At 40.7% G+C, this 71297-nt stretch overlaps 2 protein-coding genes and 1 non-coding gene across 5 annotated transcripts; 2 read left to right on the forward strand and 1 right to left on the reverse strand.

Moving 5' to 3' along the window:
• Positions 1–23903: 23903 nt before the first annotated feature.
• trnaa-ugc lies at positions 23904–23975 on the reverse strand. Its single transcript has one exon. It is a non-coding gene; the product is annotated as a tRNA-Ala (tRNA).
• A 319-nt stretch (positions 23976–24294) lies between these two features.
• zgc:193801 (uncharacterized protein LOC564476 homolog) lies at positions 24295–35131 on the forward strand. The gene is made up of 8 exons (XM_017681864.2): positions 24295–24473; positions 26103–26301; positions 29252–29442; positions 30128–30310; positions 30752–30910; positions 32433–32558; positions 33579–33671; positions 34481–35131. Exons 1-8 carry the CDS (start codon positions 24459–24461, stop codon positions 34907–34909), a joined length of 1395 nt encoding a protein of 464 aa, XP_017537353.1. The 5' UTR covers positions 24295–24458; the 3' UTR covers positions 34910–35131.
• A 933-nt stretch (positions 35132–36064) lies between these two features.
• mzt2b (mitotic spindle organizing protein 2B) lies at positions 36065–55213 on the forward strand. 3 transcript variants are annotated; one of them, XM_017681868.2, is made up of 5 exons: positions 36065–36275; positions 38577–38782; positions 41986–42137; positions 46982–47122; positions 53026–55213. In XM_017681868.2, the coding sequence occupies exons 2-5, from the start codon at positions 38595–38597 to the stop codon at positions 53175–53177; spliced, it is 633 nt and encodes a 210-aa protein (XP_017537357.1). In that variant the 5' UTR covers positions 36065–36275; positions 38577–38594; the 3' UTR covers positions 53178–55213. The 3 variants fall into 3 exon arrangements, with proteins under 3 accessions (XP_017537357.1, XP_017537356.1, XP_017537358.1); XM_017681867.2 differs by having other exon boundaries at positions 36068–36275; positions 46979–47122; XM_017681869.2 differs by lacking the exon at positions 46982–47122 and having other exon boundaries at positions 36069–36275.
• The last annotated feature ends 16084 nt before the right edge of the window (positions 55214–71297 follow it).

Raw genomic sequence — 71297 nt, forward strand, 5'->3', positions numbered from 1 at the left:
GGCAAGAAGGGCCTGGGTTCGATTCCCCGGCCTTGCGACCAGGATCCTCTGTGTGAAGTTTGGATGCTCTCCCTGTGTCTGCGTGGGTTTCCTCCGGGTACTCCAGTTTCTCCCCACAGTCCAAAGATATGCAGTCAGGCAAATTGGACATGCTAAATTGCCCCTAGGTGTGAATGAATGTGTCTGTCTGTCTACCTTGCGCTGGACTGGTGACCTGTCCAGGGTGTATCCTGCCTTCTGCCCGATGACTGCTGGGATAGGCTCCAGCACCCCCCGTGATCCTGAAGGAGAAACGGCTTAGAAGATGTGCGTGTGTTTAGGCAATGAATGTATTCTTTTATATTAAGAACGTTTAAGCATTTATAAACTATGATTTTGCTCAAATGTTCCATCTTAACCCATTCATTTGGACTCTGGAGTTCCCTCTAGCATTTCAGGAAACCAGAAGACATTACAGAGTGATAATTCACCTCTACAGGTTCTCTGGCATCACATGTATCCTTCTCGGCAAAGTCACCAGCTGGCCAAGAGTCCCATCGCTTTAGCTTGCAACAGTGCCTGGAGTGACCATTTCTGCCGAGGAATAGGTTTGCAAATGTAAATCACTTTCTCACCTTGTTCCTATTTTATGTGCTCATTTTATTAAATTTGCTTGTCCTATTTAACATATTTATCTTTGTAGTTTAACTGAAGCTGAAAACCGGGTAAATTTAGCCAGTTAGCTTATGCAGCTAAACACTGCTTGTTAAGCAGCTGTCATTCCGTGAAGCTAACATTAGCTTAGCTAGCACACTACGGGTATTAGCATACCCATTTGCCTATGTTTAACGTAGTTGTTGAGTGTTTTAATTGACGGTTTTAGAATGTTTTATGTATGTAAAACGTTTGTGGATTTGTGATTTTATACTGTAACTAGTGTAGATTTTTTAAAATCAATTTAGGTACCATGATTTTCTAACATGTGTGGGAGGCACATAGTGTCAACTTACCTGATAAAGTCTCTCTCTTTCTGTCACAATTGGCCCCTCCCAGTCTTCCATTGCTTCTTTCTTTTGTTTTGATTCCTTCCCAGTCCTGCCCCCTACCACCTGTGTTTTCCACCTGTGTCCTGTTATCTGTCATTGTCCCTGTTTGTATTTAAGCCCTGTGTTTGCCCCTTGTGTCTTTCTTTCTTTGATGTTATCTTTCAGTCAGATTGTATTGTTTGTGCTGTTTGAATTATTTGGTGTTTTGTTTATCCTGTGTTTCTTTCATTATGTCTCAATCCTGTTTAATCCATTTTGGCTATACGACCCTGGACTGTTGTTTGCATATGCGTCCGCCTCCTCATCGCTTCCAAGCATTCCAAGCATTACACTTTCTCCTAATACAAATGAGGAAAATCTCTTCTTCTCTCATATAGTGCTGTGCTGAGGAGGTTTAACTTGGAGGGGAAAGTGACAGTGCAGCAGGTCAGGAAGGAGCTTTTCAGTATGACCCATTGTACTACCAGTCTTTGTCTATGGAGAGTGCATAACCATGCGCTTGATATTATACATTTGCTAGAAATTGGTTTGGCTGAAACACCTGAGCTCAACAATTATGAAGGGTGTCCACACACTTTTGGCCAGTTAGTGTACTTGCCTGCCTGTGTTCTGACTTCTGTGTGTGATGTCAACTGAGTGTTGGAAGCCCATAAATAAAGCTACTCAGTACATGTATCCTGATCAATTGGCCCAAACTTGGTATTATATTGAGTCGGGGAGCAAAGCTCCAGCCTGGGTCGAGCTTTCCTGCCACTCATTTGTCCCCACACTGTTTGCCACTAGAGCGTTGTGGCCCACAGTTTGAAATCTAACATCTAAAACACTTGTGAAGTTTTGACAGGTGACTACATTACCTTATTGAAAATCTAATTTGAACCATTTGCCTTTTGTGCAAGCATTTTAGTGCTCTGAACATTTCTCTTCCCTCCTATGTTGGAGTATTGCATGACTTGGCATTGAGGACCATGTGACAGCAGAGCAGGTGTGTTCAGATTTGCATATCACTATGATAGTTCTTTGCTGTCTTACTTGCATTCAAACAGGCCTCTACTCTTTCTTCTTCATGATATTACTGGCAGGGCAAACACCTCCCGGAGACTTTTATCCCGACCACTTCACTCAGCTGGATCAGGTAAGCCGGGCTCTCTTCTGTCCAGAAAGAAAAGGATAGTTGCTAAACCTGTGAGAAACTAATTTTACTAATTTGACAATCACTCCTATGCTGCAAGTATGGATTCAGTTTTATTTATATGGTGCTTTCCACAACAAGCATGGTCCCAAGGAAGCTTCGGGATCCAGATCTGGGATAAGAAAGCCGATTTGCATGATGCTATGTGGTGGGGTATAACCTTCCGATACTGGTTAACTACATTAGCCTCATAGCTCCAGTGTAAAATGTAAGAAGCAAACTTCAGACACATGTCTTGACTGATTGACCTTACTAATGGGTTGAAGCAGGTGTGTTTGAAAATGGAAATTACCTTTGTGATGGACTCCCACCTGAATTGGAGTTGAGCTTCCATTGGCTGCATACGAAATGTATTCCCTGCTGCTAGTAGCTTACCAGTACCATTGCCCCTCAGGTCTACTGGTTCTGTAACCCACTTGATTCCATGAATTATCTACCTGTTAATTACTTTTAATTTTATTCATTTAGCACTTTTCTTATTAGACCTTGACCCAAAGCAAGTTGTCCAGAAACGCAGTCCAAACCACTAATGAGTGTCACTGTGGGTGTCAGGAAAATTTGTCTAAGAGCATGAGGAGAACCACAGAGAAGAACCAAGATTCAGAAGGAAAAATTTTTTAGGAGCATGAGGAAAAATCACTGAGTAGAACCAAGGCTTGAATGGCAGAACTCCTAAGGGCATGACAAAGAGGATCCAAGACTCAGAAAGAGAAAATTAGAATATAAGGAAGAAAAAACTCTGAGGAATACTCAAACTGGAGAGCTCCCTGAGAGCAAGAGTGAGAGCTACTTACAGGAACCAAGACTCAAAAGGAAAACTCCCTAAGAGCATGAAAAAGAACCACTGAGTGGAACCAAGACTCCAAAGGAGAAACTCTACAGTAAGAGCATGAGAAAGAACCACTGAGTGGAACCAAGTCTACCAAGGTTTGAAAGTGGAGCCCATACTCTGGCCTGTTCCAGATGGTGGAGTAATGATACAAGTAGAACATCTTTACAAAGAAGTTCAATTGCAAGTCCTCGCCATCTGTAATTATGCATCAAATTTGAAGTATATACAGATTAAAATGAGCAACTCTGCGCTGCAGTTACCTGCTGGATGGTTCTAAAGGGCCCTGTCGATTTCTATTTCAAGAAGGTGTATCCAACCTTTGGCCTGTAATCAGAATTGAATGGCACAGACTTACACCTGACACAGCCTACAGGAAAGGACAAGTTACAAAGAAAGGCAACAATCAAAGTAGATGTCATTTACTAGAAGTAGAAGGAAGCCAAAGAATAGAACCCAATCTCTAGCTCCACAGGAGGTCTTGACCTTTCTTTGTGGTTGTCAACGATGAAATATCTTGTTCCCAAGGACATTGGGCACGCAGGCCTTGTGGACAGCATGGTTACGTAATATCAAGGCACAATGATTGCTCACGTAATTTCTGTTTGACAGTGCCCTATTGATAAAAGCACTCCAATAATTGCCTTTTTTAATATTTCCAAGACTATTTTCTTTTCGGTCAATAAACAGGCTTATACAGAACTCTTGGAACAGAGCTGGTAAAGCAATGTATTTCATAAGGAAGTAGAAGAAATATCAGATCTATAAAACAACAGCGGAAAGAGCGAGTGAAGCTCAATATAAAAAAAATTAAGAGGCTAAACAAGAAGGGAGACATTGAAAAACAGTGAAAGATAAATAAGAAAAATATGTCTGTAGTCTAGAGCAGTGATCCCAATCTTTTTGTCTTGTGGAATATTTGTGGTGGGCAAAAGTCAAAACAATTAATGAATGTGTTTTAGAAAAGTGTGGTTTATGTTGTTGCTAGAATACAATTTTTAAAATGTGAATTAGAATTTACTGCTGAACATTGTTTAAAATATGTTCTTGGATTGGGTGTTGGGGCAGGGTTAGAGTATCTTTCTGGTATGCCAAGTCAGGCGACCTTAGCCTTCAGGCTACAATTTGGGCAGGCCTGTGGTCACTTACATAAACATCCTTAATTTTCTCTTCCCTTTAAGTGAGCTGGGTAAAATCTCTTTAGGAAAATATTTTAATGGAAAATTTTTGAAAGTTGCAAAATTCAAATTTCAATTTACAGCTTTAAGGATTTAACCTAAGATAAATATGATCTTATGCAGAGGTTTGAGTGCCTCTTTTCAACTTAGTGTTGTCTTGATTTGCTAAGTGCAAATGAGTTAACATGCCTTCTACCAGCAATACACTTAAATATCCCATTTAAATATCCCTGTAAATTTTAGTGCACAATTTCTATTTATTTGCTGAATTTTATAACTTTGAGAATTTACAAATAAATTGCATGTTTTCTTTGCTTTCAATATGTTGAATTTAAATATGCAATAAAATTCACAAAAGTGTGTCCCCTGTAGAGGATGTGTTGACTGCCCAGGACTGCTCAAACCGTCACATATATTTACACTTACATTTTAATTTTCAAAATGTCTGCATAATTGAAGAGTTAAGATGTAAATAAAGTTCATTTAGAGTGTGTGAAATGCTCCAAAGAAATGTAAGAGTCAGAATTGTTCACAGAGGTGGTGATAGGAACCAGACATCCACCTTTAAAAGTTCCCTCACAGAAAGTTATTACATGAAGTGATATCTGAGATATTGTTTCCCAGTAGTTTTGGGAGAAGATTTTGTCCGAATAAAATAAATAAGGTGGTTGCAAATATGTTGATAAGTGGTTGCTAAAATTTCCCACGTGGTTGCTAGAGTATTGCTATGTGGTTGTTATGGTATCCAAAGTGATTGTTAGGCTGTTGCCAAACCGTTACTATAATGTTTTAGGTGGTTACAAAATGTTGATAAGTGGTTGCTATAGTATCCCAGGTGGTTACTTAGGTGGTTTCTATAGTGTTGATAAGTGGTTGCTATAGTATCCCAACTGTTACTATGGTACTTTAGGTGGTTGCAAAGGTGTTGACAAGTGATTCTTCCCAGGTGGTTACTTAGGGTGTTGTCAAACCATCACTATGGTGTTTTAGATGGTTGAAAATATGTTGATAAGTGGCTGCTAAAGTACCCCAAGTGGTTGCTAGGGTGTTGTTAGAAGGTTGCTATTTTGTTGCTAGATAGTTGCTGTGGTATCCAAGGTGGTTGCTAGGGCATTGTTGAACCATTACTATCGTGTTTTAGGTGGTTGCAGATATGTTGAAAAGTGGTTCCTGAAGTATACCAGGTGGTTGCTAGAGTGTTGCTATGTGTTTGCTAAGGTATCCCAGCTGGTCGGTAGGGTGTTGCTAAACGGTTACTATGTTTTTTTTAGGTGGTTGCAAAAGTTTTGATAAGCAGTTGCTGTAGTGTCCCAGGTGGGTGCTGGGGTGTTGCTACGGTATCCCAGGTGGCTGCTAGGGTGTTGTCAAACCGCTAGTATGTTATGTTATGTGGAAGAAAATATGTTGATCAATAGTTGCTATAGTATCCCAGGTGGTTGCTAGGTTGTTGCTAGGTGGTTGCTATGACATCCCAGGTGGTTGTTAGGATGTTGGCAAATCATTACTATAGTATTTTAGGTGGTTGCTATATTATGTGGTTGCTAAGGTGTACCTGGATAGTTGCTAGGGTGTTGGTAGCTTGATGCTGTCATATCCCAGGTGGTTTCTAATGTGTTACTAATGAAGTTTTATTAACATAACATAAATTTTCTTCACAAACTCTTGAACTCATATGAGGAATTTCTAACAGGAGCAAACATTCTGAAGTCAGAATGGCGCTGATATCTCGGAAGCAGCTGGATGAGTCAGCAGACAAAAATATGAAACAAGCAGAAGAATAATATGCTGTTGGACAGCAACATGTCACTAATAAAACATATTAATTTTATTAGGATATTATTATTATTATGATATTTCCTCTGTAAGCAGTCGTTCATTACAGTCACTTTCATTTCTGAGTGCTGCGAGGACCTGACATGACTAACTGTAGGACACATCCAGTAATAGAAGAGAGAGCGAAAGCATATAGTGGTCAGTAGCATGTGCTGTCTGAAACCCTGTCTATTAGATTGTTTAAGTGGTTAGTACTGGGGTCATGCAGAGTGACTAATGAAGCCAGGTTGAATGACTTGTTAAAGGAGATTTTCATTCATTTTTTGCAATGTTTTATAATTTAAAAATGGAGACCAAAATCATTTAGAGTCCTTTGATGTGAAATTCCTTATAGAGGCTGGTGGTAATGGGAACCAGGTTTCACCGTGTCCACAACACAAATATTGTCATTTTATTTACTACTCAAATTGATTCCTGAATCTACATGTGCCTTATGGGTTTTTATATGGATGTTAACGGTAGAATAGTAGTAAACTATTACAACACACTAAATGTACCTCTGTACCACAAACACATGCACATACATATATGTCCACAAGTACAAGGTCCATGTTTCTAATAAAGTTACCAGTGAGTAAAAGTACAAGGTGGGAGTTTCTAATAAAGTGGCCAGTGAGTGGAAGTGCAAGGTGGGTGTTTCTAATAAAGTGGCCAGTGAGTGGAAGCACAAAGTGAGTGTTTCTAATAAAGTGGCCAGTGACTGGAAGCACAAGGTTAGTGTTTCTAATAAAGTGGCCAGTGAGTGGAACTCAATGTAGGTGTTTCTTATAAAGTGACCAGTGAGTGGAAGCACAAGGTGGGTGTTTCTAATAAAGTGGCCAGTGAGTGGAAGCACAAGGTGGGTGTTTCTAATAAAGTGGCCAGTGAGTGGAAGCACAAGGTGGGTGTTTCTAATAAAGTGGCCAGTGAGTGGAAACACAAGTTGGGTGTTTCTAATAAAGTGGCCAGTGAATAGAAGCACAAGGTGGATGTTTCTAATAAAGTGGCCAGCTAGTGGAAGTCTTGAATAAAGGATGAGTGAGAGGATTTGTCTTGTGAAGATAATTTGCATTTGACAGTAAATAAGAATTGATGATCAGAAGTGTCTGGAGGGTGCAGTGTCCCTTGACTTGTTTATGGCATGGTTATGTCAATGTTCTGCACCCTGGTGTGGTGTTCATATTTTTGTTACTCAGCCAATGTTTGTAGGTCTGGTGGACCCACTGTATTATTAGACACATCCGTAACCATTTATGTGAAAATACCGGATGTTTTCTTTATCACAAATACAAGCAAGAAAGACACCATATACAGAACGATGAATATACTTTGATAGTTGTTCTGTGGGTCGGACTGAAGGGCACCAGCCTCCTCCTGAATCCTGCTTAGGATGGCCTTAGAAGCTAGGCTTCTTCTTGAGGTCTCACCAGCAAGCCATATAGGCGATAGACAGAGTGAAGGGACACAGCACCTTCGCACCTTTATTACCAGTGGACCCGAACACCACATGTATAAATAAAATATACAAAATATGAACGCCCTGGGGGTCCCACAGACCTGAACGCCGCAAGCGTTAAATAAAGTGGCACTGGCTTATCAGATAATGTCCGGTCCCCAGGCCACACGGTCCTTTCTGTTTGAAGCATGTCTGCCTCTTGCCTCGCCAACAATCACAACATCTCCCAACAACACACAATGGTGTTTTCAGTTGCTAGCAGTTTAGCAATGACAGAACTGCTACACCTGGTCCAGCAGATATCTCTCCAGTGGTGGGCAAGGAAACCCCCCTGTCTTTAAATCTCTGTTATGAATGAAATCTGAGTCAGGCTGAGAATCCCTTTGAGAATGAAATGACTTTTTCTGGACAACACAGCTGTTTCCTAGGGTCAGTTTATACACAGGACCTTTTCCCTTTTTACACCATACTTATCATAGTTTCCGAAGCCCTACAGTTCACTACATTATACAATAAGTTACAATATACACACTTACAACATATCTAGATCTAGAATACACTACTTGAACAAAAGACGATTCAAATAAACCAAGAAGATACTTAAGTGCACTGAACAGAAGATTTTCACATCAATTTTTTGATTAAATGGCATAAAATTGTGTCTAAAATAGCATAAATTATCAAGTGTCTCCAAACCCACATACATGGTGTTTAAAGTGTGAGAGGATTTAATACCATTTAAAGAGATGCTGTCAGGGGGGGTTCCTTGCCCACCACTGATGAGATGCCTGCTGGACCAGGTGTAGCGGTTCTGTCATTGCTAAACTTTTAGCTAAATTATGAAAAATGTTTATATGAATCCAAAATTAAGTGTTCCGTTAAACATCTGGCAAAGTTTGAATGAAAAAAAAAACAAGATGGAAATAAATAATCAAATATAGCTTAAGAATAGCTTATCAGGCCTGTATATGTGGCCTAATGCTTGTTATATGAGCTTTCGCTTGGTTGTTAGCTTTCTCTCAGTAAGTTTTGCCAACTTGAACCAGGAGAAGGGAACCGTGTTTTGTTAAAGCTGGGTGAGTGGGACAACCCACATCAGCCTTGCCTTTGGTTGGATGATAGCCACCCAAACTTAGCACTACCCAGTTGACATCGTGTGAGGAGAATGTTGGCAAAATACATTGCCACAATGATCTGCATTTGATTCAGCTAGGAACTGGGAAGTCAGAGGTCGGAATTGTATCGTTTTTGACCTTTGTGCTAATGTTTTCTGATTTTTCCGGACATTCTCCCCAAATTAGTCGTATCCAATTCCATCCAGATGTTAGAACTGCCCCAGTCACATGATACGCCCATTGCTAAGAGGGCCAAAGCTAGCACAGGCTTCCCCCGAGACCAATGAAGTGATACCACATCTTTACAAACTAACACTAGCTTCACACCGTTGGGCGGTTCAACACGCTCAGAGGAGAACACTAACAACCAGTTAGACTCCTAGAGAGAGTGAAGACAACTGTGGTCTCTTGGACTCCAGGCTACAGGTGGCTGTAGCATCACCACAGATCAAACCTGTTGCGCCACCGGGGAGCAGCAAGAGACATTCTTGGCACATTTACCTGTGCAAAACAGTGAAGTCTATGGTCAATGTTGTTGTTTGACCAACTACTGTATCTGTATGTTGACTGATTTAAAGCAAATCTCACTCAAACGTGGTTCTTTGTTACCATTGCCAGCGTGAGCATCCATACAGATTTGATGTCATGCGCTAAGCTCGGTGGTGAGAACACCATGCCGGGCTTCAGTTGAGCAGAGCTTTAGTGGACACTGGAAATTAATTAACAGACCTTGTACTTGCATATTGTGTCCTGACAAGAGCGAGATAAACCTACTTAGAAAGAAAACACATATCTAGGTTTCCTGGGGCTTTAAATCCCCATGGCAGCGATATCCTGTAGTTATTATAATCTAAAGAGGTCAGCAGTGCTGAAAACATGACATTGTAGAGAAAATAACCTTGTAATTGGCGTCAATGGCTGCAGTAGCTATGTAGCAGCTACACTGGGTGGGCGGGACAACCCACATCAGCCTTGTGATTAATTAGAATAAGGCTACCCAAACTTAGCACTACCCAGTTACACAGAAGCTACGCTAACTCACAACACTACAGAGCAGCCAAATTAGAGCGCTGGCTTGTCAGAAAAGCCCACCATCTGAAACAGATCCTTCTGTTACCTCATGCCAGTTCTCTATAGAATGTGCTGTATGTGGTTCTATATAAAACATTTATGAGAATCGTTTTGTAAAACACCTTGTATTGTTATAATGTCAAGCTTGTAACAATATTATGTGCCACCATTCTCCATCAACTGAACCATTTTTGGACCATTTTTGAACCCTTCTCCATCTTTTTTTTGGCCCATTTTTAGACCATTCTCCATCCTTTCTCGGGTCATGTTTGAACCGTTCTCCATCCTTTTTGGGCCATTTTGGACCATTCTCCATCCTTTTGTGAGCCATTTTGGATCATTCTCCATCCTTTTGTGGGCCATGTTTGAACCATTCTCCATCCTTTTGTGGGCCATGTTTGAACCATTCTCCATCCTTTTGTGGGCCATTTTTGGACCATTCTCCATCCTTTTGTGGGCCATTTTGGATCTTCTCCATCCTTTTGTGGGCCATGTTTGAACCACTCTTCATCCTTTTGTGGGCCATGTTTGAACCATTCTCCATCCTTTTGAGGGCCATTTTTGGACCATTCTCCATCCTTTTGTGGGCAATTTTGAACCATTCTCCATCCTTTTGTGGGCCATTTTTGGACCATTCTCCATCCTTTTGTGGGTCATTTTGGATCATTCTCCATCCTTTTGTGGGCCATTTTGGACCATTCTCCATCCTTTTGTGGGTCATTTTGGACCATTCTCCATCCTTTTGTGGGCAATTTTTTGGACCGTTCTCCATCCTTTTGTGGGCCATTTTAGGAGCACTCTCCATCCTTTTGTGGGCCATTTTTGGACTGTTCTCCATCCTTTTATGGGCCATTTTTGGACCGTTCTCCATCCTTTTGTGGGCCATTTTTGGACCATTCGTCAAGAATGATTTCCTGATGCAAAGAACTATTTAAGCATGAAATGGTGCCATGTAGAGCAATAGGTTCTAAATCATTGCCAATCATTTACCAAAGAATCAATTTTATCAAAGTGTGGAGCCACAGGAGAAATGTTAAACATTTCAACTGATAGATTCTACATTCTAAAATACAATTATGCAGATGTAGATGTTTCATATTAACTGTATCTTCTCACCTCCACATTGATATATTTGTAGTAAGTGGCGAGAAAACTGGGTGATTTCCATGTAAAAATGCCCAAAAACATACATTTCCATTCTTCCATCTAGGCGGCCAAGCAGAGATGGGCAATACAAACTCTCAGACGAAGCTGCTGAACCAGAGCAACAGGAACATGCGGATCTTCCTCACCAAGCACAAGCTGGAGGTGGACTCCTTCATTGCCAAGGTCTCCGACCAAGGCCAGGGAACGACATCACCCCAGGCTGATGGAATGAGGAGATTCTGTTTCCGTGACGACTTCACGGGCCATCGCGTCCTGGCCTCACAGACTCGGCAGTTCCTGTGGGAGGAGAACCATCATATCTCCATCTTCATCGAGGATGAGGATGACGAGAGGATCTGTTCTAAGCACATCTGTATCAGCATGCCTCTCTTCGGCCCAACAGCCATTATACTGTATGATGTTTAAAGGGGTTAGCAGACATGCTAATGTGGATCACAGTGAATAGAAGCTAGTAGCCACCAATTAGCAGGATGGCATTTGCATGATAGAAAAAGTTTGGGCTTGTTTAGTTTTCTTGGTAAAAAAATAAATAAATAAACAGAGACCACGGTTTTGCACGTTTTATTGCGCAATTACTGTTTATTTACTGAATTTTATGTTTATTTACTGAAGTTTATTTACTGTTTTATGCTTTTTTTCCCCCCAAATTGTGAAAGGGGGCAGAAAAATGGGTCCATCATTATATTGTACATGTAATAAATGTGTAGTTACACATTAACAACATGTGTAACAATGATGCAACTACTGGTAATGACTTCAGCTGGATTACAGAAGTACAGCTGATGTAAATAAACATGTACCAACTCTGGTTTTTACTCTTGTAAATACACAAGGGTATCTGAATGACTGCAACAGCCTATTTTTCTTATGTAATTACAAAGTGTAATACAGGGCAAACTGCTATTTGCTATATTGAGATGTGTAATGAATGAAGTTACCATATCACAACATAAGCATACTTCTACAGCTAGTCCTATGTTAGAAACGTTGGCATTTCCTATGCATTGCAGTTCAAGTACTCTCCCAATGTCCACCCCTCGCCAGTCTCCTGGAGCAGTTTAGGCACCATGGAACTTCCTGCTGTACTACATTCTGCAAAGCTCACCTCCATGGACTGACCCTCCTGTCGATGCTGCTGTTGAACGGACTCAAACTAATGAATCAAAGCCACTGCTTCACCTGCTATTTTGATATTTCACATTAACGTTAAACCTTCTCTGCTCATATTTGTCTCGTGTTATTGTTTATCTGTCCAGTGTTGACCAGTGGAGGATGGGTTGCCCTTTTGAGTCTTGGTTCCTCTCAAGGTTTCTTAACTTGAACTGAACTACATCTTCTGTTACAGTCAGAAAAGTAACGTTGACTTGTTACTCATGTGTAATTACATTGGATAACATGTTGTTACAACTATGAAGATACACTTCTGTAATTACAGGAGTGAAAGCTGGAGTTGGTACACATGTGTTTGCATAAGCTCTGCTCCTGTAATCCATCCGTAACAGAGAATACATCCCCAGTCATTGAATTGGTGGTGTATGTATTATTAATGTGTAACGACACTGTTATTATAGACTGTCAATATTACCATTGGACCTAAAAATGCCTTATTGAAGTTAAGGATTTGGGAATTTATCGTGACCTCAAACCTCAACAAAATTGGCAATTTGACCAGGGGTGCACAAACTTTTTCATCAGCGGTACATAAAATATCTGTGCTCTTTACCCACTGTGCCTATATGTTGACTGATCTCATTTAAAGCTAGAGGAGTGGTTTGATGTTGATTTGATGTAATACACTGGATCTGAAAAGCCCTGGTCTACACTAGAGCATCTAACATGCTAAGAAAATTACTGAGTAAGATGGTCTAGCACTGAAACCCCCATCCATTAGGCTTTACTTCACAATGGCCAATCAAGGCCTACTGTGTGGAACCTAATCACCACATAATGACTGCTGTTGTTAATGTGCGCCACCGTATATAACAAGGCTTTGTGTCACTTTGTAATGTATACTGCTATTTTTACTGTGGCAAGATGATTATAGATTGTATTGGCGAAAGATTCGATGGACCAAGCTGAGCACCCAGCAGATCACAATACCAAATAGGGTTTGGTAGAGGTTGATACTTTCTTAATGTGTTGAAATAAAAATAAAAATGATTCTTTGTTGGTGCATTTCTGTGAAACCTGGGCTCGTGGATGGCAACACCTACAAAAGAGACCACCCTAAGAGACCAAATCTTCAGCGCACAGGTGTTTCTGTCTATCCTTCCGCTGTGAGAAGACAACTCAGTGCTATGAATGGCTCTGTAGCTGTCAAGAAGGCCTCACTGAGAAAAGGAAACTGGACAATAACATTTGCATTAGAACACCAAAGTTGGACATTGCAGGTGTGGAGGAAGGTTTTACGGGATGATGACTTGAACGACTCGGATTGTGAGAAGCAGAAAGTGCAACCAACTTCTAAGACTGAGCTCTGAAGGCAAGAAAGATTCCCAAAAAGGATGCAGGGCAAAGAGTGGACACACTAAACAGTGAAAAGACTGATTGTTTTTAGTTGTTGAGGTTTCTATTACATGTTTTCTTCTTTCCTGATCCTGGAAAATGTAATGGCTATTCAATTGGATATTAAATGCATGAAATAGTGGTCACTTTTGCACAGTTTTGTACTAGCAACACCACCACTGTCTCTCTTGTTGGTCACAGTGCTCCCTACATAGTGAACTACGTAGGAGTTGAAATACTGGATCCTGCAGCCCAACAGAGCAAAATACAGCTAAGAAAGAGTCATTTGGGACTCAGACACATCCACACTAGGTAAATGATGCACTGTTTAGCTGTAGAGGCCAGAATTTCTAAACTTAGATAAACTTAAATAGAACACTATTTAGGGAGTACGGCGCCGTTTGGGATTCAGCCTGGGTTTGACGCAACTCCTGACTGAAACACAGACATTTGAAGCCTGTAAGACATTCAACATTTTTTACTTTTATTCTGGCGTTTTACAGTTAATCAGAGCACAACTGCTTTAATTGAAGCCTGTGATATTACTGATGGTGTTGTTTAGGCTGTTGGCTCTTTTAGCCTATTAGCTAGCTGAGCAGACATTCTAGTTAAGAACATGAGTAACCAGCCCATCGGTTTAAACAAAGAACAGGTTCTTACTTAGTTATTACACTCAGGGGTTAGTGAGAGCAGCATGAGAGTCAAAGATTATTCCATTAACAACACGTTTTTCATGTCGTGGCGCATGTTTTATGATGGTAATTCTCATCACGGGAACGTTTGAGTATGGAAATGAACACTGTTATGATGTTTATCCAGAGTAAACTGACACAGGACTTAACCTGAGACTCTTCTGTACTGAATAGAGACTTAAGACTTGCCTGTTCCAACTCTGGACTTGACTTAAGAATCATCTGTACTGACTCTTGACTTGAATGGAGACATGCCTGTACTGATCCTGGACTTAAAACCCACCTGTACTGACTCTGGACTTGACCGGAGATGTGCCTGCTCTGATTCGAGACTTAAGCTGAGACACTCCTGTACTAACTCAGAACTCACCTGGATTGAATCTAGACCTAAAACTTACCCGTACTGACTCTGCACTCAGCTAGAGATGCGTCTGTACTGACTTGGGACTTAAAACTCATCTGTACTGACTTTGGCCTTAAAACTCACCTGTACTGACTCAGGACTTGAGACTCATTTGTGCTGACTCTTGACTTGAACGGGGATGCACCTGTACTGACTCGGGACGTAACCTGAGACTCGATTGTATTGTCTCAGGACTTAAAACTCGCCTATACTGACACAGGACTCAAAACTCATCTGTACTGACTCTCTACCTGAATGGAGAGGTGTCTGTACTGACTCGGGACGTACAACTCACCTTTACTGACTCTTCATGCATATGAAATTGAGTGAGATCCCATTCTTAATCCATAGGGTTAGTTATGATGTCGGCCCACCCTTTGCAGCTATAACATCTTCAACTCTTCTGGGAAGGCTTTCCACAAGGGTGAAGAGAGTGTTTATGGGAATTTTTGACCATTCTTCCAGAAGCACATTTGTGAGGTCAGACACTGATGTTGGATGAGAAGGCCTGGCTCACAGTCTCCACTCTAATTCATACTGTGCATTCTGGTAGGTAATGTTCTCCTGGCTTCCACCAAACCCAGATTCATCATCAGACTGTCAGATAGTGAACTGTGATTCATCAGTCCAGAAAACACATTTCCACTGCTTTAGAGTCCGGTGGTGGTTTGCTTTACATCACTCCGGCCAAGGCTTGGCATTGCACATAGTTATCTTATTTTTGTATGCACCTGCTGTGCAATGAACACCTGTTAGAAAAACTCCCAATACACAGTTCTTGTGCTGATGTTGCCTCTAGAGAAAACACTGTGGTGAGTGGTGCATTGAGGTTTTGATTCTAAAAGCTTCCAACAGCATCACTTACAGTTGTCTAGGGCAGCTCTAGCAGGGCAGACAATTCACAACCTGACTTGTGGCAAATGTGGCATCCTATGACAATGCTATGTTTAAAGCCCAGTATCACCAATTCTGCCACTGTGTATCCATTGACTGCAAGGCTATGTGCTTGATTTTATGCACCTGTTACACATGTGTATGGCTGAAACACCTGATCTCAAAAAGTAGGAGGTGTATCCATATATTTGACCATATCATTTTTGTACTATTCTCGACTTTTTAATATTTAGATATGTCAAAAGTATATGTAGATATATTGCAAAACATTACAAACCACAGTGAGTGAAAAAGCAAGTGTGTTTTTTTTTTCACTTTCTTTCCAAAACGTTGTTTTGATGCACTCACAGAGGCTTGTATGTTTGTATTTGACTGATGCTTTCTCTCCTACACAGTATATTCATAAACAAATCCCTTAGCCTGTTTGCTTCTGTTTCCTGTCCTCCTTTTTTGTTTAAAAGCACTTGTTTACAGATGGCTGAAATGAAAATTACTTTTTTTGTAAATTACTTATTTTTTGTTATTTAAAATTATATGCACACAAAAAAAATGATGTTATTTAAAGGGAGTGAAATGGTCATCTGGCCATAATCCCTGTTCTGTTATAATGAGCCCAAAATTGCTGCTCATTGAGCATTGGTGCTTTAAAATGGAGCTCTGAAAATTCACATAGATGTCAGTTGTCAGTATGCAGCAGCAAACTGGATGGATTTAGGTCATTCTATTCAACTACATAGGCATATAGTCACTACATTGACCTTAAAGGCCAATAAAATCTATTAGTGTTTTCCTGCTACAGTATGAGGACTATATGAGACTCAAACAGGACTCAGCTGGAAGCAACATAATAACCGTAATTCATGACTGAATTGTCTTTTGGATCATTTTAAACCATATTTAGCTAGTTTTCTTGCTAGTTAGTTCAATTTACTGGCTAGCACTGCACTGTTTTGCTCACACACTCACAAAAACATCTACACATATGCCGACTCGTGTGTAGAGTCAAGTAAGACTCTACACTCCTGAGAGTGAAACACATTAACTACGCTGTTCATTAGTTTTCTAGGCTAAAAGGCCCAGTCACTCTGGCACATGCTGTGCGGTTTCATGGCGCAGACTTGAAGCAAAACTTCTTCAGTCATTGATGCAACTATTTTGGTCCTCAGCCAGAATGTTTAGTAGATCCTGGCAACTTCCTATTTCCCTCATTATATAAAAAACAAACCTCAGTTTACATGCAGTCTACAAGTAATCCGATCGAAAATAACGCGCATGGTCGGAGAACCACATAGAGTAAACAAACATTAGTCCAGTCAGAGTGAGATGAGCAGCAGTGAGCAGTGCTTGTGTATTTAATGGTGTTAAAATGATGTCAGACTCAGGAAAATGACCTTCACATGTCCTTATTAAAGAAGGCCAAGAGGAAGACGTCGTGTTCTGAGACACATAAGCTGGACGTCCGTCCCACCGCCGTCTTTTGAAGATCAGAATATAAACTTCGTCTCCTCTGCAGACCAGTTTCTGCTCGGCCATGTTGAATGGACTTAAACTTTCCGATAGGGAATGTAATCAGATACAGGCGTTTACATGGATATTATTCTTCTATTTAACTGATTATTTACAGGATTACCCACCTCGATCAGTCAGATAGAAATTGTTTTTTGAAAGGCCTCAATCGGACTAGACTATTCCGATTGAGGTGTTTACATGGACGTATTCTATTGAGCTATTAGTCAGATTATTAATGGATTATTAGGATCCATGTAAATGTGGCTACTGTTATTTTATAGTTTATTAGGGTTGTGTGCAGCTGCTCAGCCATAGAAACCCATTTAATATAGCTCTTTAGTTTGAAATGCAGGATGCAATAGATGATCAGCAATTTTTTATGTGCCTCTGGGGTCGACTCTGGGGTCATTTTCTCCCCTGCACTCTTTCACACACTCTCTCTTTCTCACATACCCCATGCTTGCTTTCGTTCACTTGCTTGACCCTGGTGTGTCAATATTGGCCTAAGCCAAGACTTAATTGATAAAATATCAAACATGGTTGATTTTATCGCAACGGCAAGAGAGCAAAAAGGGTCAGTTCAGACAGCCACCCTGACCACCTCACACTGAACGACTGAGATGATGCAAGTACGACACAACTGTAGCAAGACGCTCATGATTTTATTGGACGTTGGAAATTTGTCTGCGACAGTCAAATGGCCTGAAAAGTTGTTTGGTGTGAGGTTAGTCACAGAATGTGATCCATATCCAGAGAATCTGTAGAACAATGAAGCAGATAGAGAAGCAGGTTTTGGCCACATCTGCAGCTTCTGTCGCATCTCCAGCGGTTTGTTCTGAAAAAAGAGAGAAAAGTGAGAGACACAGTAACTTCTGTCCACCTTTTTACGCCTCAGCTTTATTTTAGTACAAACACGTCAGAGACTCTCACTCCAACAGTTTCTCCACAGTCCAACAGAGCACTCCCTTATGCTCTCTCTCTCTCTCTCTCTCTCTCTCTCACACACTCCCTCTTGTTCTCTTTCTCTAGCACTTCCTCTTGTTCTTTCTCTCTAGATCTCTCTCTCTCTCTCACTCTCACTCTCACACACTCCCTCTTGTTCTCTCTCTCTCTCACACACACTTCTGGTTATTGTCTCTCTCTCTTTCTCATGCTGCTGTCTCTCTCCCTCTCTCTCTCTCTCTCTCTCTCTCACACACTCCCTCTTGTTCTCTTTCTCTAGCACTTCCTCTTGTTCTTTCTCTCTAGATCTCTCTCTCTCTCTCACTCTCACTCTCACACACTCCCTCTTGTTCTCTCTCTCTCTCACACACACTTCTGGTTATTGTCTCTCTCTCTTTCTCATGCTGCTGTCTCTCTCCCTCTCTCTCTCTCTCTCTCTCTCTCTCACACACACACACACTCTTGGTTATTCTCTTTCTCTCTCATGTGCTGCTCTCTTTCTCACACTTCATCTTGTTCTCTCTCTCTCTCTCTCTCTGTCTCTCTCTCACACACACTCCTGGTTATTCTCTCTCTCTCTTTCTCATGCTGCTGTCTCTCTCTCTCTCTCTCTCTCTCTCTCACACACACTCTTGGTTATTCTCTCTCATGTGCTGCTCTCTTTCTCACACTTCATCTTGTTCTCTCTCTCTCTCTCTCTCTCTCTCTCTCTCGTGCACTCCTTCTTGTTCCATAATGTTACGGATAAACGTTTTTTCCATTTATTCGCGCTATCCAAAGATTTCTCTCACATATGGTTCCTCAAGGGTTCTTTAATAAAGAAAATGGTTCAATAGAGAACCATGAACACCATGATTAAAGAGTTCTTCAGAACGTGCTGCCTCTTTGAAAAGGGCTCTATATAGCACCAAAAAGGGTTCTTCTATTGTTACAATGTCAAGCTTGTAACAACAATATTACCCTTTTGGGTGCTTGAAGGAACCCTTTTCAAAAAGATTCTATATAGAACCATCCACAGCACATAATCTGAAAAAAGTCTTTCATGATGCAAAAAAACCTTTAACCTTGCAAAAAGTACTTGAGTGTTAACAGAACCCTTGAAGAACCAACATTTTTAGGATTTTTAAAATAATAATGGATTTTTTACATGATGATGTGTCCTTTCGGGGTGTGTAGCCTTGAGGAAACACTGTGCCACAATGGGATGAAATGATATAGATCCGTGTTCCCTGAAGTGGTGAGACATGGCTTGTGACTGTCTAAATCCATTCCACAGTTACACAGTGTTGCTTCTAGGCAACAAATATCTTTCAACAAATTCACAAAACTGAAAAAAAGATACTGAATTTCAAAAAAAGAGGTTTGAAGGTGCTCACTAAGAGACAGCATGACCAAATATGTGCTTTTTTTACTGGCTTACTCAAACTCTGCCCTTTATAGTTAACATATATATCGTGTCAATGTAAAGTGAGGAGAATATTTGTTGCCCTGAGGCAACATCATGCAGTAGATGGTTAATAAACACTGTATTGCTACTGTTACAATGTCAACAATATGGCGGTGGGACAAGTGTGACGCCAATCAAATATTATCTATACACGAGAATCTCTAACTTGAAGTCGTCTACCAAACCGGTGTGATCTCCTGACATCATCAGAATACCATGCAGACATCATTTAGGTGTGAAAAGTGAGAAAGTCACTGGCTGAAAGGGAAGACGAAGCTCATTCAGTTTGCTGAATAGACCTTCAAATGCTCAGAGAAAAGGTCAGATACAGCTGGATCCTTTTCCTGACCTCAGTTTTTACGTTTTATCACACTGATGATGAGGGTAAGGGCCTTCAGTAAAGGTCCTGTGCTCCACTTTACAGCTCTGAAGGACTGAAATGACTTTTGGAAAGTTTTCCAAAAAAATGACGTGGCCTGACAACAAGACTTAAATTGAATCTCACTCTGTCGCATCCTCACACACTCTCACACTCTCTCTCTCTCTCTCTCTCTCTCTCTCTCTCTCATGATCTTCTTCTCATTCTCTATTTGAATCTATCTTTCTTAAACTTTTAACCTTTAGTCGCATAACAATGAACGTATGATGACGCAGCACTGCAAACACTTTCCTTTTATAAGTATTTTTTGTTCACCAAAACACCACCACAGGTCTTATTTCGCACCAATCCAGCAGGGCCTCTTCTCACACTGGGGCTGAATCTCAAACGGCTCCCTGCTCCCTATATAGTGCGCTACGAAGGAGTTTAAATGCTGGGTCCTGCAGCCCAACAGAGCAAATACAGCTAAGAAGTACTCATTTGGGACACATCCCCACTCGATAAACGATGCACTGTTTGGCTGTAGAGGCTACAAATTCTAAACTTTATAGTTAGCACACTATTTAGGGAGTACGGAGCTGTTTGGGATTCATCCGACTTCTGACTGAAACTAATAATCCCAGTTGGCACACTTATCTTAGTAGGCCAGACATGGTTCCCTCACCAATACACTTTTCATTGTCTTGAAAACTCTCTTGCTCTCCGAAGTCCGTTCCCTGTGTTCCTTCAGGTCAGCTTCCTGACTCGACTTAGATTCAAAGCTAACAAACTTGTTACTCAACTTGGTTTCAATGTTTACTGACTCGACTCAGACACGAGTATAACTGACTCGTAACTGACTCAACTAAGATTAACTTGACTGAACTTGGACGCATCCTTAACTGACCCTTGTCTAAAAGACTCAATTCAACTTGAACATGCGCCTCAGGGACTTGGCCTTGTAATCGCATCACCACTCTCTTTTTCTCCTTCCTGCTCTCTCTCTCTCTCTCTCTGTTCTCACTCTATAATTCTTGTTTTCTCTCTCTCTCACACTCTTTACCTCTCTTCTTTGCAGTCTGTACCTCAGTAAGCAGCTGCCCCTCACTGGGTTGTTATATTTTAAATTGGAAACTGCTGAACTGCCTGGAGCACAGTAGCCAATGCTGGTGTCAGTCCTGCTCACTATGTGGCCAGTTAGGAAGCTCGGTCAAGTGTTGCTATGTCCAGGAGAACTTCCAACATGTCTATCTTGAGGCTCTGACTGATTCATTCCGTGTTATATTGAGCTCAGCTGTTGACTCCTCCACATCCTTCCTGCAAGACCGAGTCAAAGCTGCAGAACACAAGACACCCAGGCTAATTCCCAGATATGATCACTGTAATCCATATTCCACATATGCACATGATACCCTGCTGTTTTCCCAAGGCTCGTAAGTGCTTCCAGAACATGTGGTTCATTAGTGGCTTCACAGCTCACTCAGTCAAGATATTTCCTTCGAAAATGTGAAAAGGTAGCGCTTCTTCTTTTCTCGCTGTGCTTTCCAGGTCTTCCGTGTGTTTATGTGGTGTGATTATACAGTCATGGGAGGTTCGATAGGCTGCATATTTGCTGGCATTTGAAAGAATCTGGCTTCGTGTTCTTATAGGCCGCAAAGGCTTCTGTAGTCAGTCGAATGGGCTGAGACCTGCAAACAGTTGGGAACTAGAATAGAAACAATCGCTATGAGGTTAAGTTTAGCTTTGAGTGTGTTTCTATCTATTCTGGGTGCAGTGCATGAGTCACAGACCTTTATACATGGCTCTTCAGCTCCAAGAACCACCAGAAACTGGCTAATTGTTTATTTAACAGCTCTGTGTGGTTGAATACTCAGCTCACACGCAGGAGAGAGAGAGAGAGAGAGAGAGAGAGAGAGAGAGAGAGAGATGTTGATTCTAAATGTGGACATTGAATTGCTGCTCTTGTTCCTCAATATGCGTCCAAAGTGTCAGGTCATGATGATGTCAGGGCTAAGTCAAGAGTGCTATCCAGAAACCAAGGTGGGACCTATGGGGGGGGGGTTAAGCCATTTTGTCCTTTCAGCAAATATCAAACTCCAGGCAAACTCCAAAGGTCCTCTCTGTGTGGAGTTTGCATGTTCTCCCCGTGTCTGTGTGGGTTTCCTCCGGGTTCTCCGGTTTCTTCCCACAGTCCAAAGACATGCAGTCAGGCCAATTAGACATGCTAAATTACCCCTAGGTGTGAGTGACTGTCTGTGTCTGTCTGTCTGCCCTGCGATGGACTGGCGACCTGTCCAGGGTGTATTCTGCCTTAAGCCCGATGGCCGCTGGGATAGGCTCCAGCCCCCTGATGGAGAAGCAGTTTGGAAAATGGATGGATGGATACTAATTTTTTTTGTAATTAAAGTTTTTTATTTAAACACAGTAAACAATAGCTCATATAGTACATCATATAGAAAACAGAAGAAAGAAGGCCAGTTATCAAAAAAAAAAAAAAAAAAGATACAAACATCTCTTAATTCATGTCTCAATCATCCTGTTAGTCAAAAGTGAGATATTCCATAAAATATTCCCAAATTCCCAGTTCCACCGGCCCTTTGCCCCTTATTCTGGCTAACATAACCTCATACGATGTGGTCTCGCTCATTAGGATTTTCCATTCTTGGAGTGTTGGACATGTGGGTGATTTCCAGTGTCTTAATATGACTCTGGCGGCTGTGGTTATCCCCACCATCAGAACTGGACATGCCCTTTTTGTTAGAGTTGGGGTTTCTGTTTTATCTCCCAAAAGACATAAACGGGGAGACACTGGCAGGGCTACTCCTGCCCATGTCTCCAAAAATTTCAGCACACTGTGCCAGAATGGTTCAACCAAGGGGCATTCCCATATAAGATGCAAAAAGGTTCCCATTTCTTTTTTACACTTCCAACATGAACTACTATTTATTAGTCCTATTTTGAAGAGCCTACAAGGTGTCCAGTAATACCGGTGCAGAATTTTATATTGGATAAATTTCCCTCTAACTTCTCTGACATATTTACCATTTTGTGCTATGATTTGACCCCAGGCATCCTCATTAATTTCACACTTAAGATCTCTCTGCCAAATTATTCTTAAATGATCACTTACGTTGCTAATTAAATAAATTGAGTTTTTATAAAATATTGATGCCTTATGATTAAAAGGGTTATCTAGAAAGTCAACAATTGGATTGGCTAGTCTCTCTGACTGAAACCTTTTAATTATGCAATGTCTAATTTGTAAATATTTCCAGAAATCTTCTTTTTCTTGCAGCTCGTACTGTTGGGCAAGTTCAGTAAATGACATGAATGTCCCTTCTTTATAGAGATCATTTACCGTGTGTATACCCTTGTCCAACCATCTTTTCCAAAACACTTTCTGCTTCCCAATCTTCACCTCTGGGTTAAGCCAGAGTGAAGCATAAGATTGTTTGTAATGTGAAATCTTATGCAATTTATGAACCTTTGCCCAGACCTCTTGAGAATGCTTAGTGATTGGGTTTACGTCTTTCCCTTTACTTTTTGAATGTTGGGATAGCACATTAATTGGATGGAATGGTGCTGCCAGGTTTTTCTCTATACTAGCCCACACTAAACCAGACACCGTTCCCCTCCAGTGGTTGATTATCTTAGCCATCTCAAATGACAAACTATACAGCCTATGGATGGATACTAATTAAAAATTGTCCACATTACAGTTTGCCAGTGTGTCCTTTACTGTGTCACAGTTAAAATCACCGTGTTCAGGGCCTGCGGACGCTGAAAGGCTCAGGTCATTTATTCTGTAACTGTACAAAAACGCACAATTAGAGATTTACTTGCTGAGACGTTGATTACATAACATAAGAAGCATGAATATGAGCAGAACATTTTGTGTTCTGGGTGGTAAATAAAATGACTATATTTGTGCTGTAGACATGGTGACCCCTGGTTCCTATCACCACCACTGTAAAGAGAGCTCAAAGAAAAGTTTCTCAACAATGAATCACTTCACCTCAAACCGTCTGAATGAATCTGGGACTCACTGAGGCAGAAATTTGGGAAAGATTGTGGACTTCCCCTCTCGCTTAGCTGAAACGATAGTCGTTCTGGTTGATGCCCTGTCTCCCTCTAGTGGCGAGGGAAGTAAATTACACATAGACAGACATACGTCGTATTATTTTACTGGCATACTTCTCACACATTTTTTCTAGTGTTTCATCAACTGTTTTATGTCTGTGCAGTTATTTACTAGAATAAAAGAGGACAAAACGTGTTGCTTAAAGACATTTTGAAAAGAAAAATGATCCTTGGAGATGCCGGGGATTGAACCCGGGGCCTCATACATGCAAAGCATGCGCTCTACCACTGAGCTACATCCCCTTCATGTATCACGTTTCCATTTCAGTCTATACAAAGGGTGCTGTATAACCAACCGTCATACCGGAACGTTTTATTTCGTTATATTTATGTCGTTTGAGCCGTTTGAGAAGTACTAGATAGATAGATAGATAGATAGATAGATAGATAGATAGATAGATAGATAGATAGATAGATAGATAGATAGATAGATAGATAGATAGACGTGTTGGTATCTGAGGCTGAGACCATGAATCACAGTAGTGCACTAGGGCGCCGTTTGGAACGACGCCTTAAAACGGCACAGCGAGCGTTCCTACCTTCAAAGTGCCCTCCTCTTGATCGGATTGGAACACGCCCCGAGTGCGTGCGTGTCTGTCTGTGTGTTCGTGCACAAGCGGATGACGAACCACACAAACCGGTCTAGATATGTTCCACGGACTAAACCTGCGGACCCGCCGGTACTCTGCCGCGTTTGGACTTTGTCACTGAAGTCGCCCCCAGACCATGGCCGCTTTCGTGGTGAGTATTTGATTTGCAGAAACATTGAAAACCTTGGCGTTTGAGCGGTTTTGTGAGCTGACGTTAGCCAGATTTTGCTACCTGGCTAAGTTAGCTGGTAGGAAGTTATGCGGCGCAACCGCCGCAGTTTACGTAAGTTACGCACGGTACTTGCGGCTTGTGGTATCAGTGAAATTCGTCACGGTCCGATTCAGAAACTCGGCTACGCAACTTAACGGCCTCTGTTTTGGTGCAGATAGCGGCTCTGGCTACCTTCTAAACCTGGCTTACATTTTCTGAGTGTGTCTTTAAGGCACAAACCGACGTTCCTCCTTTATTTGTTATATCGTATTCCCAGGTAGAGGCTCCGGGGTAATTGTGCTCAAGATTAAGACGCGTTTAGCCACACCGGCTAACTTCTGTTTTCTCTGCTGAAGAACGTTAGGTTAGCTAGGAGCGAAAGCGTTAAAGGAATTGGTTTAGTAAAGCTGGAATGTCGATGTTTTTACGGTTCAGAAACGTAGAAAGTTTTTGCGATGTTTGTCGTTTGTCGTAGTGATGGCAAAAAAAAACGAAAGGGTGAAGATTTTTCTTTAAAACTATCGAAAAGGATTCGCTAATAAAACCAGCGCACATTAGTGACACCTGGTGGTTAAGAACGTGAACAGCAGCCATAAATCCCCTCCGCTAAATCTTCGTCTCCTAGTGATTTGAAGTTATGTGGCCATAGACGTTTATAGCGGATCTCCTGACAAACGTGTCCATAACTTCATTCACATGAAACTTTGCCCTACATATTCTGTTATAGAGAAGTCATGGGCTTGGTGTGTGAAACCTAAAGTAAGATATAAGTGTGTAAGTTAATTAATTAAGTGACGCTTATTTGTCCCACAACAGGGAAATTTCACCTCTGCGTTTAACTCATCCATGCAGTGAAACATCTCATACACACTAGTGAGCACACTTGCCCAGAGCGGTGGGCAGCCCTATCTGCACCGCCAAGGGGGGTTAGGTGCCTTGCTCAAGGACACCTCAGTCATGTACTGTCGGCGACCTTCAGGTCACAGGACCATTTCCCTAACCTCCATCCTGTGACTGCCCCCACTTGCCCCCAAGTGTTTGGTTTTGGCTTAAAGCCATGAAGAACTGCACCCATTCATTTCTACGTTTACCTGCTCTACTGATAGTGATATATAGTGATACATGCAGGCTGCATGACTATGTGCTTGATTCTGTGCACCTGTTATCAGTGAGTGTGATGGAAACACATGAACGACTTCATTAGGAGGGGTGTCCACATACTTTTGTATTTAGAGCAGGGTTGATTGTAGTTTTTCATTCCAACTAAGCAGAAGCACACTGCATCTAAGAGAAACTATTTGAAGACTGATTTGCATGTTTTATTTAATTGTACATTAAGCTTTAGAAGCCAAACCTTCTTAAAACTATTGGGAAACAAGGCATCAGGCGTCGGGCTGTGTATGAATTGTTTTGTGCAACTTTCTTTGAGGTTTTAGAGCCACTAAACTCTTCACGTGTTTGGTAGACGTTTTGTGAGGTGAGGGGAATTGACCCTTATTAAGACCAGGAGACTGTGTGACCATGAGTGCTTTGACAAACAGTCTTTTCTTTGTTCTCATCTCCTTCCAGGCTCATCCCTCAGTCCGGATCAGGGGGACCGAGCACACCTACACCCCCGTCCTGTGCCAGGATGAGAAGTGTGACGGCCGTGAGAAGGGCGTGCACATGCACTGCCCGCTGTGTACTGTGGGCGAGGCCTATCAGGACCCAGTCATCCTGCGGGCACATTTCCGCATCAAACATGTCGACAAGGGCATCGACTTTGCAGGTGATAGAAATCAGCATTTTAACCTCTTTTGCCTGCAATTATTATCTTTGAATAGTGTTAATATGAGTTAGAAAATCCTTTTTGGTTTGACAGTGTTTGAAATGTTAATAGAGACAGAAAACAGTGATGTCTGCTATACATTCTAAGAAATTGGGACAGGATCACGTTTGTCACTGCTACATCAACTTTGCCTTTAACGGCAGTTTATAATCATTTGGGGACTCAAGATACAAACTGATTAATTTTGAAAGCATAATTTCTTGGAATTGTTCCACTATTCAGGGCCAGTTTTCAATGGGAGACCATTCTGCCACCTGCACCATCTGATTATGCACGTGCAGAAAGTTTCTTGGTGTTGTCATGTTGAAATAGGAACGGACGTCCCTGAAAAAGATGGCGTCTAGAAGGCAGCACATGTTGCTCCAATATGTGTTCAGTGTTAATGGTGCCTTCATACACATCCCCCATATACACCATGACATGCATGATGATACATGTTCGATCTCAGAGAAGTTGGCAACATGTGCAGAAGTACAGTCTTACAGTCTTAACTTGCATTTCTGGATTCAATGACTGATGTTGTTTTTTTGACAATGGCTTATGAAAGTTTTCCCAAGCCAATGCAGTGATCTCCATCCCATAAACATGCCGGTTTTTGATGCAGTGCTGTCTGAGAGGCTGAAAGTCACATCATTCAGTTGCGGTTTTCGGTCTTTTCCTTTATGCACAGAGGTTCTCTGTTCCATCCTTACTGGATGCTTCTTTATATCTAAATATAATGCAGTCACCTGTTTAAGGTGTCTTAACTTGCACCAACTTTTTTGGAACATGTTGCAGTTGTCAATTTCAGAATGATTGTATATTTACAAAAAACAATGAAATTGATTATATAAAACAATATACGTTTTGTCTTTGTTCTGTTTTCAAGGCCATTTGATTGGGTTGGCCGATGTTCAATCTGGGAGTGCCCAGGCCTACAAGTGACTTTGGTTCAAATGTACCAGGGACAAAATATTTAATTTCATTATGAATATTAATCTTGGAAAGATTGGGATGGATTCTGAACTTTACGCTGGTAACATTATGGACGGTCCTTTTCTTCTTTGTGGGTAATGTGCTGTAGATGGTTCTACATGTCAACAAAAGGGTTCTTATATTGTTATGATGTCAAGCTTGTAACAGTAAAAGAACCCTTTTGGGCGCTACATAGAATGCTTTTCCAAAAGGGTTTATATTTTTAATAACCATCTAATGCAAATTTTCTAACAGTCTCAAGAACCTTTTCATGATACGAAGAACCTTTTATTCATGCAGCATCATGGTTTGTGTTCATGGTTTTTCATAGAACTATTTTCTTTACGCCAGAGCGCTTGAAGAACCATCTTTTTTAAGAGTAGCATAGGCGCTACTTACCTGACGGCTGGGTTGTGCTTAGGGCTGGGCAATATGTCCATTTATACAACAGTTAGTTCTGGCCACGCAAGCTGATTGGTTGAGAAGCGTTCTAACCTAACATCACATTTTTTTTTCACAAACACCATCACTCCACTGAGACGATGTTACTAAGGACAGCTTTGACAGCTGAAGAAGATGCTCAAGCCATTTGAACATTGCATCTTACGTTACACACTGACAGAAAAGGGATACTTTTAAGATCACATTTGATGACAGCCGATTTGGTCCGATGAGACCTCGAGTGTTCTATTGCTTAAATATACATTTTATCATTATCATAATTAATTATGTTGCACTGTGCAACATTATGCTTAGTTGAGCATATCTTAAGATGTACTATATTGCCAAAAGTATTCGCTCATCTGCCTTCACACACATATGAACTTGAGTCACTTCCCATTCTTACTCCATAGGGTTTAATATGATGTTGGGCCCACCCTTTGCAGCGATAACCACTGCAACTCTTCTGGGATGCTTCCTACAAGGGTTAGGAGTGTGTTTATGGGAATTTTTGACTGTTCTTCCAAAAATTGGGAGAATGAAATTGCCCAAAATCTCTTGGTGCTGAAACATTATGAGTTCCTTGCACTGGAACTAAGGGGTCAAGCCCAACTCCTGAGAAACAATCCCACACCATAATCCCCCCTCTACCAAACTTTACACTTGGCACAATGCAGTCAGAATGAAATGGTGGACTCTAGAGCAGTGGAGACGTGTTGTCTGGAGTGACCAATCACGCTTCTCTGTCTGGCAATCCGATGGATGAGTCTGGGTTTGGCGGTTGCCAGGAGACGGTACTTCTCTGACTGCATTGTGCCAAATGTAAAGTTTGGTGGAGGGGGGATCATGGTGTGGGTTGTTTTTCAGGAGTTGGGCTCCGCCCCTTAGTTCAAGTGAAAGGAACTCTTAATGCTTCAGCACCAAGAGATTTTAGACAATTTCATGCTCACAACTTTGTGGGAACAGTTTGGGGACGGCCCCTTCCTGTTCCAACGTGATTGTGCACAAAGCAGGTCCATAAAGACATGGATGAGCCAGTTTGGTGTGGAAGAACTTGATTAGCCTGCACAGAGTCCTGACCTCAACCCGACAGAACACCTTTGGGATGAATTAGAGTGGAGACTGTGAGCCAGGCCTTCTCGTCCAACATCAGTGTCTGACCTCACAAATGAGCTTCTGGAAGAACGGTCAAAAATTCCCATAAACACTCCTAACCCTTGTGGAAAGCCTTCCCAGAAGAGTTGACGCTGTTATAGCTGCAGAGAGTGGGCCGACATAATACTAAACCCTGTGGATTAAGAATGGGATGTCACTCAAGTTCATACGCGTGTGGAGGCAGATGACTGAATACTTTTGGCGATATATTGTATGTATTGAAGTGGTAAGCTATTCATGCCATTGATCTTTTCGCATGAGCTTCTACATCAAAATTCTTTTTTGCTCGTGCTGTAGAGCTTAATTTTCCTCTTAGTTACTCTTCACCTTGGACTCGCAGGCTTGAAAGTGTTGCGCTGCTGTAACCACTGTGAGATCGTGGGCACCATTAAAGGAGAGAAGAGGTTTAAAGGAGCTCACTGGCACTGCTATCGCTGCAGGAACGGCTTCAACAGGAGGGACGAGGCCATCAAGCACTACAAGACGCACTTCCGAAACCCACACACCACCTTTCAAATTCAGGTCACGCAGGTGAGAGCAGTTATTTATTTATTTATTTATTTTTAATCTCTTTGACGTTTCCTGAAAACATCCGAGTGCAGAGATCCCTCAAAGAGGGAACGTCACCTTGAACCCTTCTCATAATATTTAACGCTTCAGGAAAGAGGACCCAGAGCAGTTCAGAGGCTGTTTTAGGCTGTTTCCCCGTCTACATACTTGGATGCACTAGGTCAAGTGCACTCGACCAGCTCTGAGTGAATGGCATAAAGTCAAATTGTGCCTGGAGTTTAATAGTTTCAGACTGAAAGGGGTCGCAGAGCCAGAAAGGTGGCAGGTTCCTTGGCAGCCTTAATCGTTTTGCGAGTGTCTGAAGAGTTGTGGTGGGCAGTTGAGACCCAGGGGGGCACAGCGCTGATCTGTTTGGCTGAATAAGTTAGTTTAACCCTTTAAAGAGAAATGTGATGTGTTCAGGATCCTGTGCTCAAACTAAAATAACTTTACAACTGTTTGAGTTCCAGCAAAGTCTTGGTCTGCTGAAGCATTAAGATTTCCCCTTCACTGAATCTAAGGGTTCTAGACTAATTGTAGAACTACAAAGTGCACCTGTATAGTAAGTGGAGCTGATAAAATGGACAATGAGTGTAGAAACAAGGAGGTGGTCATGAAGTTCTGCCTGATTGGTGTGTGCATCACTTGGTTTTGTATGTGTGTTCAGGATGTGAACTGCAGGCAGTATTACAGTGGCACTGCAGAGGCCCATGCTAAAGCATACAGCGGGCTGGCTGTCAGTCTGGATGCGGGTGGGGACCCCACTGCTGCTGTCGGATCCATCATGGCCCAGCCGGTCCTGACCACCACGGACAATGAGGCAGCCGCTCTACTCACCATCGAGCCTAAGGCAGGTCTGCTTAATGCTTTTTGGGCCAGAGCTTTAGACATGGATAGATCTGTTCAAGGCTGGTAGATGGCAAACTAAAACAAGATAAAGAAATAATGCACTGATGTCTCGTCAGCTAGGCTGCTTAGAAGAACTCGGAGTTCTAAAATAATTGATAATATCTGTGATCTACTCAGAAAAGCATATTGTTGTAATTGATCACGATAGCAATGTCATTGTGGTGACGTCCACTCGTTTGATGCTTTCTAGGCTGGAGTTGTTGCTTTTCTGGCTCAATCAATTCATTATTCATGATTTGAAATTGTGACTTACCATTAAATAGAACCTTTACCTGACAGTTGGAGAAACCCCTGGTAATAGGAACTACAGTAAACAAAATATTTAGCTAGTATTTTATACTGTATTCATGATTTTGCGGCCTCATTCCTCTGTGTTTTGAAGGAAGACAGTGAAAGTAATGGCATTCCACTCGGCGCTGAGGAGGAAGTGGGCTCCTCTCAGCATGCATCAGGGCAAACCCAGACCCTGGTTCTGATGGACCCTGATGGGCACACGGGCAGCCTGATCTATGATGAGGCGACAGGAATCCTTACTGAACAGGTACAAGTTACACAGCATCATCACTGCTGACTCCTAAGGAGGTTCTCAACTTTTTCATAGAACTTTTTCATTTTTCAGTAATAATAATAATAATAATCCTCATCAATTAAGGGATTTAGGTTTGTATTTTTTTAAAATGCTGTGTAGCCTTCACCAACACTGTGTTCTGCAAAGCACCTGCAATGCACTTTTCCACCACAAGGGTGTGAGAGAGTAAAAATCATATGGCCATAATTATTGTTACAAAACATTAAACAAAAAATGCAATAACAATTTAAAAACTCCAGATGTAATTTTATATAATTATAGCTAATTATTATTGTTTTTTTCAAAGATGGAAGATTTGTAAATGCTTTTTACTGTAGATGTAAAACTTTTTAAATGTGACCACCCTAATTCCAAAAACATTGGGGCAGCAGGTAAAATGCATATAAAAACAAAATGCAATGATTTGTAAATTTATTTTAACATTTATAAAAATGCAAACCATATAAGGACAAGATACATAAGGTTTTACCTTTTCAAACTTCTTTATTTTTTGTAAATATACGTTCATTCTGAAACTGGTACCTGCATGACATTCCAAAAAAAGTTATTTTAGGAACATTAATGTAAAAAAAATAATCTTTTTTTTAAAACAGGTGATGCAGTCATGCTTGGGAGCATCCAAAAAAAAAGCCTAGTCCTTTGTGAGTCCTTTGTGAGTCCTTTGTGTATGCATCAGCAGTTCAGGACTAATGTTTCTCAATAAACATTTGCAAGGATTCAAGTGTTTGTTCCTCTATGGAGCATAACATTTATTGAAAGACTCAGGGAATCCAGAGAAATGTCTGTGGGTAAAGAGCAAGTGGCATGCTTATGGGCTTGGGAAAACTTCAGAAAACCCTCGTCAGTGAACACAGCGCATCCACAAATGCAAGCTAAGAGTGTGCTATGCAAAGCAGACAATATTCAGAAATGCCGCCACCTTCTCTGGGCTAAAGCTCATCTGGAATGTGACTGGACTTCTGGACTTCTGCAGAGTGGAAACGTGTTCTGTGGCCTGACAAGTTCAATTTCAAATTATTCTTTGAAATAATCTATGGCAAAGAGGAAAAGGACCGCCCGATTGTTACCAGTATAAATTTCAAAAGTGACAATCTCCGCCCCCTCCAGCTCAGCCTCCTGTGTTTTAGACAGAGCCACAGTCTCCAAACCATACATCATAGCAGGAAGCACTGCTGTCTTGTAAACCTTCCCTTTCACTCTTGCTGCTATCCTTCTGTCACACATCAGCCCTGACACCCATCTCCACCCACTCCATCCTGCCTGCACCCTCTTCTTCACCTCTTTTCTACACTGTCCATTGCTCTGGATGGTTGACCCAAGATTTTTGAAGTCATCCATCTTTACGACCTCTACTCCTTGCATCTTCTCCCTTCCACCTGCCTCCCTCTCATTCACACACACATGTATTCCGGCTTTATTATTATTATTGTTATTATTATTATTATTATTAATTGTAATGTTTTTTTTTTTTTAGAGTGCAGACAGTTTGGAGCTTCAGAAACGCCTGCTGGAGCTCAACCAACAGATGGACAATCTGCAGCAGGAGAAAGAGAGCATGGAGAAGACTTTAAAGGCTGAAATTAAACAGCTCAAAGAACAGGTGAGTGCATGTACACGTGCATTCTAGTGGGTCACGTTTGTTTCATGGTCCATTCTTGTTGCAAGACACTACGGCCAGAAACAGCGTGTGCGTTTACATTCACTTAATAATCTGATCACTGAAGAAAATCAGATTTTCTCAGTAATCTGATCACTAGTTTACATGCACTTGAGTAATCAGATAATGGGGAAACTCCGGGTCTACATGAGTCAGACAGTGATCAGATTTCTGATTTGCAACCAGCCAATAAACTCACAGAAGCAATGCAAGCATAATGTAAAACTCAAACTTCATGCTATTCCTTTTTTTGTGCCAATTTAACTGAAAATATGAACATACATCATCTAGAAGATGTAGAATATTTAAATCCTTCATTTGGTCAAGCATGTAAGCGGTTTCAGCGTCGCTCCAACAGTATTTTACAGCCTTTCGCTTACTTTCAGTACCAGGGTCTGTTTCACACACGCACAGACTGGGAAATCCGAAAGAAATCAGAGTAAGAGTTCACAGCACTGAGGAATCGGATTACTGAGCTAAAATCCAGCCTCTTTGTCAGAATTCTTAATCGGATTTCTAGACCTTACTCCAATCTAAGAAATCAGAGTGTGCTGTTTCATGACCATTTAAATAATCGGATAACTGCAGAAATCGGATTATGATTGGATCATTGTCGATGATCAGCTCTGCCCACACTTCTCAACCATGTCACGTCACTGAAAAGCTAATTTAGTGTGGAATCTAACTAGAGTATCGAAATAGCTTCATTTGTACTAACAACACACAAATGTTGTCTGAGACCTGTAATATAATCTAATATAAAATAAATCTATGAAACTAACAAATGTGTAGTGTTTTTTTCTTTTTAAAATAAAACAGTGAATGTTCCATAGATTCATTTCTCTGGAATACGTTGACACTGAAATGGACATTTTAATTCTGACAGCATCCGTGGGCTAGATTTGAGTTTTTTTAAACGTATGTGTTTAAGTAGATAAGCTCACACCGTCTTGTCTCGTTAAGGTTGCGAGTCTGGTTCAGTCCAACGTGAAGATGTTTGAGGAGCTACAGGTGTACCAGTGTCCAGACCAGAGCCAGCAGAGAGTGGCCAAACTGGTGAGTTCTTTGCTGTTCTCTGCCGGTTCTTTTAGCGCAAATCACGAATTTAAAGGCCTCTTTCCCACTGTTGAGCCAAATGGTTCTGCGGGCCAAACTGTGCTGTTCTGCACCGGTGTGGACCCATGGGATCGGCTATTACATTAGCATTAGTATGGCCAAGCAGGGTCCAGTTCAAAACACCACAGAACAAATCTATTTTTCATCGTCACTTCAGTGCCACTCAGTCTTTATCCTCTAAACGAGTGTTTTTAAGCATTGGTGTGTAGCTGAAAGCTGAGTCTGTACTGCAGTGGAAAGCACTCCATGTTAGTTTAGCCTAGTATACCTCAGGTTAATGCAGCACAGAACATGTTCGTGAGCCTGTTTTTTCTTATACCACCCTGCACGCATCTCTTTACCCTGAATAGATTTGAATAATATACATGTTAGGCCAAAATCTAATCTGGAAACAGGCAGCACATTAATAACCAATTTTGTGCAATAACTTTCTGTGAGGGGACTTTCAAAGGTGGACATCTGGTTCCCGTCACCACCACTGTGAACAATTCTGAATGGAGCATTTTACACCAAACCACTCTGAATGTTTACATCTTAAAGATTTCATTATCCAAAAATCCTGAAAAATTGGTGGAATTCTCCTGCAAGTAGTGTGTGAGCATGTCCACAAAAAAAGCTTTGGATAAAAAGTGTTTGCTTTTAGAAAACTTTGATTTGACCACTGGCTGTGAAGAAATCTCAGTCAGGTGTGGTCGGTGCACCCTTGACTAATTAAATGATTGATTGATTCTGTGGTTCTTGTATTGCAGATGGAGAGTCTACACGCCCAGCATAAAGAGCTGCTGCAGGCTCAGCTGGCTTCACTGAGGCAGGAGCTTCTTTCTCAGAACGGTACCATCAACGGCCACACGGGGGAGATGGAGCTCAGTGCCACCCCGGAGCAGTCTCAAGCCCCGGTGGAGGGGGAGATAGGGGGTGCTCTGACTGGGCTAGAGATCATAGACGTGCAGCTCCAGCCGGAGCAGGATGAACTGAGGGGGCAGCTGGTGGAGTTCGGGGCCGTACAAGCCGAAACGCTACCCGGCCTGGGCAGGTCGGACACAGCTTTACCTGACACGGCCCTGACCACCTCCCAGGACCTGGAGGTTCCTCAGGACGACCCTGTACCGTCCAGGAAGCGCAGTTCCGAGGACGATTGTGGGGGGACGAGTGAGGGCAAAGTCTCGCGTGTTAGCTGATGCTAACAGAACTGTGAAAAACATTTCTAGTATAGAGAAAACACCCTGATTTTACTGTTTGGCTCTACCTTTTTCTATCTACACATCTGATACCTTTCTGATATTTGGACTTCTCCTAGAAGTAGGGCTGCCAGACATGGACAGATCACCATATTGGGATTATATTGATCCATATTGCGATTTCGATATGCTTACAATATATTAAAACATGGTCAAAGACTGGTTTGTGTTATTTTGAGCAACTTTATTAGCTGTTGTTGCATCGTATAAGTTCCTCGAGTCAACAAACCACCTACAGATTTATGTGATTTATTAACGGGCTCATTTGCATATTGTAGCCTTTTGTGAAAGTTGAAATGAAACTGCCACAAAGGACATCTCTCACACCGCCCCGCATAGACATTACACCAAGCCTCACAAACTAGCGCACATCCGAATACCTGGAACCGAGGAATTGATTCTGGGATCAACCCCCAGCTCTAGAAGAAGGAAAGAGTCTAAATGTTTAGATACTTTAATTTGAAAAAAAAAGAATAGTAAATTAGAATTTTTAGTGTGCAAATAGGTGGGTTTAATGTTTCACAACATTAAAACCGCCTCCTTGTTTCTACACTCGTTGTCCATTTTATCAGCTCCACATACTGTATAGTTTCACCCTGTAGTTCTACAGTTACACACCGTAGTCCATCTGTTTCGATGCACGCATTGTTACCCTGTTCTACAGTGGTCAGGACCCCCACAGAGCAGCTACCAAGCTACATCGAGCCAGAGCTGGTTTATGAAGAATCCCGGCCTCTTCCTATTTCCCCCATTGTATCAAAACACATGACTGCAAAACGCTACAGCACGCCCATGAGTGAGTCCTCAATGAATGGGAGTAAATGAAAAGCTTAAATAGTTTTTAGTCGCTCGTCCCGATCGTTTCTTTACCTTTAGAAAGTAGAAGGATGTATTTCACTAAAAAAAGCGAATAAAGCCTCTATGTTTCCTTTTTTTCCTACACCCCACGTGTTTGGGGCAGCAGGGCGCTATCGTTACTGCTACTGAGAGCTGATTGGTTGGCGAGCGGAGCGGCTCATTGGCTGTTCACGTTCACTGACGTCATAAACGTCATGAACTGGAGTTTAAAACGAAAGCTCTTGAAAATACAACGGCGGTGCGGAGCCCCGCTGGGGACATCCTGTAGAAATAAAAATAAGGCGTGGGAACCAGATAATTAAGTCTTTGGAACCTCCACCCTCCAAGTTCGCCGAGCTCAAGTTTGTTGTTGCGCTTTGGCGTCGCTCCACTAGTTGGCAGTAGAGCGGTTTCCTCCGCTTTAGCTGCAGAAGGAGAGTCCAGTTCACTTCACTCGCTCCTGTTCGCTGTAAGTGTTTTTTTTGCCGAAATTAAATTTTATTTGTATTTATTTTTTGGTATTTTACGTTATAATAGAAGAAAATAAATTAAAAGTGAGCAACATATGTCGTTTTAGTTTTCCCTAAGCGAAGTTTCGCGCCTTTAGAAGCGCGCTAAGCTAAGCTAAGCTTCGTGTTGTAAACATTGAGCTTTAGCGTTCTCTCAACTTCTTACACGTTCTTCAGGGGTTCTGTAGTGAAGGGACTGGTTCTATTTAGAGTGCTGAATAGGAGCTAACATGGTTCTTTAGATTAATAGAGAGCGTAGCTACTGTATGTGGTTCTAGATATGGCACCAAAAAACGTTCTTCGTGACCACGTCAAGCTTGTAACCCTAGAAGAACTGGTTCTATGTAGAACCATGTAATTACAACACGTTCTCCATTAACCTGAACAACACACGTCTGCCATGAAGTGGTTTCATACACAACCTTTAGTTATAATTGTGATATGAACAAACATAAAGCGTCTTAATTCTGAGATATTATCTCATTGAGACGATACGTCGTTATTTTCATTTTTTTTATTTTAACAGCCTTTCTTGATAACTAAATTCAAATAGATTTTATGTTTATTCATATTTTCATCCCATGAGCATGAAGTCTCCAAAAATACTGAGAAAGCATCTTAGAATAATGAGATAGTACCTCAAAATACTGAGTGTCTCAAAATTATGACGTAGTGTCTCAAAGTATTGAGATCATATTGCAAAGTAATGCCATAGCAATTCACTTATTAACAGAAATATAATAATTAAGTGCTAGATTATTTTTTAAGTTTCAGGACTGGCTTCCATGGCATTAAATTATTATTGAAGTATCCAAGTCAGTTCTGTTTTGTGTGTTCTATGGCAGTGGTTCTAAAGGCCTGCTGCTCGGCACATTTTGATGTTTTCCCTGCCAGCAGTTTGGCTAGATCTTTTAGAATGGGGTGGCCGGGTTAGACGTAGAGTTTTATTACAAGCCCACATCCAAAAAAGGTTGGGATGCTGTGTAAAATGTAAATATTTGTATCTTTTCAGAATTTCTTTCTGTATTTTATTTTTTATTTTAGACTCATATATAATTCACAGTAGAACATAGAACTCATATTGTGTTGTGAGACATTTTACCATTTCATGAAAAACATTTAATCTCATTTAGAACTTGATGGCAGCAACGCATCTCCAGAATGTTGGGACAGGGCTGTGTGTGCCACTGTGTAGCGTCCCCTCTCCTTTTAACAACAGCCTAGGAAGTGAGGAGACCGCTTGCTGGAGTTTTGGGAGAGGAATGTTGTCCCATTGTTGTCTGACGTAGGATTCTAGCTGCTCGATAGTTCCTGGGTCTTCTTTGATGGATTTTTCATTTCATGATGCACCAAATGTTTTCTGTTGGTGAAAGGTCTGGACTGCAGACAGGCCAGTTCAGCACCTGGACTCTTCTTCTGTGAAGCCATGTTGTTGTGATGGATGCAGTGTGTGGTTTAGTGTTGTCTTGCTGAAATATGACAGCCTTCCCTAAAAGAGATGCTGTCTGGATGGCAGCATATGTTGTTCTAAAACCTCTGTATACTGTTCAGCATTGATACAGCCAGATCATCAGAGATGCAGGCTTTTGAACTGTGCGCTGATAACAAGTTGGTTGGTCCATCTCCTCTTGAGTCCGCAGTCCGTGGTTTCCAGAAAGAATTTAAAATTTTGATTCATCTGACCACAGAACACTTTCCCATTTTTCCTCAGTCCATTTTAACTGATCTTTGGCCCAGAGAAGACGGCAGCGTTTCTGGATTGTGTTGATATACGGCTTCTTCTTTGCATGATACAGCTCTAACTTGCATTTGTGGATTGCACTGCAAACTGTGTTGACAGGTTTCTGGAAGTGTTCTTGAGCCCATGCAGTCATTTCCTGTACAGAATCATACCTGTTTTTAATGCAGTGCCACCTGAGGGCCCCAAAGATCACGAGCATCCAATACTGACCGTCTTGTCCCTTGCTTACAGGGATTTCTCCAGATTCTTTGAATCTTTTGATGATAGATGGACTGTAGATGGTGGGATATCCAAAGTCTTTGCAATCTTACATTGAGGAACATTTTTCTGAAATTGTTCCACAATTTTTGGAGACAGTTTTTGGCAGATTGGTGAACCTCTGCTCATCTTTGTTTCTGAGAGACTCTGCCACTTTAAAATGCTCTTTTTATACTTATTCCAAATTCCAGACAAAAAAGTATCAGACCCAGGCCTGAGCATCAGTAGCTGAACTTCACCTAATTTATCGAATACTTTGCAGGGTCTTTGCTGAAACCTGATGACGTCCCACACGACGCAAGCCAGCACGATGCCTGTCGCTCCAGACTCTCCGTCTCTGGGTGTTACTGTTAGCGGCAATGTGCAAAAATACAGCATAAAGAAGAAGAAGGTGCTGAATGCGGAGGAGATGGAGCTGTTTGAGCTCACTCAGGCTGCAGGGATCGTCATAGATCAAGAGGTCTTCAAGTGAGTAGACATGTAAATGTAGGCTGTGTGTGCGAGAGATCGCATAATCTCTCCACAGTTATTACTGTCAAACAGTAAAACTACACACTGTAGATTCATACTGGATTAAAATCACTCCACAATTATTATAGTGAGACTGTAAAACTACACACTGCAGATTCATACTGGATTAAAATCACTCCACAATTATTACCGTCAGACTGTAAAAGTACACACACTGCAGATTCATACTGGATTAAAATCGTTCCACAATTATTACAGTCGGACTGTAAAACTACACACACTGCAGATTCATACTGGATTAAAATCACTCCACAATTATTACCGTCAGACTGTAAAACTACACACACTGCAGATTCATACTGGATTAAACTCACTCCACAATTATTACAGTCAGACTGTAAAACTACACACACTGCAGATTCATACTGGATTAAAATCTCTCCACAATTATTACAGTCAGACTGTAAAACTACACACTGCAGATTCATACTGGATTAAAATCACTCCACAATTATTATAGTGAGACTGTAAAACTACACACACTGCAGATTCATACTGGATTAAAATCACTCCACAATTATTACCGTCAGACTGTAAAAGTACACACACTGCAGATTCATACTGGATTAAAATCACTCCACAATTATTACCGTCAGACTGTAAAAGTACACACTGCAGATTCATACTGGATTAAAATCACTCCACAATTATTACCGTCAGACTGTAAAACTACACACACTGCAGATTCATACTGGATTAAACTCACTCCACAATTATTACAGTCAGACTGTAAAACTACACACACTGCAGATTCATACTGGATTAAAATCTCTCCACAATTATTACAGTCAGACTGTAAAACTACACACACTGCAGATTCATACTGGATTAAACTCACTCCACAATTATTACAGTCAGACTGTAAAACTACACACTGCAGATTCATACTGGATTAAAATCACTCCACAATTATTACAGTGAGACTGTAAAACTACACACGCTGCAGACTCATACTGGATTAAAATCACTCCACAATTATTACCATCAGACTGTAAAACTACACACACTGCAGACTCATACTGGATTAAAATCGTTCCACAATTATTACAGTGAGACTGTAAAACTACACACACTGCAGATTCATACTGGATTAAAATCACTCCACAATTATTACCGTCAGACTGTAAAACTACACACACTGCAGATTCATACTGGATTACAATCGCTCCACAATTATTACCGTCAGACTGTAAAACTACACACACTGCAGATTCATACTGGATTAAAATCGCTCCACAATTATTACCATCAGACTGTAAAACTACACACACTGCAGATTCATACTGGATTAAAATCACTCCACAATTATTACCGTGAGACTGTAAAAATACACACTGCAGATTCATACTGGATTAAAATCACTCCACAATTATTACAGTCAGACTGTAAAACTACACACACTGCAGATTCATACTGGATTAAAATCGCTCCACAATTATTACAGTGAGACTGTAAAACTACACACACTGCAGATTCATACTGGATTAAAATTGCTCCACAATTATTACAGTGAGACTGTAAAACTACACACACCGCAGACTCATACTGGATTAAAATCTCTCCACAATTATTACAGTCAGACTGTAAAACTACACACACTGCAGATTCATACTGGATTAAAATCACTCCACAATTATTACAGTCAGACTGTAAAACTACACACACTGCAGATTCATACTGGATTAAAATCTCTCCACAATTATTACAGTCAGACTGTAAAACTACACACACTGCAGATTCATACTGGATTAAAATCGCTCCACAATTATTAACGTCAGACTGTAAAACTACACACTGCAGATTCATACTGGATTAAAATCGCTCCACAATTATTACAGTCAGACTGTAAAACTACACACACTGCAGATTCATACTGGATTAAAATCGCTCCACAATTATTACAGTGAGACGGTAAAACTACACACTGCAGATTCATACTGGATTAAAATCGCTCCACAATTATTACCGTCAGACTGTAAAACTACACACACTGCAGATTCATACTGGATTAAAATCGCTCCACAATTATTATAGTGAGACTGTAAAAGTACACACTGCAGATTCATACTGGATTAAAATCGCTCCACAATTATTACAGTCAGACTGTAAAACTACACACACTGCAGATTCATACTGGATTAAAATCACTCCACAATTATTACAGTCAGACTGTAAAACTACACACACTGCAGATTCATACTGGATTAAAATCACTCCACAATTATTACAGTCAGACTGTAAAACTACACACACTGCAGATTCATACTGGATTAAAATCACTCCACAATTATTACAGTCAGACTGTAAAACTACACACACTGCAGATTCATACTGGAATAAAATCACTCCACTATTATTACAGTCAGACTGTAAAACTACACACACTGCAGATTCATACTGGATTAAAATCACTCCACAATTATTACAGTCAGACTGTAAAACTACACACACTGCAGATTCATACTGGATTAAAATCACTCCACAATTATTACCGTCAGACTGTAAAACTACACACACTGCAGATTCATACTGGATTAAAATCACTCCACAATTATTACAGTCAGACTGTAAAACTACACACACTGCAGATTCATACTGGATTAAAATCACTCCACAATTATTACAGTCAGACTGTAAAACTACACACACTGCAGATTCATACTGGATTAAAATCACTCCACAATTATTACAGTCAGACTGTAAAACTACACACACTGCAGATTCATGCTGGATTAAAATCACTCCACAATTATTACAGTCAGACTGTAAAACTACACACACTGCAGATTCATACTGGATTAAAATCACTCCACAATTATTACAGTCAGACTGTAAAACTACACACACTGCAGATTCATACTGGATTAAAATCACTCCACAATTATTACAGTCAGACTGTAAAACTACACACACTGCAGATTCATGCTGGATTAAAATCACTCCACAATTATTACAGTCAGACTGTAAAACTACACACACTGCAGATTCATGCTGGATTAAAATCACTCCACAATTATTACAGTCAGACCGTAAAACTACACACACTGAAGATTCATACTGGATTAAAATCACTGATTTTGTCTGTAAAACTAATCCAGCTTTAGAGCTGTGGAGCTAATAATCTCTTCTTGCTCTTGTAGGATCATCGTGGACCTTTTGAAGATGAACGTTGCACCACTGGCTGTCTTCCAGACCTTAAAGGCAATGTGTGCAGGGCAGAAGATTTCAGACACGTCCCTCGGAGACACATCGACAGCATCCCATTCCGCCACCGCCCCTTCCGAGTCCAGAGGTCAGTCAGTGTCTAAATCTGGACACTCAGAGACATTGATCATTTTCTGAATTAATCTAACGCCTGTTTCAATGACTGAGGGACAGATTTTGTTATTTCATGAGGTGTTAATAAATGTATGCAGCAAGTAAATTCCTAAACCCTGACACATCACAGAAACGGGCTGATTCCGGAGCAGCACTTAGGATGTATCCAAATGACTAATAAACATTACAGCGCAGATTCATGTCATTTAGTGTCCAATCTTTTCCACAGTAAGACTTTACCCGGAATAGGTTGTGTAAAGAAAGCTAGGCTCCTGAAGGAGCACCGCTTTTTCAGATTGGACATATCTGACTAAGGATAAAGCTGGAACTGTATCTGCTACTGTTTTTGGCTGTTCTTACAGGTCCAAGTATAACTTATCAGCAAATACATAGAATTATTATATTCATATGTAAGTGTGGTTATTACACATTGTCAAGTGTATTTTTTACAGTAATTTTACATGCGTATGTCACAGCTGTCAGAAAAGAGACCTCCTATCTCCATGTTTGTCGTTTTAATGATGTGAAAATGCACTGTCTGTAAATTTCACAAAGACTGGACCAAAAGAAACGGCCCAAAATGACTTGGAGAAAAGTCTCGTTCCATTGACTTCCATTAAAAGTAAAATATGTTTTTTGCTTCTCTGTAAAATTACCATCTTGGAGTTACACAATTTTGTTGACAGTAGCTATATATATATAAAATATGAAATTACCGAAACTGAACAAAATACATTTGACAATGCATGATGTCCACAGTTACTCATATTTAATTATACAGTTTTAATTTAAATTATGCTTAATTTATACAGTAGTGTGCAAAGTTACATCATATTTCATTCTTTATTTAATTTCCAGACAAAACAGCCATTGAGTACACATTATTCATTTTTCAGCATCAAGAAAAAAAGCAGAAAACATACGTTTAGCATGTTACTTACAGCGCGTACACACCTTCATTACAGCTTAGATTCTTTTCAGGTGACTTATTTTAAAAGAAATATGCCAGGATAATTTTTCACATCTCCAAGATTCCGTCTCACGTTTTATGCTTCCCATGACCCACACAATTATTCTGAGGTCTGGACTCTGGGGCGGCCAGTCCACCTGTGGGTTTTTTCATTGTTGGTGTCTACCAGGTCTTCCAGGTGGTTTTTAGGAGCCCCAGTTTCTCTGTAGCCTTTGATCATGTTTTGATTAGCAGTTTAGGAAACTCCTTTTTTTCCCCACTTATTTTCCTGTCATATCTAATCTCAGACTGGAAATTAAATAAATTATTTTTGCACAGTGTGTTGCACTTTCATAACAACCAGAGTCGAGTCAATGAGCTTTACAGTTTAGAGATTCAGACGGACAACTTTGCTTCACACTTTATTTGTTAACTATTCATGGCGACTGGTGGCATTAAATCTCCGTCAAAACCTTTCATACTAATCTGTTTTGTTATTTCAGCGAATCGTGCAGGTTCCGGCATTCATGAGGCTCCAATGTTTTCAAGTCTTTTTTTCTGCAGACAGTTTGAGCGAAAAAATATTAAATTACTCAATTACTCTTTTACAACCAGACTAATGAAATAGCTTGTAAAAGTCATGACCTTGTTCCCAAAAAGCATGGCAGAATTGAGGTATTTAACTAGCTCTTAAAGTGAATCTCACCTCTAGTTTTATTATGTTCCTGTTTTTCTCTGTTAGGAAACTGCTGTGGACAGTATTTGGCAAAGCTGAATTTCTCATTTAACCACATAGATTAGGCTAAAATTGAAGCCTCTCCAGCAGGAGAGGAGCTAAGGGGCATTGTGAGTGGGTTTAAGTTATTCCCATACAGCAATACAAGTTGTTATGTTGCTCATTTTGCATGCCTTGCTGTAAAATTATAATAATAAATTAGGCTGGTGCATATTGCTCTAAAGCAACCTGTAAAATTTGTTCTGCTGCTATCACATTTATTCCCTTTTTCTGAAATATCTAACTGTGCTTTGAAGAGCTCATATCCTAATGAATTTAATTAACATTTGTGTGGTTTTATGTACCATATGCAGTTTGGATTTTACATGACCCAGACAACAGGATTGGGACTACATATTCAGAAAACATACATTAAGTATCTGCATTGCAGGTGTATAAAATCAACTCGGGACCTTTTCCTTTTCTAGGTCCTGCTAAGTCTGCCCTAGACAACTGTAAGTGCTATTATAGTGTAATGGAAGCGTCTCAGACCACACAACACTCTGTATCCCTTTGATGCAAAACTAGTCATATGTAAATGTTCATCACAGCCCTGATGAATCTAAAACAGGCTGATTTTGCAATTTAGAGGACAGTACATACTAGGGAGCAGGGATGAACTGGCCATCAGGAGGACCAAGACAATTCCCAGTGCACTCTCAGAAACAAAGTTATGATACTGTCACTTGGGTGGCTTCCAAAGGGTCCATCTCGGTACCTTTAGTCAGGTAACATAACTGAACCGTAATCCACTGAAGTCATATTTTCTAAGCTGACTCCATGCACCCTGTCTCGCCTCCAGGCTTTTTATTTTATTGTTCTGTTTTAAAAGATTAGGTTATGAAAAGGTACAAGTACAAATTTTTCACCTGGAAAAACTTAAGGTTCGCAATCACACCTTAAAACCACTGTTGTACCTTTGAGGTAACATTTACTTTGTTTGTCTTGATAGAGATATTGTTGCCTTGATAGAGAAATGTTTAGTTGTTTCTAATGAAGTCCTATATAAAATAAGTGGAGGCTGCCCGGGCATAAGCGGTGTGTGCCAGACAAATATTGGAGTGACTGTATACACATAAGCGGCCCACTGTATTCTAAGCTTGTGCAGTCATGCAAATGATGCCCCCAGAACAAATAACTGGGAAATTTGAACTGCTAGAGAGGGATGGAGGAAACTTTCTTGATTGAAAAACAAAACAAGAAGCAAAGAGATGAAAGTGCACAGTTTATTTGGGCGAGGAACCGCAGGGCCTAAGAGCAGAAGGGGTGTGCTAGGCCACTTTTTTACTGCATTGTATCTTAATGCGAGTCTGGAAGATTAAGATTAAGTGACCTCCACATTTAACCCATTTGTGCAGGGAAACACCACATACACACTAGGGGGCAGTGGGCAACCCTATCCCCCTGGTGAGCAGTTGGGGGTTAGACGTCTTCCTCAAAGACACTTCAGTCATGTACTGTCGGCTCTGGGGATCGAACCGACAACCTTCCAGTCACAAGGCTGGTTCTCTAACCTCCAGTCCATGCCTGCCCCCAGATCTGGTACCAGGTACTATTTTTGACACCACCTTCATTGAGGTTCCAAGTAAGACAAGCCAGAACAAAAAAGTGATCTAAAAAACACTACAGGTACCTCTAGACATTAGCAAGCTACGAGGTCTTGCGTCACCTTTTTTGAGCAACCAGAATCGTCTCGTCGTCTGAACTTTGATGCCAAACTCTTGTTTTTTATCAGCAGTCTCTTGCTGCTGTCTCCTTCTTGTCATGGCAGTTTCATTTGGCTTCACTATGACAAGCAGCTACATTAAGGGGGCGCTGTATCTGCAGCAGAAAACAACGCAGCTGGTACGAAAAGCAAGTCAAGTTGAGCTGTACCATGCAGTGGAAAAGTGGCTTTAGCGAGTTTATCCAGTCTGCTCCAACTTCTAAGGCGGAGGTTGACAACCCAAATGTTAAGAAAAGCCATTTTGTCCTTTCTACAAAAATCAAACCACCTTGGGAGCCGCAACATTTCATGTCCAGTTGACCATCTTGGGTGTAAATATGTCTCAGTATGTGCTGATGTACTAGTACAGGCTAAAAAAATGTGAACGAAGAACACACTTACTTTGCTCTGCTTTAAGCTTTAGCTTAGCTGTAGCCACTTTTCTAGCATCTCCAGCAGGAAACTTTTTCTCAAAAGTAGAACAGTTTCTTGTAAAATGTCAATGTTCAACTTTAAATTTTTTTTTTGTCACTTCTCATTCACCAGCTTCTTCCACCTTAAATGGTGCCTGAGGCACCAGAATGTAACTGTGGCAGCATTTAAGATGGAAAATTAGATTTTTAAATTTAAATTTTATTGTGTGTCACTTTCTCGCTGCAGATTAAACATATCAGGAACCCAGCTGGAGTGATCATAAATGTAAATAAGTCCATTCATCTCCAAATAATCGATGGTAGTCTTAAATCTCTCTCTTTGCATTTCATTAGCTACTAGCTAGGCCAGATTGTTGTCCGTGTTGCTATGGTGAGTCTGCGCTGATCATCAGGATTTAAGGGCGAATTACAGCCATTTACTGTTAAACAGTGCTGAACGATCAGCAGAACTTTATTTTACTGTAAAGGATGATTATTTCATTTTTACTTACAAATCTAACTCTGTTGTGAAACCACAACAGAGCAGTAAAAGAACCGAATGTGGCTCCGGAGCCGCGTGTTGCCGAGCCCTGCTCTAAGGCTAAACATTAATGTCGCTATATTTAGTAGTCAATTCAGTTCTCAGCCAAGCTATGTGTTCACGCTCATGTGAAATTAATTGCTTGAAAATACAGTCCAGGGCTGAATTTATGTCCAGTCCAGCACTGCTAGTGCACAGGAGTGAATAGTTTCGAAACTTTAATTACTGAAAAAAAGCATTGGGTATTTTCAGTTATCCAGGATATGAGTCCTTTAAAGCCTGCAGTACTTACTTTACAGGGGGTTTATTGTCCTTGTGTGTCCTTTAGTGTTCTCTCTTTTGCGTTAACGCCTTCTTCACTTTCCCCTTTATGTTTTTGTGGTCCCTGTATTTGCCCTCTGCGTTCATATGTGTCTTGAAATCTCCCTGAAGAAGAGGATTCTGTGGTCTCAGACAAGAGCGCTAAAAAAACAGCCCCCCAGGCCCCTCCCACTGGCCCTGCCGCCCGCCCTCAAAGGGGAGGGGCAAAGATAGTGGTCTACGGCCCTGGCGACCAGAGCGCTCCTCTCTCTCAAGGTCCTTTGCTCTTCACTCGCCTTTGTACTTTCACTGCCGCCAACATATTCCAGTCCTCTCTTTTCCTTCCTCTACCTCTCTTTCTCTGGCTCGTATGCTTGCAGGTTCTTTTTCTTTTTTTCCCCTTCTCTCGCGCTCTCGGCCAGACGGTGCATGATTTTCGTTTCATCCGTTTGTGTCTAAAGCTGCTCTCCATGTGCAAAATAATTAACCTTAAGTTTGTTTGATGAGATTCGGAGCATTTCGGCCCTCAGCTTCTTCAGATTCTCTGCATAATTCAGTCGATGGGATGTAAACCGAGTCATTCGGAGTGGTTTGGTGTGAAATAGTTCTGATTTCTTTCCAGTAGTGATGGGAACCAAGGGTTGCCATAGCTACAACACAAAAATGTACAGTTTTATTTACCGTCCGAAACCACCAGTCAACCTACACGGGCCTTCTGAGTTTCTGTATGGAATGTTGATGATGGTGAAATGGCGATAAATCTAAAAACAACTTTTCTTTGGGGACGATTTTGCTCTCTGACACCCTGCGTGTGCCAAGAGATTGTCTCAAAACTACTACGCAACAGTGTCTCAGGCATCAGGCAGCGTATAGATAACCAGTTAACGTAATGACTTTCTGTGAGTGAGCTTTAAGCCGGGCCTACACTACACGATTTTTGCCCAATTTTACCGCCCGTCTCAAGCTATTTCCCAGGTCAGGAGCTCGATCGCAAGCCGAATATCCGATATTATGAAACATGTTTGATATTTACGATTCAAAATGATCGAGTCCTGTAGTGTGAGAAGGTCAGAGACTTGCTCAACAAGTGATTCAAACAACAGCTAATCAGAGAGCTGGAAGAGCGGAGAAACAGGCGAAGAGACTCACTTGAACAGCAGAGCGGAGACGGAGGAGCCGCGAGTAAAACACAGGCAGATAAGATCCGTTATCATGTTTATAATGTGTAGATCTCTCTTCACAGTTTCAGCTCAGCTGCTAGTCTGATTTCTCCAGCTCTCACTGCAATATTTGCTCGACTCTCAAATCCAGATCAATGCCCACTTTCCACTTTCACTGCACTTAAAAGCACAAACAGGGCCAGTAAGCTCAGCTCTGTAAGTAGCCAAAGCTTGTTATATTTGTTTTTCTCTCTACTTGCCCTGTTGACTAGTGTGAGGGTCCTCACGACAAAGGCTGAGTTCACATACAAGGTGAATTGAATTGCCCCAAATTGAATTTTTTCTTTATATGCGACACCGATGTGGCTGTGTGTCAGTGTGAACAGCTAAAAACACTGAATCCGACATTTTCAATTCCGATTTGAGGCGCTTTCATATGTGGTACTGAAATCCGATATGCAGCAGGGCGACTCGGTCTGAACAGCCAGATCGGAATTTATGTATCCAAACCCTCCGTGTTCAAAGAGGTTTAGAAAGAAATATCCGAACGCAGCCGTAAGAGAACGAGGCTGCAGCGTCAAAGAACAGATAAAAAGTCTAAAAGCAAAGTTTAAAGAATCCGAGGACACGAACCAAAGACGGGACCACGCCCTTTTTACAGTGAGCTCAAACACATTCTGGGTGATGAGCCCAGCTGTCAGTCAGTGAAGCTTCATGATGGCTTCTGCGATGCTCGTGAAGATGAAGCTGATCCACCGGGAGCGACTGGCGTCCGTTGGCAGTTGTGATTGTTTACCTCTGGATGAGCTGCGTGAAGCTCTTCTTTTGCGCATGCGGGTCAGTTTAGGAGCTGATCTGTTCAGACTGATGTCGCATACAGATCACATTTAAAAGATAATGAGAACAGCCAAACAAATTCAGATTTGCTGAAAACATCAGATTTGGGCCACATTTACCGGCTGTGTGAATGTAGGCAAAAAACATTGTTTCTGATATTGTTTTTAGAAATCTGGTAAGATTTTAAAAGTCAGTGAAGGTTCCATTCACTACCACTGTGAATAGCAAGTGGCCCAAATCTGATTTTCTCATCAAAACCAATTTATTTATTAAGCTGTTCACAGTGTCTTTTAAATGTGACGTATATGTGACTTAATCTGAACAGTTCAGCTCCTAAACTGACCTGCATACGCAAAAGAACAATGCGTCACCTGGCTAATCCAGAGCTAAACCATTAAAATAGAGTCAACAGTAAGAGCTGCTCCTCTGATGCAGGCCTCAGTTTCATCTCCACCAGCATCACAGAAGCTCACAAGGAGTTCCAGTGACTGACAGCAGGACTCATCACCCAGAATGCATTCAAGCTCGCTGTAAAAAGGACACATTGTTCAGCCACGGTCACCTCTTTGGTTCGCGTCCTTGATTTCTTTAAACTTTGCTTTCAGATTTGTAATTTTTCCTTGATGCTGCAGCCTCTTTCTCCTACGGCCACATTCGGCCTTTTCTTTCAAAATACTTCAGTGGCTTGGAAGAGTATCTTCTAAATTCGTTCGTACAGAAACATGAGCCCAAAATTTGGAGGTCTCAGCAGTGTGAAACGATGACGAATGCGGAGTTGGATTGACGTAAAAGTTGCTTGAATTCTGATCTGGCTGTTCAGACCGAGTCGCATCGCCGCAGATCAGATACGGATCACGTTTCAGTACCACATATGAAAGCGTCTCAAATCGCATTGAAAATGTCCGATTCAGTGTGTTTATAAGATAAGATGCCTTTATTGTCATTGCACAGTGTGCAACGAAATTTAGCAGCAATCCAACGGCACTTTCTACATAGAAAACAGTTAAACATAAGGCTAAAATATATAAAGTGCAGGTTACAGAAAAAAAAGTATCAAAAATCTTAAATATATAGACAAAGGACTATAAAACTATATTCTAAACAGACAGTAGACAAGTTGGGTACAGTTACAGATAGCTTATAGGACCATAATATTGCACAACTTAAGAATTATTGCGCAGAAAGAATACAGATTATAGATTATAGTTTCTGTTCACACTGACACACACACATCTCTGCCACGTATGATGAAAAAGACCAGATTTAGCCCCTTTTCACCTGCCGTGTGATCAAAGAGTTTCTGAGTTTCACATCAAACCACTTTGAAATGATTTGCTTACGTCTGAACTGTTTCATTATGCGGAAGCTTTGGTGGATATTAGATAAATTCATCTCCCAGTCATTTCTAGCTCACAGTGGTGATAGAGGATCATTTGTGACGCTTGCTGTATGGTTTATTCTACCGAACTGGTTCACAGTCAGAGTTGAAAACACATTTCGGACTTTAAACTGACTTCAGACTAAATTTCCTTAAAACATTGAGTAGGTTAATTTTATAAACTAAACACTTGCTTGTTGCATTTTGTTTCTATCAAAGCAGTCATAACTCTACTGAAGCATTACCCAATGTTTCGGTACTGATCTGTAGTGACAATTTCAGCTCATTTTGAGCCGAACTCCAAAATGCTAGCCAGTACATGACTAGCAAACCCAGCTTTGAACAGCTGTATACACATAAATTCATAATTTTTCATTAAAAAAAAGTACTTAATTGCAGGAAATCTGTTTTGGTAGTGATGATTTTTAATTTTTAATGTCCCACACTGATTTTCAGACTTAAATGTAATAGAATCTAACTGCTCACCATGTGGCCATGAGGGACAGGGATGCAGCCTCACTTTCTGCTCTAAAATGCTGGGGTGTGGTTAAAATAAGGCTCCGCCTGCAGACTGGAGCTTTGTGTTTCAGTTTTTTTTTTAATTGCTCAAGATGAACCCAAATCTTTTAACTTTGCTTAAAAACAAGTTAAAAAGAACTTAAAACAAATTATACACAAATTGTACATATTTAGCTTATTAAATATGTTATACTTAATATGTTAAGCTTACTATCTCTATGAAACCCTTGGGTTTGAATAGATTAGAACACAGTCCTTGTAAATATCTAACGTCTTAATACTGTTATTTTTGTTAAGTTTGAACTAATTTGGTAGAATGTTCCATATGGATATAAATATGAAAAGTTGGTAAATGTATTTTGGTCATTAAACTTAATCCATATGTGTCCACATGATCTCATAATAACAGCTCATCATGATGAGTGTTGGGAGTGTTTGCTGTGGGTGAACGTCTCTGTGTTCTTGCTCAGATTGTCTTGTTTTGTTTTATGGTGCTTTTAAAAAGAGAAGTAACGTCGTAATTATACTAACTGTTCATAGGCAGCGCATAGACTCATCAGTTCTCCGGCTTAAGGCAGAACTTCACCTTCACCGCTAACATCATGTAATTTCTCCATTTCTCTGCTTCAAAGGAATGCTTCAACTTAATACCATTTCACCGTGTATGCTAACATATCATGCCTTCGTTTATCCATCTTAAATGGTGACGGCCAGGTTTTCTGCAAAGTGTAATCGTTGGGATGCAAACAGTCATTTAGAGTGGCTTGACATGAAATACCAGCTCAAGCCTTGTCCATACGTGTCTGGTTATTTTTGAAAAAAAAAAGTTCCTTACCCCAGTAGGGGGCGATAGTACCCAATAACATTTGATATCATGCACCTCAGGAAGAACGTAGCCCACTGCACAAGATATTTAGCATGCCGCAGAGGTGATGTCAGCATGGTACAAACACTGTAGACGTAGGCCGTCAGAACTTAACTCTGCATTTCGCACACATTCAGAATTCTGATTCCTGCCAGAAAATAAAAGCTGCCTTTTTGCCTTTGGGTTGCTTATATTGCTATGGCTACACCACTGTCTCTGAAACATCTTCACACTCCTGATCAGCCATTTGAGTTAGGATTCATTTCAAACCTCACTTTGGTTAATGAGTCATATATATTTAGAGTCAGTGAAGTGTGTTTAATAGTTGTAGTCATTTACATGAACAGAGTGTGGTACATTCTGACACCACTGCAGTTTAATAAATAAAGTAAAGCCAAATTCAATTCTACACATGATGATAACTCCATAATCGCCCCTAATCCACTGAGCACACAGAAGCAGCCCAGTCGCTGGTCATATTTCAGCGGATTTCTGCATACTTAAATATTAAACACAGCTTAGTTAATGATGTGATGTTAGTGATTTTGAAAAGCTTTTCCTGTCCACATGAAAACGCTAACAGGGTTTTCAAAAACCTCCATATTTAGTGAACGAAAACACCATTTTAATGTGGACGAGAGGCTAAAATGCAGAAAAACTGTTTTCTAAAATATTCATAAACATATGGACATATTTCTTTACAGTGGTGGTGATAGGAACCAGGGGTCTCGATGTCTTTACTATCCAAAACCACCAGCGAATTGAGATGATGGTAAAATAGTGGAAAACCTATTAACATACAACATTCAGCATGTATCCCCCCACTATGAGTGGATTTTTAAAAATATAATGTTTTAAGCCACAAGTTTACCGCAAAACTACTGTAAAGGAACGTCTCGGAACTTTGAGAGGCATTGAAATCACCACCACTGTGAACAGATCTGACTTTCTCTAGAACAGGGCATTGCACACCAAACCACTCTAAATGACTAGGATTACACGCTGCAGAGATTTTGGAAAATGGGTGGAATTCCCCTTTTTAAGGCAACCTTCACCTTAACATCACTAATTACAAATGTAAGTTTTGTGAAATGCAAGAAAAGCTACAACATTCCCAACTTTCAGGTTTTTTAAAAAAAACATATCCTGGTGGAATTGCTCTTCAATTGAAGGATGCATGGTCTGCTGTGTTGGCTGTGCTGTTCTGGCCAAGCCAATTAAAAAACATGTACATTTGTGTCATCCTGGAGCATGAAACAGGACACGCCAGGTCTGTGTAAGTCAGCCAGCTTCGTAAATCATGCTGCATGTGGTGTCTGCGCACTGGTGGGGTGCAAAAATTAATTACCACACACACTCGACAAATGCATCTAACGTTCATATGTATGTGTTTTTGTGTGGGTGTTGCGGCGCGTGGCAGTGCGCAGTAAATCAGGCGCGGGTCACGGGGAGAAAGCCGGACGAGACGGCTCCAGCCAGAGAGTGCCACGGCAGGCTAGCGCCACCAGGGGGCAGAAGAGCACCAAAAGCTCCGGCAGCAGCAGCTCATCCTCCCAGGTCACCTCCAACTGAAGCCCTGCAGTTAAACTGCGTCCCCGCAAAGTGACTCCAGATCTGGACTCGTGGAGGTGGACGATGAAGCCGTCTGTACTGGTCCAGGGTCAGTCTTCTAGTGGATCCCCCTCTCTGGATCAGTCCATGATCTTGTTCTAATGTTCTCTCCAGCCTTGTTTGTTTGTTTATTTGTGTATTTGTTTATCTGTAACTCCTCAAATATGTTGGCTGATCCTCTGCTCGCTCCATCAGTACATGTATTTATTGAACAATAAGCCTTAAAGGGGAATTTCACTGAATTGTCACTTAGAGGTGGTGATAGGAACCAGACGTCTGACGAGTTTAATGCCTCTAAGAGCTTCAGTGAAAGTTACTACATGCAATGGTCATGAAAACATGACCTGATTTCTGAGACATAGTTTTATGAAGATTTTGCCCTTAAATGGGTAAAATATATATAGATTTTTCAGATTTTCCACTTTTTCCATTGTCAGAGTTACATAGAGAACTCTGAAGACTTGTGTAGGCTCACTGTTGGTTTTGGATAGTAAATAAAATAGCTAGATTTGTGTCGTAGACGTTGTGACCCCTGGTTCCTATCACCACCACTATAAAGAAATCAAAATCAGTACATTTCTCGACATCAAACCACCCTGAATGACTTTTTTTTCAACAATTAAAAGCCACTGAATTGTACAGAATTGTGGAAATATTAAGACTAAAGAGTAAGTCTCAAGTCTAGGCAGTTGCAATAACAAACAGTAAGGACTTGTTTTAATGCCGTCTTTATATATTTATATGTTCCACTCCGTCTTTGCAACAACCAGTCATATCTGATATGGATCCGGCCTTTTTTTAATTTATTTTAAGTCTGTATATATTTATAGTCTGTGTATTAACACATGAAAATCCATATTCTACCTGCCTACTTAACTTTCCAACCTTTCTTTATCCCTTAGAATTAAACAGGCTCTTTTTAGTACCCTGCTCTTAAGACGGATTGAAACACTCCTTATAACTTCAGTGGTAGGCTGAAACATTTCTTGTCTGGGATTTGCTGTTAGGTAAGAACAGAATCTGCACACACTCGAGAGCACAAAGTCAACAGTTCTGCGGTTTAAGAACACGTCATGAATCTCGCATAGACTTGTTCTTAGGACTTAGAAGATATTTGAGAAAAAACTACTGGTGAATGAAGCCCATCATCAGGGATAGTTCACATCCCAGTCCATAGTCTATAAAACAGCCATGAAATGAATTCACTTTGTGATGTCACAAAAAAAAAATTCTGTATGATGAAATGTTTAGGTTGTAATGTTAAAATGCAGCGTCTTGAAGACAGTCCTTAGAACCTAAGCATGAATGGGTGGGGGCTAAACCGCTGTAGATTGAATTAGTATGTAATGTGTTAAATGTGTTTAAATGTGTTGGGTTTTGTGACATCACGAGAACAATGAATGCCAAACAAGCTGTTTTTGAAAATTAGTTTCCATGTGTGGACTGGGAAGTTGACGGTACATTTTGAGGCTTTAATGTCTTCCATCCAACTCAGTTTGGTTTTCTATGATGTTGGCTCTTCAATAATGTAAATGTTTTGAAGACTAAATTGAATTAAGGTGGATAAAGCTATGTATTAAAGTCAGCTTCATAAGCTCCCCCTCCCACGCTGAGGCCTTTTTATCTGTGAATCATGAGCGACACTTGGACAGAGACATGAATGGAGTGGCCTTGGACTTGGAAAACTTCTCTGTTTTGCAAAGAAACTGGAGAACCTTTTGGGAGGGAGTTGGCAGGAGGCAGCCTTGGAGTCACCTCCGCTGTAGGAGGTAAATTTTACATCCCACCACCATGAGAAGACCCTTCAGTTGGGGCTGTAGAGTATTCCTACAAGGGAGGCCTCAAGGAAGAGGAGTGAAAGAATGCTTAACATGAAGATGTGGCAGTTTATTTTTTTTACCAGCTGTTTAAAGATATTTTTTCTGTGTGGTAACTGGAACTTAATTTAGTTTATTGCATTTTATTTTGTATTTGATCAAATAAATCACTATCCTCTATCTTTGTTGTGAATGCTTACCTACAGTACACAGTACTCAGATACCATGATCAGTTGCTTGTTTTCTTCTTGTACAAACGTCAGTCCCAAAAAAGTTGGGAAAGTATGAAATGCAAATAAAAACGGGTGGCAGTGATTTGTTAATCCACTTTAACCTGTAGTATTAAAAAAACACCTAATAATTGACAAACATCCATTTTTTGCTGTTCTTTTGTTGCACAGGTCTTCAGCTGTGTAACTGTACACAGCCTTTATTGTTGTACTTGTGCTTAATCAAACATGTTTTTGATTGAATACAGTTCTGGGCTGCAGCCAGATCAGTCTACTACCCACTCTGTGATTATCAGCCATGCTGATGTAACCCCAGCAGAGTGTGGCTTGGTGTTATGTTGAAATAAGCATGGACGTCCCTGAAAAAGACGTTGTCTAGAAGGCAGCATATGTTGCTCAACGTGTTCAGTATAAATGGTGCTTTCACAGATGTGCGGTTACCCTCCATACCATGACAGTGGTAACAATTTGGTAACAATCTGGATGCTCCTTCTCTCTTTTAGCCATTCTTTTTTTAGCAATCTGAAATGTTGACTTGTCAGACCACAATACATTTCCACTGAGCATCAATCTGTTTCAGATGAACTTGTGCCCAGAGAAGTCGGCAGCGTTTCTGGATGTTGTTGATCTATGACGTCTACTGTGCATAGTATATTCTCGAGTTTCTTAATTGTTGCAGCGACAGACAGTATTTATTTAGAGTCTGTTTGTGAAGGTATTTGCAAGCCCATTCAGTGATGTATGTCACAGAAGCATGCTCGTTTTTAATGGTGTCATCCAAGGGATCAAAAGTCATGGCCATTCATTGTGGTTTTCGACCTTGCCGTTTATGCATGGCAATTTCTCCAACCTTGAACCATCCAAGCTCATAAAAGACTAGGACTTTTCTTGTGTGCTCCTTTTATACCCAAGCATAACTGCATCACCTGTTTAAGATTTGTTTTTGCCAGTTCACAATGTTTCTACCCCTAAATTGCTCCTGTCCCAATGACTGTATATTTTCTGTCAAAAGAGCATTTTTGTGGTCAGGCAGTGATGTTGGACAAGAAGGCCTAGTTCACAATTGATGTATTGGTTCATCCCAAAGATGTTCAGTGGGGTTGAGGTCAGGGCTCTGTGCAGGCCACTTGAGGTCCTCCACACCAGACTATGTCTTAATGGAGCTTGCTTTGTGCACAGGGGCTCAGTCATGCTGAAACAGGAAAGGGTCTTCCCCAAACTGCTGACACAAAGCTGGAAGCATATGAGTGTGTAAAATGTTTTTGTGAGCTGTAATATAAACATCGCCCTTCATTGGAACTAATGGCCTGAAAAACAGCCCCATCTTATTATCCCTCCTCCACCAAACTTTACTTTTGCCACTCTGCACTCCAGTAGGTACATTAAGTAGGTGCTTCAGATTCCACCTTTACACCACTCCAGTTGACGCTTGGCATTGCACATAATGATTTTAGGCTTGTGTGTAGCTCCTCAGCCATGGAAACCCATTTCATGAAGTTCCCACATACTGTGACCATATAATTTTGGCTACATAGTGTATAAGTTCAGAATGTCACCTTATGCACATACTGAAAATGAATAATTTTATGGTAAGATTAATTGGCAGCCAAATATATCTTATAGGTATAGCGTATCTATGCACTAATGAAAACGCAAAGATTGCATTAGATTCAGTATCAGCTAAAACTCCCTATCAAAGGACTGGAGGGTGGGGGTGGGGAATAAATCGAGAGCACCCTAATTAAAATAAACTCAAGAATAGGCCATTTTATATATGTTAAACTAATTCAGAACAGTCTGCCAAGTGAAACTAGCCAGGCGAGAGAGGTCCTGTGGTCAGAAGCTGACCACTGATAAGGTCAAACACACTGAGACAACTGTGAAAGGATCATGCGATCACTAAGCATATATCCATGTTTTTTTCAGTAGGTTTGAATAAGGTAGACGTTAATACATGCCACATTTATGTAGCTGAGGAAGGCTGTTAGTCAGAGACCCCTGGAGTAAAGGTTCTATACCAGGTAATCCTTTTGTAGAACATCTATGTCCAGGCGAAAACCCCTTGTGCAGCAAATAAGCAATGCAGTCTTTTCTGTGGCCATAAGATGCGCAAACAAGTAATGGCATCCACTTTTGTGAGCATTCGAGTTGCAGCATGCTGCCATGGCTGTAGTCAAAGTCTTGTACTCGGCAGCCTTTGTGCCTCAGCAGACGGGCATAAAACATCTGCTGGTCTGCACAAAATTCTCCTTGACCTGAGCAGGTCAAAAACTACTCACCGTGAAGAGCAGGGACGTCTCCAGGAGCTCTGTGCAGGCCTTTTGTACCGCCTGTCCTTGTGTGCTGTGCGTCTACGGCTGCACTGGGTGAAAGCATAGAGTTCAAGGCCGGGCCCCGGGGGGGGCAACTGATGTCAGCGGTTAAAGATTACGTTCTCTGTGACGGAATTATTCTTCGGTGGAAAGTCCTGGCTCTTGATGGGTCGAGGGTTGTGTTTTGCACCTCGAATCAGGATGTCGAAAGAACGGAGCATTCCACGGAGTTCTGTTCTTCATTACGTCTCGGCCATGATTAGCCCAGTGACCTTTTCCCTGCAAGTCGGCCAATTAAACACACTGTGGAATGCTTGCTGCAGTACGACTCTGAATGTAAGACCATAAAACCGCTTTTGAAGAAGCGCTGGAGCCTCCAAGTTTAACGAGTGCAAACTTGGGCAACTTGAGGGAGGCTGCCAGCATTTGTGCGCCCATTGTGCTGACCCCTTGCAGCAAAGAGGTTGAAGCGCCACGCTCAGGAATGCCTACTTTTTAGCGTGGCACTAAATGCCAGTGGCTAGTTGTGTGCTGGAATGTTAGTGGCTAGCTTCCCCATTTCGCTTCTTGGTCAATGGGCAACGGATGGCCTTTCTCGTTTCAATGCCAATCAATTAAAAGCAGCGGTGGCTCGGCAGTCAGCGCCAGCGGAAAGGCGTCATTGGTTCCCCACAATGCCGCCGCTCGCTCGTCCGTTATTGTGCGCAGGAGCGCGTGGAGCGGAGTCTCCCAGCGCGCTGACCCTGCCTTTGCTGCTTCCCTTCCGCAGCCACAAAGGCCCAATAGAGGCCTTTCATTTCTGAAGCTAGATGTTTTATTAATACATATATTCCCCCAAGTTTCTTCCTTCAGTGAATTGCTTTTCGTGCCGACTTGTCAGGAGTGTCGCCGCCTGTCAGCTGTGACTTTTGTCCAACACTAGGTGGCACTGCAGTCACTGGGAGAACCTCACAGGAAGGCCCATCTCATCACAGCCTGTCAAAGGGTGAAATATGGGATGGTTTTGTTGTGTTTTTTTAGAGTTAAATAATGTATTTATTTTATGAAATGGGTCACGCCAAAGAGGCACTTACCTGCGGGTCAAGCAGTTGAGGTCTCACTTAGTAACACTTAACTAATTATCAAGGGTTTAATGTAGGTGTGTGTGTGGGTGGCTGTTTTCTGTGTGTGTGTGTGTGTGTGTGTGTGTGTGTGTTTTGAGGCTGGTTTGTGGGACTGGACGCAGCAGGCACCCTCGCATTGATGCCTGAGAGACAGGCACTGGACAGGCTGACAAGATAGATGGATGGAATGATGCTGGGCTGAGAAGGAGGGAGTGAGGTGGACAGGAGCAAAGGTGAAGGCTGTCTCTGATTGAAAGGGATGAATTGAGAAGAAAGAAAAACCAAGACCAAAAGACAGGAAGAGATTGGAAGTGCACACACGAGAGAAAGAGAATGGAGTGAAAGTTTGGACCTCTGCGAGATTAAAAAGAGAGGAGGAACCTTGGTAACACTTTGTATGAATGTCATGTTTATAAGCATATATAAACACATTTAGAACATTTTATAGTGCATTCATCAGGCATTATAAACATGGTTATAAATGCAAACCTGAATTTCGCTGAATTACACTTTAGCCATGTTTATTATACATGAATTGTTACTATAATGCATTATAAGTAGTGTTAATAACATGTTATACTGTCAGTGCCAAAAGTGACGTAACGACGAAGTCTTTTTACACTCTTCACTCTGTAACACTGCACTCCAGTACAGTGATGCTGATTTCTGCTGGGGTTCTATTGGATATGCAGTGTTAAGTCAGTGCCAGGCTAACGGTGGTGCACATTAACAGTGGTGAACATTGACTTTCCCACATTGGGTGAAACACTGACGGCAGCTCTAGTTTAAACTCTGACGTTTGAAGCCTGTAATGAGCTTTATTGTGTTTTAGTGTTTCAGTAAATCCTTCAGTAAATACATCAACTTGAAGCCTCACTCTTAACCATGGAGGAGGCTTTAGTCCAGTATGCTTCACTTTACTTAGAGAGGACAAATACACCTTATGAGCTCTTATAATTAGTTATGAACAGTGCTTATAATGCATTATGTCAACAACTCATAATGCATAAGCACGGCTATAACGTAATGCATTTTTATAAATATTAATAGCCATGATTATGGTGCCTTATGAATGCATTATAACATGTTATGAATGTGTTTATAGATGCTTACAAATGTGACATTCATTGAAAGTGTTACCGGAACCTTTAGATGAGATTGGAGTGAAAGATGAGAGAAGAGACGGGAGAAGAAAAAGAAATGCAGAGCTGAGATTTGAGAGAGGAGGGAGGATCAAGAGAAAAAAAGATGGTTCTTCAAGGGTTCTTTTAAATGTAAAGTCAGTGGTTCTATATACAATCTTGATTTCTGCGTAAAAGCATTTTATGCCTAAATGGTTCTTTTCATGGGGAAACTCTTCTTCGTATTAATGGAGAGTTCTACACAGATCCTGTTTGGAAATGGTTCTATATGGCACCAAAAAGGGTTCTGCTATTGTTACGATGTTAAGCTTTTTGTATTCTTCATCTGAAGAACCATTTCACCATGCAAAGAACCAATTAGACATGCAAATGGTTCTAGATACACTCTTGAAAAGGTTCTTCAAGGGTTCCTGAGTAAAGACAATGGATCTACATGGACCTGTGGACATTCAGAGAATACTTTGCATGCTCAAATCGTTCTTGTTCTTCAGGTTGATGCAGAATGTGTTGTATATGGTTCTATATGGATCCTGTTTGGAAATGGTTCTATATAGCACCAAAAAGCGTTCTGCTATTGTTTCTCAGATTGATGGAGAATATGTTATATGGTTCTGTATGGATCCTGTTTGGAAATGGTTCTATATAGCACCAAAAAGGATTGTGCCATTGTTCCTCAGATTGATGGAGAATGTGTTGTATATGGTTCTATGGATCCTGTCTGAAAATGGCTCTATATAGCAGCAAAAAGGGTTCTGCTATAGTTGCATGCTTGGTATCATAACAGTAGCAGAATGCTTTGGTGAAAAAATTGTCCTATATAGCACCAAAAAGGGTTCTTCTGTTTCTGTAGTTACGAGCCTGACATCATAACGATAGTAGAACCCCTTTTGGTGCTATACAGAACCAACAGCTAACCATTAGACATTACAGTACACTGTAAATATGACTTCGGGCACTGGCTTGGTCCCTGGAGGGGGAACACCGGGACACTAATGACTCAATTACATGTGACACGGATGCAAAAACAGCGGGAAACGTTGGGGAACAGTGGGAAGCTCCTCCGCTGTGCTGTGCTCGGCCATACTGTCCTTTTTAGGATGGATATCCCGGTTGTTTCATGAAGACTCATGAAAGTGAGTCTTACACTCAGTCACAAATAGCAGTGCTTGATGCAGTTCAGCAATCTTTCAGGCAATAAACTCCACTAGCATAAGCGCTAATTCCTGGTAGCATTGCTACCGCCCAGCTAACCATAGTTTACCTAAGCAGTTCATAACCTCTGTAGCTAAAACACTTTCAGCTGATGACCGAATCTGACCATTCGGTAAAGATTTCAATTGAAACTCTAACAATGTTTCTGAAGGTGTCTAGTTAGCCTGATAGCTGTAGCCTGTCTAGCTAGCCTGTTAGCTATAGCCTCTTAGCAGATTAGGCTACTTTAATGTCATGGTTTGATAAAACGAATAAATTGGGTGTAGTACTAGTGAAATATAGCAGCTGAAGTCATTTTCTAACTAGTATTGGTAGTTAGTGGAAAAAATAATATACATTTTATATTGTGTACTTGTTTTTTTATCGTAAGCGGCTCATTTCATTGACACTCCTTTATTAACTCCGCTAGCATAAATGCTAATTACTGGAAGCATTGCTAGCGCCGAGCTAACCATTGTTCACCTAAGAAATTCATAGCAACTGTAGCTTAAACACAGTCAGCTGATGACTGAATAGACATTACATGTAAACATTTTTCTAAAGATTTATACTTAAAACCTGTGACTGAATAATTCATGAAAGGGTCTTTTTAGCCTATTAGCAAATCATGCACTTCAGTTAAAGTAGAGATACTCAAGGTAAAATATTCCTCCAGTAAAAGTAGACGTTTCTCCCTTTAGACCTCCACTTGAGTAAAAGTACTAAAGTATTTGCCTTCAAATGTACTTAAGTATAAAGTAAAAGTACTAAAAGAGTAATTCTGGCTCTGATGTCCTGTTATCATTTTTATAACCAGACTGGCTTCATGAACTCATTTCAGGTGAAAGTCCTCCAGCGTCTCTCTTGGTAAACCAGTCTTTTAATAGAACGTCATTAATTAGTGACGCTGACGTCTATTAAAATGATCAGAAGCACAAAACACTGAAGGTAAACAGTTTCCATCAGGGAGAACCCGAGTGGCTCTGAAATCACTTTTTACACACAAGCAAAGTTTCAGTTTAAAATTACTAGTTTAAAATTTAAACTCGGGATCACAGATGAGCTCCTTTACTATGTTGATCTGTAGGCGTCTGTTCATAAACATAAACCAGCCCAAACTAATTTACTATAAAATGAAATTGTTTGTATGAATTCAGAAAAAACGAAACGTGCCAGTCACGACTGCATATGTGGACATATTTCTATATTGTGGTCTGTTTACAGGTTAGGTTAGTTCCATCTTTGGTGTTCTTGCTTTGCACTTCTTTTGTTTTGACATGTTACATTTTATACACACAGAAACCAAAAGGAACGACAGATTTCTCAAAATGTAGTGGAGTGAAAATAAAAAGTCGCCCAAAATGGAAAAACAAGTAAAGTACAGATAAAGAAAGAAACTACTTAAGTACAGTAACAAATTACATTTACTTAGTTACTGTCCACCACGGCCTATTAGCAGGTTATATAGTCTGTTCATGTCATGGTTTGTTGACAAAATGAATAAATTAGGTGCAATACCTGTGAAATATAACATGTGGAGCTGCAGGCATGATGCTATTTCATGGTTGGTTAGTGTAGTGGGTAACACCTCCGCCTTCTACACTGTAGACTGGGGTTCAATCCCCTACACTACACCAATAAGAGTCCTTGGGCCAGACTCCTAATACTGCCTTCCTGTGTAAACTGATCAAATTGGAAGTCGTTCTGGATAAGAGCGTCTGCCAAATGCCGTAAATGTAAATGGTCAGGGAACACAGTGACCAGTCATCATGGGAACTTTTTGGAACCAGAGTTCCAGTGCACTGGAGCAATTTTGAGAGGTGGCTTTCGAACACCCAGAGACACCCAGAGCGAAGAAAGAGATTTGGTGTGTCCCAATTCAGGGGCTGCATTCTTCAGAGTACGTGGTCTGTGAAGGCATGTCCATCGACGGCTGTGTAGACCCTCAAAGGCTGAACGAAATGAGATGGTCTGCCCTAAGGTGGATTCCCTGTTTGCATCACAGCACCACCATTGCCGCCTTATCACTGCACCACAATGGTCAAGTTCTTTTGAAGTTCCTTAGGGCCAGAAACTTTGATTTTATTTATTTATTTATTTATTTATTTCCAATTATTAGAGCTGGAGATGCTTCGCCGCCACCACACTGACTTTTTTTTTTTTTAAACCATTTGTGTCGTTAACTGTTTGACTCTGTTTAAACCCAAGACTTACATTTTAAAGGGTCTCCTCAGCTGTCATTCGCTCCTCTACTGACACCGCCATGTTCTCGAATCCTCACTGGACATCTTTGCTGGCAAAGGATCCACCCGTTGGGTCCTCCATTGCCATGTGCTGTGACACAATCGGCCTTCAAATGCAGCCTCCAGAGGATGCAGCCCCGAATTGGGACACAGCTGTAGTGATGGGGAGTCCATTCCGAAGGGATTGATTCTTCGACTCCAGCATATCTGGGAGTCGGGTCAACTCTTGGCCAATGACTCTGAGGGTCTAAACGCTTGGGGTCAATGTTTTTTCATCGTGATTGGCTTGAGAGGCATTTTGATGGAGGAGTTTTCCTATTTAGTTCAGGAAAGAGTCCGATTAGTGTATTCGTTTGTGTTTGTTTCATTCCCGGCTTTGAAAAAAAAAGCCAGCTCTGTTCACCGGAACGTTTACGATTCCTCCTTCTACGCAACAATATTTTTCTAGGAACATTGTGGAAAAGAGGATGGAGCTGGGATTTAGTCTTTATTTACCAGCTATTTACATTCAAATTTCCATTCCACCTTAAATGGACACGTAGTGACATTCTGCCACTGGCGCACAGTCAAGGTTGCTGCTCCGTCATTTAAGGTGGACCGGTTGTCAGGAAAAATTTCCTGTTGTGAATTGCAAGAGCAAAAAAGGCCCAGAGTAAAGAGGGAGAGTGGGTGTGTAGACGAGACAGAGAGAGGGATGGAGGAGAAGGAGAGCGTGTTTGGATGCTGATGTTGGGGGTGAAGGAGCTGAGGATGGAAAGAGGGAGAAATGGAGGGAAGTGGAGAGAAAGAGCGAGAGAGGCTTGTGTGTGTGCTGGGGGTTTTTATTGTGGCCGTTTGTCGTGTTTATGTGGCTGAAGCTGTCCGCTCCCTCTCGCTCCGTATTGATGGTGGTGCGGGGCTGCTGGGATTGATGGCGCCATATTGCTGTGCTCCAGCGAACCTAATGACCCGAAACCCAGCAGCAGCGGCAGCACCGCCAGCCTTAACCCTTCAGATACTCCTTACGGAGGGAGAGAGGGCAGGAGGGGGAGGGGAGGTGTAGACTAAACAGTTCTGCTCACCTGCACGTCCAGTCCGCATCCCTCTATGGCACAATGTTGCCTCAGGTTAACAAACACATTTTATTCGCTTCACAACGACGTGATGCAGAGTTAAAGGCGGGGAAAGGGTTAATAACGACGGGATGAGTGGGAATAAACTGATAACTTGCTCGCATTTGGTCACCATATCCATTGGTGGTCCTTTTTTTAAACCTCTTCCTGGCATGGTGCAGCTAGTGGATGTTTTTGGACTGGAAGGTTTCCAGAAAAAACATATTTTCATGACTTTTCATCGGTCGGAAAATATGATTCACATTGGCTGGTTTGAAGTTCACTGCTGTAACATTTGTTACATTCAGTTTGATATAAATATGTTTTGGTTGCCTAGAAGCAACAGTTGGATGGATGTAGCTAATAAATTCATTATCCCAGTTATTGTTACTATCATATTTATTATTAAGATTTTAGAAAACAGCATAATTATTGTTAGTAATGCCTTCTGCATGTTTTGCCAGTGTCTTCAGGTTTGTTTAGAAAATAAAAGCCTATTCTGATTACTTGGCAATTACTGTTTTAGCATGGTTGGTTATTTTTACAATGATTTATGCAAGAAATGTAAACAGTACTCCAGTCTTTTCCTTGTCGTTTCTTTAAAAAAAATGGAATAAAATTGTTCTACTTTTTGAAATGTTTATAGTACTGAAACGCCAATAAATTGAGTAGTTATGCAGTTTTGTTTCAAGTATAGATCTATTTAAAGTTGTGTTTCTTGTACGACACTCTGTATCATTTCTTTCTGTTGGCACACACTGTTGCCCTGAGGCAACATACCCCAAAATGACTCCTGTGTATATTATTTTTGGAAAAAGATGCTTCTAATGGAAATTATTTTAATAATTAGGTCCATTTTTGCAAGAAACACAGTGTTTTGTCACAAAATCAGGTGGTTTTTTTTTTTTGGCATGGTCGTCGTTGGGAGTTGTGAACTCTTTTCATAGCATTCTCAACCTTTTAACGCTCGTTGCTCACTAGCAGCTCAGCACAAGGAGGCACCAGTGTCCTTGGTAATCTGATAACGGCAAAAATATTTCATTTGATATATATTACAACAAAAATATCTGAGCCTTCCATCCTGGCAGCAGAATGGCCTTTAAGGAGCATTCATCGGAAAGAGGCAGGCACAAGCTAGGCTAACTATTTTATCTGTTTTCTCGGCCTTGAAACAGTGAAAATATGTTTCTCTGGTAATCAAACATGTCCACTGAAGAGAACAGGCCTGTAGAAGAACTGTAGAAATCCTCATCACCATCATCCAGCGTCAGTTAGCTCTAGTGTTGGCTCATCCGAAGAGGCAGCCTCTGTTAACCATTCCTCAGGAAAACCGACTGATTGCCGCCAGTCATTTTTGAATGTTAAGTTCTAAATGCATTCCAGTGTGCTGTCTTGTAACATCTGTTTAATAACTCTGATGGATATTTACATATGGAAATTAGCCAGAATACACACCCAGTTTCAAATGTTATGCTATTGAGCTAGGCTGTGCTGCAACGAGGCCAGTTTAAACAGCAACAGGTTTACCTCCATGCTAGGATTAGATTGGTTATGCCACAAAAAAATCACAAATCCACACAATACACCCTTTATATACAACACAAAAATAAATTGAAACTAATTATGCAGCCAGAATTTCCATATTTTACTGCAGTTTTTGATCATGTTGAATGTTTTACCAATTTTAAAAAGTCTGCATCTTCTATTTTATCCACTTAAGTGAGTTAAGTGATTTTTTTTAATCCCACAAACGGGGAAATTCCACCTCTGCATTTAATCCATCCGTGAAGTGAAACACCACATACACACTAGTGAATGCACACACACTAGGGGGCAGTGAGCACACTTGCCGCCAATCCGCAGCACTTGGGAGCAATTGGGGGTTAGGCGTCTTGCTCAAGGACACCTCAGTCATGGACTGTCAGTGCTGGAGATCGAACCAGCAACCTTCCGGTCACAGGGCCAGTTTCCATTAATCTCAGACTTCTCTTTATGGCTTATACACATTTTGCTTCTGTGCCTGTGAGACTGCCATATGTAAATGACCTCTGTTCTGATTGGCTGCCCTCTACTGTACATCATTTCACAAAAGCAGTCCTTATAACTTCAGCATGAGTGGGTGGGGCTAAACTGCTGTATGGGCAAATATATGTAAAAATGTCTTGGAACCTCAATTATGTTTACATGCTGCATCAAACTCATAAAAAAAAACAAAACAAAGAAATGTCTGTGATATTGATATAATAATACTACTACTAATACTACTACTACTACTTGTCCAGCAGGTGACATGAAAGAATATACCTGTGGGCGGAGCAGGGATAGGTCAGTTCCACCCTCCATATCACCACCTCTTAATAAGACCTGCACCCTAAAGCCAGCACTGAGTTGGACTTGTGTTTCCTTCATTGGCCATTAGGGGGCAGCGTTTTTCTTCTGCCTCATGCTTGGCTTTTAAGTTTCTCAGTGCCTGGCTCCCCCCTCTGTTTTGCCTGTGGCATGTTGCTATGTGTTTGTGTGTGTGAGAGTGCCGCTGGCAGGGGAGGAAGAAACACACACCCCCGCTGAGTGGAACATATTTGTTTGTTTGACGGTTTTGTTTCTATTTCGGTGAATTTTGACTTAAGCTTAGTCCGTTCCAGGGCAGCCGAGTGAGCTAGTTGTGGCGTTTGCTCAGTTGCATTTTTATTTAAGCTATGAAGTGTGATCTTTTCTTGATGATTGTTTCTTTCACTGTTGTTAACATTTTTACTCACAGTAGCTGTGTGTTTGTGTCAAAGAAAGGGTGTGAAAATGTCGATAGGGCTCAGGAAGAATGATGTCTCGGTGTTAACGCTTCCAAGCCTTTCCCGTAGCTTAGTTAAAGATGACAGGGGCTTCAAATTATACCTGTTCTTATGGCTCTAGAGCAGCTAGAGACCCTGTTCTTATTGCTCCTGAGCAGATAGTGTAATGTGCATAAGAATGTACAGTCATGTACTGTCAGAACATACATTCTTTTGTATCCAGTGCATGTAGAGCATCGGTTTAGAAGCTACAGCAGGCAGTCTAGAGCAGCAAGAGATGTGTTCTTATAAATCTAGAGTGACTAGAGCACCTACCCAGAGCTACAGCAGACATCCTACAGCAGCCAGCGCATGTGTTTTTAAAATCTAGAGCAGCTAGAGCACCTGTTTACATCTACCAAACACAATCGAGAGCGGCCAGTGCATATTAATCTAAAGCTACAACAAGCAGTCTAGAGCTGCATGAGAGATTCTTATAAATCTAGAGCAGCTGGGGCACCCATCCAGAGATACAGCAGGCTACAATGCATGTGTTTTCTCCTACAGCAGCCAGTTTTGATAAATCTAGTGCAGTTAGAGCACATGTCTACAGCTAGAGAACACAACCTAGAGCAGCCAGCACATATGTTCGTATAAATCTAGAGCATCTGTGTAGAAGCTATAGCAGACAGTCTAGAGCAGCAAGAGATGTGTTCTTATACATCTAGAGCAGCTAGAGCACCTGTTTACATCTACAGAACTCGAGTTCAGCCAGTGCATATGAATCTAGAGCAGCTAAAGTAGGTCTTGAAGCTACAATAAGCAGTCAAGAGCTGCAAGAGATGTTATTATAAATCTAGAGCAGCTGGAGCACCCAGCCAGAGATACAGCAGGCTACAATGCATGTGTTTTCCCCTACAGCAGCCAGTTTTGATACATCTAGTGTAGCTAGAGCACATGTCTACAGCTAGAGAACAAAATCTAGAGCAGCCTGCGCCGATGTAAATATACATTTAGAGCAGCTAGAGCATCTGTCTAGAAGCTACAGCAGGCAGTCTAGAGCAGCAAGAGGTGCAATCTTAAATGCAGAACCATAGCAGCTGGGAAATGTGTTCTTATTTATCTGGAGCAGCTACAGCACCCAGCTACAGCTACAGAACACAATCTAGAGCAGCCAGTGTGTATATTTATATAAATGTAAAGCAGCTGGAGCATCTTTGTAGAAGCTGCAACAGGCAGCAAAGAGCAGCAAGAGCAAGTGTTTTTATGAATCTAGAACAGCTAGAGTAAGAAGCTTAAGGATCTAGGATTGTGCTTAAGGCAGGGGAGAACCTAGAGCATCCATTCTTAAGGATGTACAGCAGCTAGAGTAATAAGTGTAAGGATCTAGAGCATCTGTGCATATCAATCTAGAGCAGCAAGGGTGAATCTGCATCTACACCTTTAAAAAGGGGGATTCTTCCTCCTACTTAGTAAATGTAATGGTTATATATGGAACCATGACCATAAAAGGTTCTTTGCATGGTTTAATAGTTCTCCATTAGGGAGAACCTGTTGTAAAGGGTTCTTTAATGAGCCTTTTTGCACCAAAAAGTCATCACCAGGTTAACTTCTTGAAATCTACCTTATCTTCCATTCCAGTCTAGGTCTAACATACACGCTTAAAGATGGTTCTTCAAAGGTTCTTTAGTAAGGCAATGGTTATATGTAGAACCGTGAGTTCTATATAGAGCAATTTGCCTGCTTAAATGGTTTTTTTAACCATATGGTTCATATAGAATCTTTGTGAAAATGGTTCTGTATAGCAAAAAAGTGTGCTTCTATTGATGCTTGATATCATAACAATAGCAGAACCTTTTTTAGTGCCATTGGTCTGTATAGAACCTTTTTGAAGGCCTTAAAAAGGGTTCTACTATTGCTACAAGCCTGACATTGTAACAAAGCAGAACCCTTTTTAGCGCTACAAAGGACCAACCATTTTCAGGCAGATTACATACAGAACCTTTCTGGTGGCTCTAAATTGTTCTTCTATTGCTCCAAGCTTGGTATCATAACAACAGAGCGGATGAATAGCAGAACCCTTTAAGTGCCATTAGAAAGGTTCTATGTAGAACTTTTATGACCGCCTTAAAAGGGTTCTTCTGTTGCTACAAGTTTGGCATTGCAACAGTAGCAGAACCCTTTTTGGTGCAACACATTCTCCATCAGTCTGAAGAACCTTCTAACGAGATAAATGGCTCTATATAGAACTTAAACGTCTATAAGGAACCATTGCCTTTATTGAAGAACCCTTGAAGAACCATGTTGTGTGGATAGGGTTGACACTAACCTCTGTAAGACAGCAGCTCTTCAGCAGGAGCTTTGGTCACCACTGCCTAGAGCAGCCAGTATTCAGATTCAGCTCAGTATCGTAGCGTATTGGACCTCAGAGGGGACGGGGGTCCACTCTGTCCACAGGTACCGCTCAGTAAATGTCCCTGTGATGTAAGAAAGTGGAAATTCATGTACTTTTGTGAGGACAAAGTAATTTCGTGGTGGTGTTGCTCACTGTTTTGATGCTTTGTGATGAGGTAACTTGCCCATAAGCACCCAGGAGTGTAGCGCTGCAATGGGGTCAGCAGTGGGAGCTGTTTCTGCTGCCTTGTAAGGAAGAAGACAATATAAACTAGAACCAGTGGCTTTCAGGTCCTTCAGCTGCCTGCATTGTTACTTATATAGGAACCATAGTGCAGCATGTGTTGAAATACTGTATGAAGTACTGACCGGTTCTGTGTCCATGCCTGTTTTGTTAATGTTCTGTTTGCTGTTTCTTTGTTGGGAAATGACAGTGATGGTAAATTGGGCAGCTTTTCTGGATCTGAAACGGTATTTGTGAACAATTCTGTTACTATATCAAGTATTTCTGTAGCAACAAGACGTTATAATGTGATAAATAATCAATTATAATTATCTGTAATTTCAATCCACTCTGGATATTGATTTTATTAAGACTTCTAGATATCAATTTTATAAATTCATTCTGGGTGTTATTTTTTAGAACTTCATTTAGGTTCATAGTTTTATTATAAATTCAATCTGGAAATAAACTTCATTTTATTTTTGTTATAACTTGTTAATAATAACGGTTTGATTATATCTTCATTCTGAATTTTTATTTAATTAGATTTTTGAATTTTTAATTTACTACAACTTTGTTCTAGATGTAAACTTCCTTGTAACATCATTCTGGATATAAATTTTCTTCATTCTGGTTCATAGTTTTATTATAAATTCAGTCTGGAAATGAACTTTATTTTTATTGTAACTTTTATTAATGATAATTTGACTATGATGTCATTCTGAATTTTAATTTTATTTGATTTTTGGATATTTAAGTTACTACAACTTTTAACTAGAACGTCATTCAGGTTAATAGTTTTATAATAAAATTCAATCTGGAAATGAACATTTTATTTTTGTTAACTTATTAATAAGAACAATTTGATTAAAACTTAATCCTGAATTTAAATTTTATTAGAATTTTGGATATATAATTTATAACTGTTCTAGATATAAACATCCTTGCCTTGTGACTTTGTTCTGGATAGTAATTTTTATTATAAATTTATCGTAGATTTTTTAGAACTTCATACAGGTTAATAGTTTTATTATAAAGAAAAAAATTGGAAATGAACTTAATAAAAGTTATAATAAGATAAATTGAATAATAATTTGACTAACTTCATTCTGAATTTTAATTTTATTATATTTTGGGATATTTAATAAAACTTTGTTCTAGATAAAAACTTCTTTGTAACTTTGTTCTGGATATTAATTTTCTTATAAATTTATCCTAGATGTTTTTTTTAGAACTTCATTCTTGTTAATAGTTTTATTATGAATTCAGTCTGGATATTCATGTAATTAGAATTTCAATTTTGGTTATAATTTGATTAACTTCAAAATAGCTTCAAAATAAGTTTTGCTAGAATTTCATTCTGGATTTTTAACTTCAGTAGAACTTTATTTTGAGTATTCATTTTATTATTAATTTAATCTGGACATTCTTTACATTAGAATTTCAATTTTGCCTATTAATGTGATTATAATTTTATTCTGAATGTTAATTTTATTAGAATTTCATTGGGGCATTAAGTTTAAATATTAAAGTAGGATTTGTTCTAGATATTAACTTTATTAGAACTTCA

The sequence above is a fragment of the Pygocentrus nattereri genome, chromosome 16, assembly GCF_015220715.1.
Source record: "Pygocentrus nattereri isolate fPygNat1 chromosome 16, fPygNat1.pri, whole genome shotgun sequence".
Classification (NCBI taxonomy): Eukaryota; Metazoa; Chordata; class Actinopteri; order Characiformes; family Serrasalmidae; genus Pygocentrus; species Pygocentrus nattereri.

Excerpts from the sequence above, each read along its gene's own strand:
- zgc:193801 (XM_017681864.2), top strand. Across the intron at positions 29,443-30,127 it reads TTCAAATTCAGGTCACGCAG|GATGTGAACTGCAGGCAGTA; the intron begins GTGAGAGCAGTT and ends ATGTGTGTTCAG. Across the intron at positions 30,311-30,751 it reads TACTCACCATCGAGCCTAAG|GAAGACAGTGAAAGTAATGG; the intron begins GCAGGTCTGCTT and ends TGTGTTTTGAAG.
- mzt2b (XM_017681867.2), top strand. The coding sequence starts at position 38,595 with ATGACGTCCCACACGACGCAAGCCAGCACGATGCCTGTCGCTCCAGAC. Across the intron at positions 38,783-41,985 it reads ATAGATCAAGAGGTCTTCAA|GATCATCGTGGACCTTTTGA; the intron begins GTGAGTAGACAT and ends TTGCTCTTGTAG. Across the intron at positions 42,138-46,978 it reads CGCCCCTTCCGAGTCCAGAG|AAGAGGATTCTGTGGTCTCA; the intron begins GTCAGTCAGTGT and ends ATCTCCCTGAAG.